The following is a 72089-nucleotide window of genomic DNA, read 5'->3' as shown; positions in this document are numbered from 1 at the left end:
TCACTACTCACAAGAAAGCTCTCTCTAGTATTGGGAGAAAGAAATGATTTTTGGAATGGTTTTGAAGCTAAATGAGCTAGGGTATTTATAGTTGAAACTTAAGGACTTAATCTTGTAAATACCCTAAAGCCTAGGGATTAATTGTGATTATTACATTATCATTTTTCAACAAACATCTACCAAACTTTGAAAAACTATTTTTCAAAGAAATATTTACCAAACTTTGAAAACCAGTTTTTCAAAGTTGGTTACCAAACTTGAAAACCATTTTAATAATTTCAACAATCTCCCACTTGAAGACTGATTTTAATATGTCTTCACACCACGATCAATGCAACAGCTTTTTCTAGTCTTGTTACTCTAGCATGCCAACTGAAGTTGAACACAACTTCAGTTTGTCTGTAGTCACCGTCTTTGTCAACATGTCTGCCGGATTTTGAGCTCCACTGATCTTTTCAAGTTTTAAAATCCCATCTTCCAGAAGAGACCGGATAAAATGATATTGCAATTGTATGTGCTTTGTCCTGGAATGAAAAGACGGATTCTTTGCTAGATGTATAGCACTTTGACTGTCGCAATACAAGACATTGTTTTCTTGTTTCTTGCCTAACTCTTCCAAGAAACTTTGGAGCCAAACCATCTCCTTGCTGGCTTCCGTAACAGCGACATATTCTGCTTCAGTTGTGGAGAGAGCAACTATCTTCTGTAGTTGAGAAACCCAACTCACTGCGGTTCCTCCTAGAGTATAGACATACCCTGTAGTGCTCCTTCTGATGTCAACATTTTCGGCTAAGTCAGCATCTACATAGTCTGTCAGTATCGTATCTCCACCTTTGAAACAAAGTGTTTTGTTTGTGGTACCCCGCAGATATCTGAGGATCCATTTGACTGCTTCCCAGTGTAGCTTGCCCGGATTATTCATGTGCCTGCTAACAGCTCCCACTGCTTGAGCAATATCTGGTCTGGTACAAACCATGGCATACATCAGACTTCCAATTGCTGAGGCATACGACACCTTCACCATGTGTACACGTTCTTCCTCCGTCTTTGGTGACTGTTCTTTGGAGAGTCTGAAATGAACACCTAAAGGTGTACTTACTGGTTTAGCATCTTGCATGTTGAACTTGGAGAGTACTTTGTTGATGTACTCAGCCTGTGATAATATCAAAGTCCCCGACTTTGTGTCTCTCTTGATCCTCATCCCAAGAATCTGCTTTGCAGCGCCCAGATCCTTCATAGCAAACTGCTTTGACAATTTTTGCTTCAAGTTTATAATCTCTTGCATGTCTGAGCCTGCAACGAGCATGTCATCAACGTACAACAATAAAATAATGAAGCTATTATCGAACCTCTTGATGTAGCAACAATGATCTGCTTGGCATCTGGTAAAATCACTGCTACTCATGAAACTATCGAACTTCTTGTACCATTGTCTAGGAGCTTGTTTTAAACCATACAAGCTCTTCTTCAACCTGCATACCAGGTTTTTCTTGCCTACCTCTATGAAGCCTTCTGGCTGCCTCATATAGATTTCTTCCTCCAAATCACCATGAAGGAAAGCTCTCTTTACATCTAACTGCTCAATATGTAAATTCTCTGCAGCTACAATTTTCAACACCAGTCTGATTGTAGATAGCTTCACGACTGGAGAGAAAATTTCATTGTAATCAATACATTCTTTTTGTTGAAAACCTTTGACAACCAATCTTGCTTTATAGCGTTTGCTCCCATCGTGCTCTTCTTTGATCCTGTAAATCCACTTGTTATGGAGCGCTTTCTTGCCTGGTGGTAATTCAGCTAATTCCCACGTTTGATTTGACATAAGCGAGTCCATCTCATCTTTCATGGAAGACTCCCACTTGACTGAATCCTCCACTTGCATTGCTTCATCATAGCACTCTGGTTCACCATTGTCAGTCAGCAACAAGTAGTGCAAAGAAAGAGAATACCGTTGGGTTGATTTAGGAATTCTGGAGGAGCGTCTTAGTTCCGGTGTGCCTGGTTCTTCTTGAACTGCTTCAGGACTGATCTGAACATCATTTCCAGAAATCTCCTCAAACTCAGCAAATTCCTTTGTTTCAGCTTTGGTATTGGAGCTGCTTGATTCTACAGTTGACCTGTCTTTGTACATCACATTCTCATTGAAAATGACATCTCTGCTTCTAATGATCTTCCGATTTTCATAGTCCCAAAACCGGTAACCGAACTCATCACCGCCGTAACCAACAAAGGCATATTTGTTGGACTTAGCATCAAGTTTACTTCTTTCAGTAGAGTTTATGTGTACATAAGAAATACAACCAAACACTCTTAAGTGTGAAAGGTTTATTTCTTTCTTGCTCCAAGATTCCTCTGGTATTCCGCCATCCAAAGGAACTGAGAGCCCACGGTTGATCAGGTAAGCTGCAGTGTTGATAGCTTCAGCCCATAGAAATTTGGGCAATCCGACATGTATCCTCATGATTCTGGCACGTTCATTCAGAGTTCTGTTCATGTGCTCTGCTACACCATTCTGCTGCGGTGTTATGGGAACTGTTGTCTCCATCTTGATTCCATTATTTGTGCAGAAATCTCTGAATCTACTATCTCTGTACTCTCCTCCATTGTCAGACCTCAACCGCTTGACTTTTAAACCAGTCTCATTTTCCACCATGGCCTTCCATTTTCTGAAGGTATCGAAGACTTCTGATTTCTTCTTCAGAAAATAAACCCACACCTTCCTTGTTGAATCATCGATGAAGGTGACATAATATAGTGAGCCTGCAAGAGATGGAATTGGGGATGGTCCCCATACATCAGTATGAACCAATTCTAACCTTTCTGCCTTGGGTGTCTTGCCAATCTTTGCAAAACTGACTTTCTTTTGTTTGCCAAAGATGCAATCCTCGCATAGCCCGACATCTACATTCTTTAGATCCGGCAGCTTCCCTTTTAACAGAAGTATCTTCATTACTTTCTCGCTCATATGGCTAAGCCTTTGGTGCCATAGGTTTGATTTTCCATCAACATCTGCTACTGCAATGATATTCTCTAAATTTGAGGTTACATAGAGAGTACCAGTCTTCTTACCACGAGCAATGACGAGTGCTCCTTTGGTAATATTCCATTCACAGCCTGAAAAGATTGTACTGTATCCTTCTCCATCAAGCTGTCCTACAGAAATCAAATTTCTTTTGAGACCAGGAATATGTCTCACTCCTGTCAGGTTCCAGGTGGTCTGGTTTGGCAGCTTTAGTCGGGTGTCTCCTTTTCCGACGATCTTCAAGGTTTCATCATCAGCAAGATGAACCTTCCCAAAATCACCACTGACATAGTTCTCCATGATTTCTTAGCATGGCGTGCAGTGGAAAGATGCCCCTGAATCCAAAATCTATGATTCAATTGGATTGTTGACGCTTAAAATCATAGCATCACCTGTCTCATCCGTCATGTTGGCAGATTCCTGTGCGCCAGTATTTTTCTTCGGTGCTCGATAATCTCTTTTGAAGTGGCCCTTCTTGCCGCAATTATAACAGGTAAAATCTTTATTTCCTGTTCTTGATTTTCCCCTTCTGGATTTCGATCTGCCACGATTTGAATTTCTTTCTGAAGTTCTCCCTCTGGACTCCGTGTGCAAGGCTGAGGAGGTTGATGCTTCACCCGATTCTCTCCGTCGAATCTCTTTGCTCAGTACCAGATCCCGAACATCGTCGAATTTTAATTTGTTGTTTCCCGACGAACTGCTGACTGCTGTAACAGTAGCATTCCAACTGTCTGGTAAAGATGATAAGAGAATTAAAGCTCGAACTTCATCATCAAATTCAATTTCCACTGAACTCAACTGGGTTGTGATTGTGTTGAGTTCATTTAGGTGTTGTGACACCGATGCCCCTTCCGTCATCCGCAAATTAAATAATCGCCTCATCAAATGAACTTTGTTTGAGGCCGATGGCTTCTCATACATACTGGAGAGAGCCGTCATAAGACCTGCCGTGGTCTTTTCCTTTGCTATGTTGAAAGCAACATTGCGGGATAACGTCAGTCGGATAACTCTGAGGGCTTGTCTGTCGAGAAGAGCCCAGTCTTCATTCTTCATGCCCTCTGGTTGTTTTCCTGAGAGGGGTTGATATAGATTTTTTTTGTATAGAAAATCTTCAATTTGCATCTTCCAAAATCCAAAGTCCGCACCATCGAACTTTTCAATTTTCACCTTCCCTTCGTCTGCAGTCATCGCTCCCACTCGAATCTGGCTTCGTTTGGATCGTTTCTGACAATTTCTATGAACCGCCGTGTATTAGAACACCTCCGTCGACAAACTCGTATCGCTGACCGAATTTCACTATTAACGAAATTCACTATTCACGTGAATAGTAACCCGAATAGTAACCTCGCAAAAAATTGACAGAATTCACAACCAAAAGCTCTGATACCAGTTGTTAGAAAATAAACCAAGTACAAGTAATTTCCCTATAGTTAGATTAGTGAGAATACGAAATAAAAGCAGAAAAATAATACCCGAAATTGATAACGGAGTTCAGCCAATTGTGCTTACGTCTCCGGACTACTGCAGATCTTTTACTAAGAGAGAAAATTTACAGGTGTTTACAAAACACTCACTACTCACAAGAAAGCTATCTAGTATTGGGAGAAAGAAATGGTTTTTGGAATGGTTTTGAAGCTAAATGAGCTAGGGTATTTATAGTTAAAACTTAAGGACTTAATCTTGTAAATACCCTAAAGCCTAGGGATTAATTGTGATTATCCCATTATCATTTTTCAACAAACATCTATCAAATTTTGAAAAACTATTTTTCAAAGAAACATTTACCAAACTTTGAAAACCAGTTTTTCAAAGTTGGTTACCAAACTTGAAAACCATTTTAATAATTTCAACACTGTCTCCATTTGAAAAGCTCTTCGCTCGATATCCTCAATACGATCAATTATGGTTGTTTGAATGTCAGTGTTTTCCATGTTTACATCCGTTCAACGCCTGAAAGTTTGAATTCTAGTTTAAACCTTGTACGTTTCTTTGTTATAGTGGATAGAACAAGGGATATTTTTGTATGGCATCAGATGGTAAAGTCTATATTTCTCGACATGTTTTTTAATGAAAGGGTTTTTCCTTATGAGTCTTGCTCTGAAGACTCTGTTTACAAGTTAACTTGCTCCTATGAAGACCTTTTTGTTGTTCCTGGGGCTGAATGTATTCAATATGGTTGTATTATGGTTTCTGATGTTCGTGAAACTGTTGGTTCTGATGATATGGTTGATGACCATGTGGTGTTTCTTCTGATTCGAGGTCTGAGCCTCTAGGTAACCCTCGGACTGAGACTGCTGGTCCATTTGATGTTGTACATGTGGGTGAAATATCGTTACCTGCTGGTGCTTTGGATGTGTCTGACAATTCTAGTCAAACTACTTTTGGCGGTACTCATATTCTATGCTCATCCCAATATCGTGTTTTTGATAATTTTCTTAGTCCAAATCTATATGAAGAAGGTTTCGTATTAGGTACTTTGGGTACTTTGCACAACCATCTTGGTGGTGATTTGATGGGTGAGTCTTTACATGTTCAAATGACAATTGGTGATGATGGTCTACATTCTACTATAAAGGAGGTATAGAATGGTAGTCAAATTACTAATATGTGTGGGTCACATCATCTCTTACAAATTAACATCCCATGGTTACTAGAAGTAAACTTGGGATTTTTAAACCTAAGTTGTTTCACGTGGAGAGCTTAGGTGCAGGTGAAGTTGAACCTGCTACGGTTCGATAAGCTTTGGCTTCTCCTCATTGGAGGCAAGTCGTTCATGATGAATACGAATTTCTTGTTCGAAATGGTACGTGAAAATTGGTCTCCTTACCTAATAATCGTGTTCTTATCGGTTGTGAGTGATTGTTTCGTATTAAAAAGAATCCAGATGGTTCGGTTGCTCGGTATAAGGCTCGACTTGTTGCGAAGGGTTTTTCTCAAGTTTTGGGTCATGATTTTCGAGACACATTTAGCCCGGTTGTGAAGTCTTCCACTGTTAATGTGATTTTATCTTTAGTAGTTCATAATTGTTGGAAGCATTGTCAAGTGATGTCAATAATGCTTTTCTCAATGGTGATCTTGTTGAGGAGGTGTATATGGTTCAACCGCCTGGCTTTGAACAAGAGTCCTCCGATGGTGGTAAACTTGTGTGCAAATTGGAAAAGGCATTATATGGGTTGAAACATACACTTCACAATTGGTATTCTAAGCTTCGGGATTTTCTTTTTTCTCTTGGTTTCACAAAAACTCAGGTCAATGCATTTTTATTTATTCAGAAAGATGATGGACATTGTCTATATATTCTAGTATATGCTGATGATATTGTTGTCTTTGGTGATTCGGTTGAAATGATTGAAGAAATTGTATATTCTCTTGGTCGTGAGTTTTCATTGAAAGATCTTGAGGATTTGGGTTACTTTTTTAGTCTAGATGTTACTAGAGCAGATGTTGTTTTGTTTTCGAGTCAGAGGAAATATATTTGGGAGTTACTTGAACGTGTTGATATGGTTGGTGCACGTTTGGCTCCCACTTTCATGGTATCTACGTCTAATTTGGTTCAAGATGCTCGTCGACCTCTTGATGACTCTCAGTTTTAACGAAGTGTAGTGGGTGCACTTTTTTATTTGAGTCATACTCGGCCAGATATTTCATTTAGTGTTGGACGGGTTGCTTAATAAATACATCGTCCTTGTGATCAGCACTGGTTAGCAGTTAAATGGATTCTTCGTTATTTGAGTGGCACTATAGATTATGGTTTGATCTTTCATGCATTGTCTCTTGATCTTCGGTTACATTTTTTTGGATACTGATTGGGGAAGTTATTCGGATGATCGACGTCTGTCTCTAGGTATTGTATCTTTCTTTGTGGCAATCTCGTCTCGTGGTGTTCTCATAAACAAAAATCAGTGTCACGATCAATTACTGAGGCTAAATATCGTGGTGTCGCTGATACAATTTCTGAGGTGACTTGGTTGAGTGGTTTACTTCATGAAATGAAGTGGAATGTGTTGATATTCATGTTGTTTGGAGCGATAATAGGAGTGACGTTTCCATGAGTGCAAGTCATGTGTTTCATGCTCGTTCTGAGCATATTGAGTTGGATGTCCATTTAGTGAGGGGAGAAAGTGGCTCCTGAAGATTTATGATCAGGTTGCGGATGGCCTCACGAAGCCTCTTTCTAAACCTAGTTCCCTTAAGTTTCCTCAAAACCTTACTGTGTTTAGTTGCTTGGATGTTGAAATGGGATAAAGCAAGGTGAATGTTATCATATACATGATATATATATGTTTGTGCATGGGTTACTGCATGGTGTTAGATTCACGTTTTATGAATGATAGTGATGTGTACTGTTTGTTGAAAATTGTTGGGTATTTTGTTATTAGGTGGGGCCCTTAGCTGGCACGTGTTTGGTGGTGTGTGGGTTTTGTTTCTTATATAGTCTGTCATTTCCTTGTATTCAACACCTCTCTTTGATAATAAAGAAAGTATATATTAAAAGTTAACATCTTGAATATATGATGACAGATTAGAAATGTTTCCATGGCTAACCAATTTAGAAAGAATAACAATGGTGAATGGCTAACCAAGTTGCAGTATTGCTATGATCAGGTCATTTAACTGCGAAAAACGATGTTTATAGATTTGGAGTAGTGTTACTAGAGATGCTCATTGGAAGAAGAACGATGGACATATGCAGGCCTAACCTCTGACATAACATGGTTGAGTGGGCTCGTCCACTCTTGAACCATAATAAGAAGCTTTTGAGGATTTTAAACTCGAGAATGAATGATCATTACCCAGTTGGAACTGCAATGAAAGCATGTAACTTAACCTATCAATGCCTTAGCTAAAACTCAAAAGAGAGACCTATCATGAGCGAAGTGATCAAATTACTTGAGACTCTTCTAGCAGGTGAGGTCAGCCATGAACTTACAACACTTCATTCTAGTTCCTCTCGCAATTGTGAAAAGAATATGACTTCTTCCAAAAGCGGAAGTCACAGAAAAGGGAACACACACAGAAGTAGATCAATAAATATAAAAATCATGAGTGAACCTCCCAATGAGTCTTATCAATATGATCCTTCTAGTCTTGAAAGGAAAGTAAAGTATGAATCCGAAAGAGGTTGAACATGTAGCAAATGAGATCGGAAAGTCGTAAACTGTTTGATATTTTTCTGATGATCTATTGTTTTAGTGCTGAGAGAGCTGTCACTTGCACTTCCTCTCAAAGTCGAGAGTTTCAAAGCTTTTGTCACCTTTCCATTTTCAAATGGTGGGGAAGATAATAAAGCAATTATGGTACAATTGGTCACCATATGCAGTGTCAAAACATTGGTAACTGAGACAATATAGTCCTCTTCTTTTGCATTTGCTAATTAAATGTGCATGCCTGAACACTTGTAAGTAATGTGTGCATAATATGCATTTGAGACTAACTGGTCCTTATGGAATCTATTGTGAATGTAGTAGAAAGTCTTAATGTCCATCTTATGCTTCCTCAATTCAATGGATTATATGAAAAAAACAAGACTATCTATTGTGTTAATATTGAACATCGACAAAAGAAAGTTCTACACTACACTTTATGCTCTCTAGTTGTAGTTTTACACCTGATCAAACCACTAATAAACATAGAATATAATGTACTAGGAAACACTATAAACCCTTTAAGTTTTTTAACTGTTGGGTTTTGCCTGTTGATTTTAAAGACATTGTTTGGCGTTCTTGGCAAGAGGAGTTGAGTAGAAATGCTACGGAAAGATTGTTTGCCAAGTTGAAGCGGTTGAAGCCAAAGCTTGAGGAGCTTAACAAAAACTATTTTGTTAATATTTCTAGTAAAGTGATTGCTATGAGGATCGACTTGAGCGAATTCAGGTTTTTAATCTTAATCATCCTATTTATAGAAAATTGGAGGAAAGGTTATTGTAGGCTAAACTAAGGGATTTAGAGGATGTTGAGGCTTCTTTCAATAAGGAAAAAGCCAAGGTTGATTGGTTAAATGAGGGGGATAAAACTACTAGGTTTTATCATTCGGTTGTAATGAGAATGAGGAAGAATAACATTATAAGGCTCTTGTTGGATGAGAATGGGAATAAGTTGGAGGAGTTTGATAGTATGTCCTCTGAAATGGTGTGTTTCTTTTTTGATCTTATCAGGAGAGCTGAATATGCAGTTGTAGGCAGTTCAATTAATCATATTAGAGAGTTGCTTGGGTACAGTTTACCTCTGGGTGCAGGGGAGGAGTTGGTGCGTGAGATAACTGATGTGGAGATAAGAAATATTATGTTTGGACAGGGAAATGAAAAGAGCCTAGGGCCTGATGGATGTACTGCTTTATTTTTCAAAGTGTCTTGGGAGATTGTAAAGGAGGATTTTTTAGCTGTTGTTAAGTTGTTTTTTCAGGGAGCTGATTTGTTTCCTGCATATAATGCTACTACAATTATTCTTGTTCCCAAAGTCCCAAATACGTGTAGGATTAAGGAGTTTCGTCCAATTTCTTGTTGCTCAGTAATTTACAAGACTATTACAAGGATAATTGTGAGTATATTGACTGGATTCTTTCCGGGAATGATTTCCCCTAGCCAATATGCCTTTATTAGGGGTAGAAACAACATCGATAAAACCTTTTTACCCCAAGAGATGGTGAAAGGGTATGTTAGGAAGGAGATGTCTCCTAGATGTGCTTTAAAGGTATATTTACAAAAGGCCTTTGATTCTGTTGTTTGGAAATTTTTAATGATTGTGTGGGATGCTCTGGGGTTACTTGAAATCTTTAAAAGCTGGATTGAAACCTGTGTTACCATATCTAGGTTTTATGTGGTCTTCAATGGGAGTTTAGTGGGGTTTTTAGGGGTAAGAGGGGACTAAACAAGGTGATCCCTTGTCACCCTACTTATTTGTGATAGTTATGAATGTTCTCTCTCACATATTGGATATGGCTGCTAGGGAGGGCATTTTCAAATTTCATCCTAAGTGCAAAAGAGTTTCATTGACTCATTTATGATTTGTTGGCGATCTACTTATTTTCTGTCATGGATTAGTGGATTCAGTGTTAGGGGCGAAGAATGTGCTGGAGCAATTCTATAGTATGTTTGGTCTAAAGTTGAATGTTGAGAAGACTGCATTCTTTATTTGTGGGTTGGAATGTAGGCTCCAGGAAGATATTCGAGCTACTATGGGGTTAAAAAGGGGAATGATGCATGTGATATACTTGGGGTGCCTTTGGTAACTAAGAAATATTGTTTTCCTTCATTGGAGAAAATTACGGGTAATCTTGGTGGATGGTCTCATAAAAAGCTTAGTTTTGGGGTAGGTTACAGTTAGTTAAGGCGGTATTGCAGAGTATTGCCAATTTTTAGTGCAGACAACTGCTTTTTCCTAAAAGTGTTATTCGGAGAATTGAGTAATTGTGTATGTGATTCTTTTGGAAAAAGGATGATACCTTTGCTAAGGGTGCTAGAGTTAATTAGAATCAGATTTACTGTCTGAAATCTGAAGGTGGTTTAGGGGTTAAGGATCTTTTCGGGTGGAGCGGGCTTGTTGTTTAATGCTTATTAAAAATGTCCTTGCTGGGGAAGACTCATTATGGGTAGCCTGGATTAGGGAGTATGGCTTGAAGGGTGTGAATGTTGAGGATAAGGCTCACCATAGTTGGATATTGAAGAAGGTTTTAACTTATGAGAGGAAGCTGCTGCTCTTTTTGTTGGGGTTGTTGATTAGAGGAAGGTGAATAGTAAGTGGCTATAGGAGAAATTAGGGATAAAAAAGAAAAGGTTTGATGGCATAAGGTCATTTGGTTTCCAATGCATATGTCTAAACTGTCAATTGTGTCTTATATGATTATTTTGGATAGACTTCCTACCAATGATAGACTTTCTCGAATAAGTATTCCTTCGGATGGTCTTTATGGGTTGTGTGGAGATGAAATTGAGTCTAGGGATCATATTTTTTGTGAATGTTTATATGCTTGCAGGGTGTGGAATGAGATTATGAGGCTTTGTGGTATGCCTTATAAATTGCATAGCTGGGAGAGTCTTATGGATTGGGTGATTGGTTGTTTAAAAGGTAGATCCTTGGTTGTATGCATCTTGAAAATACCTTGGACAGGGTATTTGTATTTGTTAGGATTTGCAGAAGCTCGCTCGAATCAATCAACCGAAAAAGTTGCAAGATGATGAAATGTCAATAAATTATTTAAGTAGTAAGGAGAGTAAAAGATAGAAACTTTTGCATAGCGATTTATAGTGATTCGACTTATCAACCAAGTCTACTTCCACTATCTAAGCTCCTCACTTAGGATTTTCCAACAAATTCACTAATTTGTTATTTCTTTTTCAAGGGTCAATTGATAACCTTTAAACTCCCTATCTTTTCACTTTGCTAAGATAGAACCAATCCCCTTTTTCAAAAGGTAAAAGAAGTAAACAATAAAACCTCTCAAAGGTAGATTATTTAAAATTTAACTCACTAAAAACACAAATATTTACAAGAGAGATAAAAATAAGATTGAAAAACTCTTCTCTTATGTTTGATTGCTTGGATATATGCTCTAACCCTTTTTCAAGTGTCTTGAACTTGCATTTATATGTTGGAATGAAGTTGTGGTCGTTTCTAGCCGTTGGGGATGTTTTTCTCTGTAAAATAAAATTGCTCAGTACAGAGGGTGTTAATACTCCTATAGGGACTATCGATACTACCTTTGTTATTTTTAAATAAAATTAACCGTGGGCCTGACTGTATCGATACTAAGCCTATGGTATCGATACTAATATGTAAAGTAATATCAGTTCCCCATTGGGTATCGGTACCATTTTTGCATTCTGAAATTTGAGAAATGCTGGTAGTATCGATACTACCTAGTGAGTATCGATACTTCCCTTACCTTTGGTATCGGAACTGTTCATGAGGTATCGATACTATAATAACAGTATAAGTACTATTTTTCGGGAAAAATATTTTGTGCTCAAGTCCAAGTTAAATGGACTTTGAATTATTTTTGAAAACTTAGAAAACTTAAAATAAATTCAATTCAAGTCCAAAAACATCTAACCTTAAATTATTATATCAAAATATAGTTCAACAGTTGTATTTTATTTGGGAGGAGTAGAATTGTAGGCATTTCATAGGAAGTGCTCGTGGGCCTGATGTTGTTTGTCAGAATGCTAAATGATTGTTTGCACTAGATTACATGATTTTGTTGTTGTTGTTGTTGTATTTGTTTATTGGTTGCTAATGTATAGCTGGGGGGTTATATTTTTTGATTTGTTGTTTGTTGCAGCAATTGCTGCATCTTTGGATTTAGAACGAAACTTAGGGGTTGTTTGTTTGTTTATTTCAGAATGATTAAGTGTTGATTGATTCAAATGTTGAATGATTCAGAGGCTCTGGATGAATTAACTCTGAATGTGACATGTTGTTTGTTTACTGGCTCTGAATCATTCAGAATGTACTTCTGTGTTGAATCATTCAGAATGTACTTCTGTGTTGAATCATTCAGCATTGTTTTGCTGAATCAATCAGCGTTGAATCATTCAGCACTGAATCATTCAGAGGTGCGAAACAAACGTACTAAATACTGAACGGTTAAACATTTAACGCTGAATGATTCTATTAAGAGATAAACAAACAGCCCTTTACTTATCTAAATAAAAAAGGGAGAGAGAGAGACTGTTGCTGATTTCCCGCCTAAAGATTGCCGACAAAATGCTTCCTTTAAAATTTACACGTTTTATGCTTATAAAAAAGAAACAAGAGAACAAAAAAAACGCTGTTGTAGTTCAATCATCATGCCACAAGATAACGGACACAACTCACAAGCCATGGAACCCGATAACATGATTCAGAACAAAAGCAATGTTTTATCCATTAATCATTTTACTAGATTAAGTGCTCATCTGCAATGCTTATCACTCGTCTCTTTCCCTTTGTCCTTTCCCTGAAACATGTTTCCAACACAACCATGTATCGCTGCCGCCGTTGAACTAGCCGACCTTCTCGAAACCCTTGTTGTTCTTTTGTATCTTTAATGAATGGGCCGACCAAATTCACTTCTTATGATTAATCTGGTGCAAATATTTGTAAAGAATAAACTTCGACTAAGGCCTATTAATGGGACAAGGCTCTTCTTCCTTCTCTCCGTCATAGGGGAGACCTGTCCCTGGCATTTTCCGATGAGTGCTGGGCGTTGATATTCGGTAGGCTCGGATGTCATTACGGGAACAACTTCTCACCCGTGTGCAAGAATTGGAACCATGTGGATTCCAAGTCTAGCAACGTCTCGTCTTGGCTGCTCGCCCCGACCTTGCTGCCTTCTTTAAAGAAGCTTAAGCTGAAGGACTGCGTTCGACGTTACCGACAACGGTCTCCTTGCATTCTCCTTGCACCATCCACCTCTGCTCAGTAAACTCTACTTCGTGAGGGATTGGAAGCAAAGGCATCGTGTCTCTTCTTCTAAACTGCCCTTCTCTTACAGACCTCACACTAAAGCGCCTCCGCAAGCTCAACGCCGAAAGCATAGTGTTGACACCAAATCGAACACCAACGATTGCTATGGTTATGCTAACTAATCTCGAGAGGCTGTGCATCAAGGATCTTCATAGTGCTAGCCTTTTCATTCCACTCCTGTTTTCGTCCGCTCGGACCCTCAAGACCCTGATTGTGTGTAGGAGTTCAGGAAACTGGGATTCGGATCTGCCCAGTCTTGAGTCTACTAGTACTAGCATTGTGGAGATACAAATGGATAATGTGCAAATGGGAGATCCAGGCTCTGTTGCAATCTCCAGCTCATGTCATCGCCTTCAGGTACTATACGTCAGCAAGGCGTCCGATGCACGCATCACGGATTGTCTGCAATCTTAACTCCTGCAAAGTCTGGAAGCTCCACATCGATGAGTGGAGCAGGTTCGGAAGTCGGACGATCAGCGAGGACGGCTTCTTGTTTATTGCAACCAAATGCTCTAGCCTTCAAGAGGTTGTACTCATGGGAGTGCACATCACTCAGGTTTAAATTAAATTTTATGTAAAATATTAACACCATACATTCATGTTCAGGTTTAGTTTATCCAGAATACTTATACATAAAAATATTATTTTTTAAACGAAACTAAAATATTCCATTTAATTTTTTATAATAATATACTTTACATTTAATGTCCAAATATAAAAATAATGTATCATAAAATTATATTTTGTTGGCACATATATGATAAAATTATATTAATCAATGTCGAATATACTGATAAAACATATTACACTGTCAATAAGAAAAGACCTTAAAGATTACAATAATATTCAGAACAACAATCTTAAATCTTAAATATAAATTATAAATTTAGTCAAAAAAATATAAAATATATTAAAAATAAAATTAATCAGAAAACAACACCAATCAAATATTTTGCTCAAATTTAATTGTAGGTATAATTTTTGTCTAGCTTCTTTTAAATGGAATTCATCTTGATCGAGATTTTAATAAAATGTTGATGTTACAAGTGGGCAGGCAGCTTCATTGTGTATCAGAACTGTCAGATCATTATTGTACGGTGTGTGTTGAACTTACTTTCTTACAGCCTCCGACCTCGAAACGATAACGACCAACTCGGAACTGGATAGATAAGGGGAAGGGAAGTTATTTATCTATTATAAATGATTCAATTAAAAAAAAAAGGTAAACTATACTGCTAATGACCGCCCAATAATAGTTTATTTTCATGTCGACTGCTATTTTTAAATTTTTTATCAATTAGATCATTTAATTATTTAAATATTTTCAATTAACACATTAAAGTCCCGTTTGATTCACGTCATCTTTCATTCTTGGGAGGAATTTTTTTCCGGGTAACGATACCCACGTTTGGATGGAGTTATATTCTCAAGTGCATGTAAAAATGAATACCAACAGTGATATTTTTTTCCTGTTTTCCCGAGAATATCATTCCCCCATCTTTCTTAGGTATTTGCTCATTCCCGATCCTCTTGTCTAAAACACCATTCTCTTCGCTTGGTTTTGGCTGAAAGAAAATTTGTTTCTTCTTCCATTTGGCATTTAGATTTGCTTCTGGTGTATTAGTCTCACATCTCCCTTCTGGCGTTCAGATTGTATTTTCTATATTTATCTTTTTGCAGAGCGAAAGATACTAAATTGTTTTTGTCACTTTTTTTTTTGTTAGGGAAAATTGAAAGAGAAGTGGCAAGATGAAAATAACTGCGTTATTGGTGTTAAAGTGCCAGCCGGAAGGATCCGATCCCATAATACTGGCCAATGCATCCGACGTGAGCCATTCCGGTTTCTTCCAAAGGCCAAGCGTCAGGGAGTTCATCATCTTCGTCTCTCGAACCATCGGCAAACGAACCTCTCTCGGTCAGCGCCAGTCCGTCCAGCACGAAGGTCTCTCCTCTGTGAACCTTTCTTAATTTTTTTCTCATTACATGATAATATTTGTTTCCTTGATTATTAATATCTCTGGCAATTAGATCAATAACATCGTTTCTGCATCTTCTTTTGTTTTATCGTGTATTACATTGCCGTTTTTTTAAAGAAAATATTTCTGAAATTTCGATTTTATCAGTAAAATCAATATCATGATTCTGTTTTAGGTTTGAGAATAATAATGATTTATTTATTTATGTTTGGTGATTTTAATGTAGAGTGCATGGTACATTCTTACAACATAAATGGACTTTGTGCAATTGGATTTATGGATAATCATTATCCTGTTCGAAGTGCTTTTTCGCTTCTCAACCAGGTAATATAACAGAGTGTAACTCTTATTTTCTCTGTGTCATGATTTACCTTATAATTCAGTATCATCAAATCTTATTGACTGCAATATTGGTGTTCTGCACTGGCGTTCTCTATGGTTATAATATCAGGTTCTCATAGTTTGAGACTGATTATAGCAGGAAATGAATGAAAAGGGAAAATAGAGAAGAAGAGAGGAATTAGAGAAATGATATATTCATTGATGATTGCGGCCGTGTTTACATGAATAGATCTTTATAGATTCAGTTATTGTGGAATGAACTATAATGTATATATAGGAGCAACAATTATTGATAGTTGTCCTAATATTGGCTTAATCTCACCTTATTCAGTAACCACTGATTTATTCCTCCTACACATCCCTTTTTTTGGTACTTGACCCACCAACTCTCAGCTTGTAACTCCCTGTTCAGCTTCCATGTTCCTAGCTTTTAGTTTTTCTTCATTTCCTGTCTCGGACCTCAGCTCATTCTTGTTTCTCTGCTTACTTGCTAGCTTAGGTATAGCTAAGTCTCATTTTCCGGCTCAATCCCTCTCTTTGCATCTTATAGCAATAACTAGATTGATGGGACGATGGGTGGAGGTGGATGTGTCTGTGTCTGTGCGTATAATACATTAAGAGTTTAAGATGATGTTTAGAGTCTGTGGGTCACATTCCTCACGTTTGACATATGGTGTTCTGAAATATGTTTGTGAGATTGGATGTTCTTCTATGGGATCTTTGGAAAATTTCAAACAATAATGTGTGGCAGGTGGTGGATGAATATCAGAGAAATTTTGGGGAATCATGGAGAACTGCAGAAGTTGATAGCACTCAAATTTGGCCCTATTTGGATGAGGCTTTGACCAAGTTTCAGGTATTTGTTTTATCTTTCATTCATTCCTGCTGTGTTTAAATATGGGGACTTACACATTTCAAATTAATCTCACATTTTCTTTTCTAAGTATAATATTAGAGCTTTATTGGGGTGTTATATTTGAAAAATCTTACATAACCCTTTTACCGTTTTCAGAACCCTGCAGAGGCTGATAAATTATTGAAAATTCAGAGGGAGTTGGATGAGACTAAAATCATCCTTGTAAGCAATTTTCTATTTTTGTGGGAAAAGTGACGAGTTTGTGTTGTTTCCTTTTAGCTTTGAGTTATCGTACTACGATGTCATCCTCAGCTCCAATGTTCTATTTGTTCACTATTCCATATGTGAATCTTTTTTTCTTTGTAATGATGTGATGAATTATATCATTTCAAAAGAAAGATTTGTTCATAAATAGAAAAATATCGGTATACTTGTGTTAGCTTGGATTTGATTGATTAGAAGTTCTCTCAATCATTGAAATGATTGTGTCTTTGATGCAGCATAAAATAATTGATAGCATACTTGCACGAGGTGAGAAGCTGGACAGTTTAGTTGAAAAGAGTTCAGATCACAGTGCGGCATCTCAGGTACATTGCAACACAATATAATCCTATATTGCATTATCCAGTTTGCATATTATTTTTCATTTGGAGTTACAATTATATCGAAATAGACTATAATTAGAATTAATAGTTACAAAGCGCAACTGTGGACTAAATAATCGAAATATATCCGGAATCAGTGGGCGAACATCTAAAATTTTAAGAATGAACAAATTTATAGAATTCTAGGAGGACGAAAATAGATTTTTAATAAAAAAACATAGAAAAAAATCTAAAATATATGGTAATTTTAAAATTTTAAGGAGGCAACACCCAACCGCTCGGTCCATCCTTGTCCAGAGTCAGTACACGGGCTGGGAGTCGAACCTTATTGTTCCTTTGGAACAACCACATGTTGTTGCTAATATCAATCCTCTTTTGGTTATTGAAACAGATGTTCTACAGTCGAGCTAAGAGTAACAATCAATGTTGTAGTATACTGTAAAACTTGTAGAGAAACACAACTATGATGTGATGGCATTCAAGTGTTCTAGCAAATAGAGTTGATGGTAAATTTTATTTGTTTATATGGTTAATCGATTTGGTCTGTTTAGTATAGATATGGGTTCAATCCAATCCTCTTATTATTATAGAGATGGGTTCAAATTAATCTAATCCTCTTATTATTTGTTAAAAACTGTAAATTGCATTTTTAACTTTGTTAGTTTTAGTTTAGTAATCTCCTCCCACAGAGTTCTGAGTAGACATGCAGAAAATAATGTTGCATGAGTCTATTGGTTAATTGAGTAAAAAGGATATTAAAAGAAAAATAGATTTGTGATAGAATTTTCTTTGTCTCCATTCTTTTCATTTTCCCCCTTATTTTCCTCTTTATTTTTGTTCTCCTTCATCCTGGATTTGTGATAGAATTTTCACTTCTTTTCCTGGATTTGTGATAGAATTTTAATAGTTCTATGCGAGTATTATTTTGAAAGGGAATTTGTTGTTTTTGTTGAAATTTATTGAAATTTCATCCATAAGGTAAAATTTTCACTTATTTTCCTGGATTTGTGATAGAATTTTCATAATTCCATGCGAGTATTATTTTGAAAGGAATTCGTTGTTTTTGCTGAAATTTGTTGATCAACATAATGGATTTCAGTTGTGTACGGGCTTCTGTTCTTTGATCTCTGTGGTAATTGTTCTAGTTATTAGATTTCAAGTCTTTGGAAGAATAATTGGAGAATCAGCTATTTATAGGCTTCAATTTTATCATCCATTATCGATTGTTTTGACTTTAGCTTAAGATCCCTCATACCAGTTTGTTAAGAGTAATTTGCAATGCTTTTACATTCATTCACGGATGATTTAGTGAATTCCTTGTGTTTGGTAGAGTTATGGTTCTGAATTTGTTTGTGCTTTTGACATTTTATTGTTTGAAAGCTTAAACTCTACCTTTTTTTCTCTAGATCGGACTGCTGTAATTGTTCAAATATGTTTGATTTTATTTTGCAGTAAAATTAGCATCGATTTGTTTTGTCAGTGGTTTTATTCGGTCTTAATTTGTTCATATATGTACGATTCTTTTGATGCTAAGAGATGTAATCATTCTGGGCTTTATCTATTCTTAGATTTGGATTACTAGTTCTTATGTCTTTGTCCAGGTAACTTTAAAATGAATTTTCCATTCATAAACTTACACGAGGACTCCGCAACTTCTCAAATGGAAATCCTCAGGAGTCCATTTTTGAGAAACATTAATGAGCCTACAAACTTCTCTTTCTCGTCGGCCATGTCTTTTCCATTGCCGGTAAGATTACGAATCATTATGTTATGAGCTTTATGTTTCTTGCATCATGTTCTTGGTTCAAGTTCAAATTAACTTCTACACCTCAGGTACGAGGATCAAATGGTCCGATTTTCGAAGACGGGCCAAATTTTGACGGCATTCAGGCTTTTCCATGGACGCGATGGAGTGGTTCCGCTGTCGGAACAATCTTCCTTGCATGCTAAGAAGGCAGAGCCTGAAACAACCCCACCCAAGTTCAATCCATTGGCTGCAAAGGCAAACACCATTAGTCTCTCATCCTTCGGACCAGGAGGGCCCTTCAGTTTCGATGCAAATCATATTACGACCGAGTATTAATAATTGTATTAAAATATTAGCAAATATAATTATGAATGACGGTGAAATATAAAATTATAGATAATATGATTTTTAGTGTTATATTTTCTTACTTATTTGAATTATATTTTTGTAATATAAATTCATGAGATAAATAATAATGATAAAGTATGCAGAATTAAGTATAAATATAATAAATAAATAAATAAATAAATTATTGTATATATAAGATATAATAAATATTATATCTTAAATAACAAAAATAATTTACATCTTTTTATTATTATGAATATCTATGATAAATTATTGTATATAGAAGAATGTAAACCTTGTAGATTGAAAAATACAAGAAATCTCTCAGTGAATGCGTCAAGTATGGACCGAAGCTAGTTTTCACAATGTAAACATTTAGTTAAATGTTGATGTAAAATTTTAATAAATTTTTGCATAAATTATGTAAAATTTAATATTAATTAAAATTAAAATAATGCATGATATATTTAAATACTCAAGTAATATATTATCAACAGATAGAATTTTTATATAAATAATTTTTTATTTAAATATTTAGAATTTCACTTGTTAAAAAATATAGAACAAGGATAATTTGGTAAAATATATATTCCAGTAATCTTTTATTCTTTCAACCAAACACTGTAATCTTACATGCCTGCCAAACCAACCAAACACAGTAATGTAACATTCTCAGTAATCTTATTCCCTGGTAATCTTTTATTCCCACTGGTAATCTTACATTCCGTGAACCAAACGCACCCTAAGGTTAACAGTTAACAGAATTGTTGATGAAATTGATATAATTTATATTTAGTCCTTATTTACTTACACAATCTTTTAAAATGGTCATAATTTTAAATTAATTTAATATATTTAATTCTCTAAAAATATGATGACACACATCATGATATTATTGGAGGGTTTTTATTAATTTAATGTATATTTAATTTAAATACTTTTTTCAATAAGATAGTGAAAGAAAAATAAATTGAATCAAAGCACCTTTGTAAGAAATCGAAAATGAAACCACATGCAGAATAAGAGCGACCTCAACCACTGGACCAGAACTAGTTTTTTGCTCAATATTCACAACATTCAATATATAATTTTATATGATTTTGGAGGCCATAAAAAATGAAAACAAAATAATATATTTTTACCAGATTCGAATATATATATATAAGGGTAAACTAATGATTTCATACCGGGTCGGTCGAGTAATAATTTTTTACCTTAAACCCGACTACGCCCCACTTTGACCCAATTCTAGTGTTGGCGTAGTGGTTGAGGTTGCTCTTCTTCTCTATATAGTACTAAGTTCGATTCTTTGCAAAGGCGCTTTGAATCAATTTATTTTCCTTTCATCATATGGTGCCACATGTCACCACCTGATTGGAGAAAAATATTTAAATTAAATATAATTGAAGAATTAAATATTTTGAATTAATTTAAAATTATGACCAATTTGATAGATTGTATAAGTAATAAGGACTAAATATAAATTATATCAATTTTATTAACTATTACGTTAGCAATTCTGTTAACTGATAATGGCTAGTGGCCTGATTGAATTCATTTAAATAGTTGAGTGGTTTGATTGATAAAAATTCAAAAAAGTGGTCAAAATGAAAATGAGCTATAGTTGGGTGGTTACTATTATAGTTTTCCCTTAAAAAATAGTAAATGTTTACATTATATGGGGTAAAGTGCATAAAATGTTTACATTATATGGGTAAAGTACATAAATGGTCCCCTGTCATAATATATTATTTTATTAAGTCATTTAACTTGTAAAATAAACCTCTGATTATAAAATGTTACTCTGTTGAGTCCATTGACTATTGAAAGTTAAAAAATAGTCACACTATTATTAATTATGTTCCAAACTCGTCATTTTCTATTAAAAAATTGAAAGTATTATGAGTTAAATGTTAATCTACTAACTTTGATATGATAAAATCTAATCTCAAAATCTCGAATGACTATCATATTACAGTCATCATGTTAATGTCTAACTTAGACAATCATCAATTTTTCAACGGAGAAACCCGAGTTTGGAACATAATGAATAGTCAAGTGATCAGTTTGTAACTTTTAATAGTCGAGTGACTTAACAAAACAACATTCTATAGTCTAATGACCATTTTATAACTTTTAATAGTCAATGGGCTTAATAAAGTAATACCCTATAGTCAAAGGGGCATTTGTGTACTTTACCTAAAGTATATTTATTATTTATTTTAGATATTTAAAAAAATTATCGAAGTAAATATTTAACGTTTATTCTATTTTTAATAGTTTAGTGTGATTATAAGGATAATATCTATTTAAAATTTTCTTAATTAATTAACAATATTTAACATTTTCTTTTGCCATTAAAACTACTTGATGGATTTATTATGTTATCATTTAAGTTGTTTAAAGTTTCGTTTTATTAGCATTTTAAAGTTATTTTCTCAACTATCGTTAAAAAATGCCAATTAATAGTTGCTTGACACATAATATCAAGTTTATAAAAATTAAATGAAAACACTTCATCTCTAAATTTAAAGTTTAAAGATTAAGCAACGAGCGAAGATTGGATGTTCGATCGACTTGTAACCTAACTGACAATGACAGATAGGCAATGTTTGAATGAAAAAAATGGTTATGTGTGGCAAGGTTTAGGTGCGATTTTAAATGGTAATGTATAACAGTAAGAAGGCGATCGAGCGGTGAGAGTCTAACAGCATGAGAGGTGACATGTAGTGTTTGATTTGGGACATGTTAGATTTAAGAATTTTGGATTGTGAGAGGATAGCTCTCTACTGAGTGCAAATACGGTCTGTTGTGTTGTACTAGTGTTTGTTAGCTTACTTGAGATGGTTAGGAGCTTGTTAGCTTCTCTTTTAGACTTCGGTCCTTATTCCTCTTGTATAAAATCCCTGGACCTCTGTTGAGGTTTTTCAGGTTTTATCAATAAAATACTGAGAGTGTCGTCTCTCTTTCACTGTTGTGACATGGTATCTTTCCCTAGCCTTCTTGGACCTTCTCTCGTTTCCGCTTAATCTCTATTTGTTTTCTTGCAATTGTGATTCTCATGGTGGTTGATCCTCTAGTTGGTGTCCCTCCGGTGAGTGGTGATCTTTCCAATGTCTCCGGCGGTTCGGGATCTTCGTCAATGACAGTTCAATATTTACCCAGGCTTGATACTTTGAAACTTTTGGAGAGGAATTTTCTTTTATAGAAACATCATATCTTGCTTGTTGTTGATGGCTATGGGTTGTCTGACCAATTTGTTTCCTCTGATGATAGTCAGACGCTTGAGAATCTGTCGCTTCATCATCATTGTCAGCAAGACAAATTGTTGGCCTTGTGGTTATTGTCCATGGTTTCTTCAGAGGTCTTGCCTCATTTGATTGGTCTCATGACGTCCTCTGAGATCTAGAAGGCTATTTCTTGGTTGTTTGTTCCCATTCGTCTTAAAAGATTTAATGGAATCCACGTTATCTCGTTTGGTTAATCTTGGAATTTATATTCCCGGTAATGTAAGATTACCAATAGTAAATTTTTTGGGTATATTATCGGGAATATCATTACCTCCCTTTTCTTAGGTATTGTTGGATTACCGGCGTTTTGGACGAAAATGTTCTTAAATTTTTTTTTCTTTCAAAAATATCATTCTTCTGTCATTGAATAATAAAAATTCTACGAAAGTTAAATTATAAATTTATTTTTAAACTATTTTAGATTTAAAAAAAAATCTATAATTAAAATTTTATATGAAGTTCAGAGGTTAAAAAAATTTATCCTTTTATTAAACATTTTTATATTTTTAATTTTGTAAAAAAAATTATATAAATTTTATGAATTTAATTTTTTTAAAGAAAATATATAAATATTTTTCAACTTGTTAAAAAACAAATATATAATAATGACAATTTGGTTAAATATATATTCCAATAATCTTTTATTATTTTAACCAAACATAATAATCTTACATTTCTGCTAAGCCAACCAAACACAAAATACAATATTCCCGGTAATCTTATTCCCTGGTAATCTTACATTCTCAATGGTAATCTTACATTCTGTGAACCAAACGCACCTTAGAGGAAGTATCAACTAACCATCAGTGAGTACCAGGCCAAGGTGAAGATGATTTGTGACATTTGTTGCTGGTATTGTGGTTTTTGTGCAAGAACAAATTAGTGTGATTCTTGTTGAGCTTCCTATTGAGCTCGAATATGTGATTGCCATTACTTTTAAGAAGGTTCTATCTTCTTCTTGTTTGACCGAAATGCTTCTTGATTTTGAAGCGTGACACAAGGAGTTCTTCATGAATGATCTTCTTGTTCAGGCTAATATGGTGTCTTATGATGAGCCCTCGAAGGATACTAATGGTTATGGTTTTTCTTTGATGGAGAATGCGTCTACCTATATGGGTTTTTCTCTAAATGTGGTCACTTTATTCTCCCAAATGCCTTTTCACTTTTCTCCATTTGAGTGTTTTGTTTTTAATGCTTCGTTGCGAAATGGATCGGCAGGATTTAATGCTTTGTTTTCCCCACGTCTGGTGTTCTTTTTTCTTCCTCTAGTTTTTCGAATCCTCAGACTTCTTTTGCTCCGACTCATTTGCTTTCATTTGATCATTCTTTAGCCATGAGTTCTAGTTCAGCAAGGGAGCTGTTTTAGTATCCTGATTTCGGTGCCACACATCACATCACTAATGACCGTGCTAGCCTTCAGACTGAATCTTCGTACACAGGTAATAATTGTCTTCTTATGGGTAATGGTGATGAGGTTCGTATTTCACATATTGTTTTTGGTTTCTTTGCCCACTAACTCTAAGGATTTGCGTTTAGAAAATCTATTGTTTGTGCCTTCCATAAAGAAGAATTTACTCTCTTTTTCTCAGTTGACGTGTGATAACGATGTTTTTTAGTTTCATCCTAGTGAGTGTTTTGTGAAGAACTTTCGAACTTAGGCCACTATTCTTCACGGGTTGAGCACTTTTGATGGTTTGTACAAGTTTCGGGTCTGCTCATCTGATTTAAGGCTGAATGGTGGCTCGGTTGAAAGCAATGTTGTTTTCAGGTCTCAGAGGTCTTCTCATGAGTCGTTTGCCCTCTGACATCAACGTCTGGGACACCCGTCTTTGAGTATACTTCGAATTGCTCTTAGTCTGTCTAGTATTTCTTTTAATAATGATGTGTTGTCCACGATTTGTTCTTCCTGTTTATAAAGAAAATCACATAAACCTCTTTTTTCTGTTTTCAAGACTGTTTATACGTCGCCTTTTTAGTTAGTTATTTTTGATGTTTGGGGACCTGTCCCTATTGTTTCTGATTGTTAATTTACTAATTTCTTTCATTGATGTGTTTAGTAGACATACGTGGTTGTACTTGTTGAAACTTAAGTTTGAAGTTTCTGAACGTTTTATAAGTTTTGCTTAACTTGTTAAAGTCTAGTTTGGTTCTCAGATTCAAGCCCTTCAAACTTGTTGGTTTTTTGGCAAAGTCCCACATTGGTTGTGTATAAGGAGGAGGAGAAATTATTTTGTTATAAATGAAGCCATCATCCTCCTTAGTTAAGCATCCCACAAATATAAGTCTTCTTCTATATTAAAGGCTATGTGTATTCTTTCTTTCTCTTTGTAATATTTCCTCTATTAGTGAAATATTATTTTAGAAATGTTCGAGGAGGTAGGCATAATTATGGCCTAACCTCGTTAAATTTTGATGTTCTCTTTATGTCTATTTAATAGCTATTGTCGGGTATAGTTGTTGTTAATTATTGTCCTATTAAAATAACTTGTCTTGGTAGTTCTGTCTAAGGAAAGTGGGTTTTAAGAGGGACCATTGTGACCCCTACTATTTCCTGGGAAGCTACATTGGTGTGATTTTTAGTACAATCGTTTTCACACTAGTCACCTAGATAATAGTTTGAAAGGTGAATTTGTTATTATTGGTGGAAATTAACCCGAATTCTACAACAATTGGTATCAGAGCTCTTAGTTTATTTTAGTATGCTCTGTGGTTGCGGCTTAGGCTAATCTTCCACATCAGAAAAAAATTTTCTTTGGATAATTGGCATTCCGCATTGACAGCTATTAAATAGAATTTGTAGCAGAAATGGCAGACGCAACAAAAACATCCACATCATCGTCAACATCTGTGACAAATGTTACATTTGCAGTGGAGATTTTTGATGGAACCGGTCATTTCGGCATATGGCAAAGTGAGGTTCTAGATGCCCTATTTCAACAGGGTCTAGACAATGCTGTTGAAGGAGAGAAACCAGATGATGTTGAGGAGAAAGAATGGAAGATGATCAATAGATTGACATGTGGTACTATTCGATCGTGTCTTTTTAGAGAGCAGAAGTATGCATTTTCTATGGAAACTTCTGCAAGTTAATTGTGGAAGACACTGGAGGAGAAATTTTTGAAGAAAAGCGGTCAGAACAAGCTCTATATGAAAAAGAAATTGTTCTGCTTCAACTATGTACCAGATATCACTATGAATGATCACATTACTAGCTTTAATCAGCTAGTGACTGATCTGATGAATATGGACGTGACTTTTGAAGACGAAGATATGGCTCTGATGTTGATGGGATCACTTCATGATGAGTTTGAGTATCTTAAAACTACTCTACTTCATGGGAAAGTTGATGTGTCTCTCAGTGAAGTAACTGTTGCCTTGTATAGTTATGAATTGAGAAAGAAAGACAAACAAGAAAACACAAGTGTCAAAGCAGAAGCTCTTATTGTTAGAGGTCGTTCGAAGAGTCAAAATAAAGAAAGGAGAGTGAGATCAAAGTCAAAGTCCAGATTGAGCAAAGATGAATGTGCCTTTTGTCGAGAAAAAGGGCACTGGAAGAAAGAATGTCCCAGGCTAAAGAACAAAGGCAAACCTGAAAGGGAAAATGCTGTCTCAGAATCAAATGCGATCGAGTATGATGATGCAGATTCAGATTTCGCATTCGCTGTTACGCCATCAACTAGTTGTTCCAGTTCATGGCTGTTAGATTCAGCTTATAGCCACCATATGACCCCCAATAGAGAATGGTTCTTTGATTTTAAAGAACTAAAAGGTGGAATTATCTACACAACAAATAATTCCCCTCTTGACACACTTGGGATTGGTTCAATTCGCTTGAGGAATCAGGATGGATCAATCAGAACCTTAACAGGTGTCCATTATGTACCAGGTCTAATGAGAAATCTCATCTCTATGGGAACCTTAGAGTCAAAAGGTTTATAAGTGAGGGCAAAAGATGGGATTATGAGGATTATCTCTGGTGCACTGGTGATAATGAAGGGAATCCAGAAAAGAAACAATCTGTATTACTTTCTGGGTAGTACAATTGTTGGGACAGCAGCAGTGGCAGGTTCTACTGATGAACATGAGTCAGAAGCAACCAGGTTATGGCATATGCGCTTGGCATGTTGGTGAAAAATCCTTGAAATTGCTGATAGATCAAGGATTATTGAAGGGTGCTCGGACTTGCAAATTAGCTTTTTGTGAGCATTACATCAAAGAGAAGAAGACGATGGTGAAATTTGGAACATCAATCCATGATACTAAAGGTATTTTGGATTATGTTCATTCAGATGTATGGGGGCCTTCCAAGACAACTTCATTGGGAGGAACACACTATTATGTCACATTTGTTGATGATTTTTCCCGGAGAGTTTGGGTGTATACAATGAAGACAAAGGATGAGGTGCTAGGATTTTTCCTTAAATGGAAAAAGATGGTGGAGACTCAAACAGGCAGAAAAATCAAACGTTTTCGTACAGACAATGGTGGATAGTACAAAAATGATCCATTTATAAAAGTCTGTGAAGAAGAAGGTATTGTCAGGCACTTCACTGTCAGATCTACACCATAACAAAATGGGGTGGCAGAGCGAATGAACCGGACATTAGTGGAGAAGGTTCAGTGTATGTTGTCTAATGCTGGGTTAGGCAAAGAATTTTGGGCTGAGGCTTTGGTCTATGCTTATCACCTTATCAACCGCTTACCATCAACTGCTATTGGTGGTAAAACACCATTAGAGAAATGGTTTGGAGTACATGCTATAGATTATGATTCCTTACATGTGTTTGGTTCCACTGCATACTACCATGTTAAGGAGTCAAAGTTGGATCCAAGAGCAAAGAAGGCGATCTTTATGGGGATTACCTCTGGTATGAAAGGCTATCATCTTTGGTATCCAGAAACAAAGAAAATAATCTTCAGCATGGATGTTACCTTTGATGAATCTACCATGTTGAGAAAGGTCACTTAAGAAAAATTGGAGTAGACAGATGGAACTCCCAAACAGGTGGAGTTTGAAGGAAGCAAAATTGACCCAGCCAGTAAAGAAACTGATGATGACTCTCCTATGGTAGAAGAAGAGTCAGATGACGAAGAGGTTCAGACCCAAGAACCTCCACAACAACATGAATCAATTGCACTCAGAAAGGGAAAGATGACCATTAGACAACCTGCTCGTTATGCTGATATGGTCTCTTTTGCATCACCAATTGCAATTGATGACATTCCTGCCACTTTTAATGAAGCAGTCCAAAGTTCAGAACATAAAAAGTTGAGGATCGGCATGAATAAAGAAATGCAATCCCTTCAAAAGAATCAGACGTGGAAACTAGCTAGTATTCCGAAGGGAAATAAAGCAATTAGGTGCAAGTGGGTATATGCAAAGAAAGATGGATTTCCTGACAAGAATAACATCCGCTACAAAGCAATATTGGTGGCTAAAGGCTACGCTCAAACGGAGGGAGTTGATTATAATGAAGTATTTTCTCCAGTTGTAAAACATTCCTCCATCAGAATTTTGTTGGCTTTAGTAGCATAGTTGGATTTGGAACTAGTTCAGATGGATGTAAAAACTGCATTTTTACATGGAGACTTGGATGAGGAAATCTACATGACTCAGCCAGATGGATTCAAAGTTTCTGAAAAAGAAGAGATGGTGTGCAAATTAGAAAAATTGCTATACGGATTGAAGCAATCTCCAAGGCAGTGGTACAAGCGATTTGACAAGTTTATGATAGGGCATAAGTACACAAGAAGAAAATATGATCATTGTGTGTATTTACGCAAGCTACAAGACGGATCCTATATATATCTTCTTCTTTATGTTGATGATATGCTGATAGCTTCTAGGAGTCAGACAGAAATAGCGAAACTAAAGACTCAATTGAACAGGGAGTTTGAGATGAAGGATCTTGTTGAAGCAAAGAAGATTCTAGGCATGGAGATATCAAGGGATAAGAAATTGGGGAGGCTTTGTTTGTCTCAGAAAGAATATCTGAGGAAGGTACTAAAACATTTTGGCATGAATGAGAAGTCAAAACCAGTTAGTACACCTCTTGCTCCTCATTTCAAGCTCGGTGCATCCATGTCACCTAAGGATGATGCAGAACGGGAATACATGTCAAAGGTTCCGTATGCAAGTGCTGTTGGTAGCTTGATGTATGCAATGGTGTGTACGAGACTCGATATTTCACAGGCAGTTGGGGTTGTGAGCAGGTATATACATGATCCTGGAAAGGAGCATTGGCAAGCTGTGAAATGGATTCTGCGGTATATTCTGAACACCGTAGATGTTGGTTTGGTCTTTCAGCAAGACAAACAAGATGGTCAGTGTGTAGTTGGGTATTGTGATTCAGACTATGCAGGTGATTTGGACAAGTGTCGATCAACTACTGGTTATGTGTTTACATTTGCAAAGGCACCAGTTTGTTGGAAGTCCACCTTACAGTCAACAGTGGATTTGTCTACTACAGAGGTAGAGTATATGGCAGTTACAGAGGTTGTGAAGGAGGCAATTTGGCTTCAAGGGTTTCTTGGTGAATTGGGAATAGAACAGAAGCACATCAAAGTGCATTGTGACAGTCAGAGTGCTATTCATTTAGCAAAGAACCAGGTTTACCATGCAAGGACGAAGCACATCGATGTTCGATATCACTTTGTACGAGAGATTCTAGAAGAAGGTGGAGTCATAATCCAGAAGATTCGGACCACTGAGAATCCTGCTGATATGTTGACAAAAGTGGTAACTGCGGTCAAGTTTAAACATTGTTTAAACTTGGTCAATATTTTTACAAATTGAAAGATGAATTTGCAGACACTATTGAAGATTGAATTTTTGAGAGATGTGTTTTAATTTGCCAAGGTGGAGATTTGTTGGTGTTTTGGCAAAGTCCCACATTGGTTGTGTATAAAGAGGGGGGGAAATTATTTTGTTATAAATAGACCCATCCTCCTCCTTAGTTAAGCATCCCACAAATATAAGCCTTCTTCTATATTAAAGGCTATTTGTATTCTTTCTCTCTCTTTGTAATATTTCCTCTATTAGTGAAATATTATTTTAGTAGTGTTCGAGGAGGTAGGCATAATTTTGGCCTAACCTCGTTAAATTTTGGTGTTCTCTTTATGTCTATTTAATAGCTATTGTCGGGTATAGTTGTTGTTAATTATTGTCCTATTAAAATAACTTGTCTTGGTAGTTCTGTCTAAGGAAAGTGGGTTTTAAGAGGGACCATTGTGACCCCTACTCTTTCTTGGGAAGCTACATTGGTGTGATTTTTAGTACAATCGTTTTCACACTAGTCACCTAGATAATAGTTTGAAAGGTGAATTTGTTATTATTGGTGGAAATTAACGTTGATGTCAGAGGTCTTCTCATGAGTCGTTTGCCCTCTGACATCAGCGTCTGGGACACCCGTCTTTGAGTATACTTCGAACTGCTTTATTCTGTCTAGTATTTCTTTTATTAATGATGTGTTGTCCACGATTTGTTCTTCTTGTTTATAAAGAAAATCACATAAACTTCTTTTTTCTGTTTTCAAGACTGTTTATACGTCGCCTTTTTAGTTAGTTGTTTTTGATGTTTGGGGACCTGTCCATATTGTTTCTGATTGTTAATTTACTATGTTTCTTTCATTGATGTGTTTAGTAGACATACGTGGCTGTACTTGTTGAAACTTAAGTTTGAAGTTTCTGAATGTTTTATAAGTTTTGCTTAACTTGTTAAAGTCTAGTTTGATTCTCAGATTCAAGCCCTTCAAACTAATAGTGGAGGTGAGTATCAACCTTTGAAGCGTTGGCTTGCTTCTAAGGGAATTCAGCATAGTATCTCTTATCCTCGGTACATCTGAAAAAAAAATGGTAAGGCTGAACGAAAACATAGGCATATTGTGGAGATGGGACTAACGTTGTTGGCTCACGCTTCATTGTTCTATTAGTTTTTCGAGTCATGCTTTTCTGACTGATGTATTTTTAATCAACAGGTTGCCTTCAGTAGTGCTGCATTCTAAGTCACCACATGAATGTTTGTTCGGGGTTAAGCATGACTATTCCTTTCTCAAGATTTTTGGTTATGCCTTTCATCCTCATATGTGAGATTTTAATTAGCATAAGTTGGATTTTTGTACACGTCAGTATGTTTTTCTTGGTTATAGTGTTTCCCATAAGGGGTACAAATGTCTTAATGAAAGTGGTCGTATATTTGTTTCCATGCATGTTGTGTTTCATGAATCTGTTTTTCCTAGTGCAGGGAAATTTCAAACCCTTAAGGACGTTGCTGAGAAAGTCTCCCCTGTGATTCCGTTGGGTATTGTTACTACTCCTGCTCAGCCTATGCTTTGCCTAATTCTTCTAATGTTGGTGGCAGGGGTTCAGTTCCAGTTACAGACTCGGCATCTAAGTCCATGGGTGTTTTTCCTAATCATCTACCTGGGGCACCTGAAGATGTTTTGCTGGTTTCTTTGCGCCAACGCGTGGCACTGTTGTTTTACCTGAGGGTTTACCTGATTCAGCTGATGTTTTACCTGAACTTTCTCATGAGGTGTCTTGTGGTGTAGTTTATTATTTTACATCTCTGGTCTTCATTGATAGAATTTTTAGAATTTTTATTCGAGTACAAATTTATATTCGAAATTATGTATGTCGGGAAATTGATGATCGTGTAGTTCGTTATCGGAATCAAGTTCAAAGCAAATTAGGAGAAAAGGATAAAATCCGAGAGTGAATCGATAGTGAGGCAACATGTAAGTACAACCTACTTGTTTATATTTGATATGAAGACGGCTTAAATGAGCCAACCTTGAAAGTTTTCGATGGAGAACAATTTGAATTATTTTATGATATATTTTTATATTGATTTAATAAATGGTTTTTTATATGATTTTAGGTATGAATTACCTAAATAATTTTATACGATATTTTATTTCATAGCATGTGAATATTTTTTTGTATAAACTGCCCAAATTCGGTTTTATGAGAATTATTTTATATTCAATTATATAGATGTTTTGCTTTTATATGCAAATAAGTATTTGATTTGAAATAAAGTCCATTGTGTGAGAATTAGAGTTAGTGGCACAATGACATGCTATGAGGTGGAGTGATATATGATTACTGATATGATCTGGTATATTCGTGTACATCTACTTGACACTATATGTGCATTATGATATTCATGATGTTTTGACATCGTGAATTATTATATTGGATTCTGATTTAGTATAGTGTTGTGTTTTACAACAACTATACTTCTGTTTAGCACCAAAAGTGGTATATGATACTAGCACTAAAAGTGTTATCTGTTACTGATAGTAAATTTGTATATCGTACACTCGTTATGTGACTCGTGTAACATATATTCTCATGATAATACAATGGGCAATGATTTGATCTGAAATAGAAAGTATAGATCTGAAATGGTATAATACAGTCTGATTTACAGATTTTTATAGTAAATTCTTATAACAGGATTTGATTTAATATTATACATGTTTTATTTTAATAATGTTTTTATACGATGTGATATGTTTTATATATTAAATATTTTATATATATTACTTGTTGTCTCACTAAGTGAAAATTTAGCGTGTGATTGTTTCACACGTAGGTACCAGTAAGTGAGCAAAATAGAGAGTGTTTTAGCGTCATTTATGATGAAATCGAATATGCCTTTAGAATCGGTCAGGACATTGGACATCATACAAGGTTACTTTCTATTTATATAGTGACATATATTATGGAATTTTAATTGCTCTGATATGAAATTTATTTAGGTTCCAAATATTTTAAATATAAATTATAATTAATAGAAATAATGAATATTATTTTAACAAATTATATTTTAAAAATTAATTAGTGAATTTTTAAATTAGGCGGTTTTAGGCAGTAATATTTATGACATAAAACTGTTTTGCACTGTTTGTTTGCTGCTTAAAAACGATTTTAATTTTAACATTATAATATTAAATTATGGTTTTATGTGATTAATAGTTCTAAAATAAATAAATGCATTTAAAAAATAAAATTTCACTGATTTTTTAATAGTAATAGTTTTATACGACTTATGTGATTTCTTTAACTTGTATATGAGTACGTATATGAGTTACGGGTGTTATAGGTTATGAGTTTGTTAGCTTCCAACATCTAGCTTTCGGTATTCCCCCTTATAAAATCCCTGGACCTCTATTGAGGTATTTCGAACTTTATCAATAAAATACTGAGAGTGCTTTCTTTCTTTCACTGTTGTGATATGGATTAGGAGTTTTGGGTAGTTAAGAATTTTAGAAGTTTTTTTTTTTTAAAAAATAATATTTTTTAAATAAAATTAAAGAAGATATATTTAAATATTTATTTTTTAATTAAACTATTCTAAATTGATATGTTTATATTTGTTGAATTATTCGATATATACCAACTTAAGTTTCTATAATATTTAAAATCTGACTGACCGAACTCGAAAACAAAACAAAGCTCTCACAAACATATTTGGTCATTACTTTTAATCTCATTAAAATCCAAAATTCACAACTAAACCCATCCTCCCTCCGCGTCTCAGATCTCATCAACCATTGCTTTGCTGACCCACTAACCCTCCATCTCACATCACATGCACACAGGTGCTTAATAATGTCCATCACTTCATTTTGTTGTTGGTATGTTATAAGTACCGACAAGAACCATCAAGTGCTTTCATTGTCAAAGCAATCCAAAAACATAAATGCGTCCCTTTTTCATCCCTACCAAACATCATTATTCGTATTAAAAACATAACCCTTATTTGGATTGAAACCCAAGTCGGTGAAATGAAAAGAGAAAAAAAAAACATGTAATGATGTGGCTGGCGACTTCCGATAAAAGTTGCTGTGATTTATGATTGAATCAATATATATAAATATGCCTATGAATTATACATAAGATGATCAAACCATTGCCTGTATATCACATATATTAGCAGAACAGTACAGAGGAAATTAAATAAATATAAATTATTAGATATTTATGGTGGGGTGGGGGGAATAGCTAAAAAAAAAACACAATTTAACAGGCCATCTACTCATGGTTGCGCCAGAAGAAATTTGAATTACAACTCAATGGCGCGAAAAAGCAATACTTTAGTAGTAGGGAATAACCGGCGGCGGCGGAGAAGCGTATGACACTCCACTGATTGGTGGAAGTGGTGTGTTTTCATTTGACGGTGGCGGTGGTGGAGATGGCGACGGAGGCGGCGGTAGTGGGGATGTATATGCATAGTGTGTTGGTGGAGGGCTTTGATGCTGTGGAGATGGTTGTGAATAGTGATGACCGGGTGTGGGTGTATCTGGTGGAGGAGTTGGATGTTGGCTCGGCGAGGGCGGTGGTGATGATACTGGAGTTGTGCATCCTGGCGGGGGTGGCGGAGGAGGAGGGGTTGTATGACACGACTCCTTGGGTGGTGGAGGAGACTGATGCTCATAAGATGACGGTGGTGGATGGTATTCTACTGATGGAGGTGGCGACTGATGCTCATAAGATGACGGTGGTGGATGGTATTCAACTGGTGGAGGATGCTCAAAAGATGGTGGTGGTGGATGGTATTCTATTGGTGGAGGTGGAGACTGATGCTCATAAGTTGACGGAGGTGGAGGGGGGCTTGCTTGCTGCCCCGTTGACGGAGGTGGATAATACTGACCTTGAGGTGGCGGCGGTGGCTGCAATGAATGGCTGGGCGTGGGAACATAATAGGCCGGAGGGGGAGGAGGTGGTGCATAACGGGTATTTGGTGATGTATTCTTTGTTGGTGGCGGCGGCGAAGGCGGCGTGTTGTAGTGATTGTTTGGGGATGCCGGTGGTGGTGGTGGTGGTGGTGGTGGATTATTATAGTAATGGCCTGATGGAGTTGGTTGTTCTACTGGTGGTGAGGGTGGTGTATTGTGGTAATGGCTTGGTGGTGGAGTATTGGAGTAATGGTTAGGTGGTGGTGGTGGAGTGTTGGTGTAATTGCCTGATGTGGTTGGTGCAGGTGGTTGTACCATTGGTGGTGGAGAGTGTACGGGCCCGTAGTGAACAGGCGGGGGTGGCGGTGGAAGATGCGTATTTGGTGATGTTCTTTGAGTTGGTGGCGGTGGAAGATGCGTATTTGGTGATGTTCTTTGAGTTGGAGGCGGTGGAGTTGAAACGTGAGAGTACTTCGGTGGTGGCGGCGACGGCGGGGAATGATAAGGCATTGGTGAAGACTGGGATGATGGTGGTGGTGGAGGATGTGATCTACCTGAAGGCGAAGACTTAGAAGAAGGTGGTGGCGGGGATTTCCTAAACCACTTCGGTGAACTAGATTGACGCGGCGTTGGAGGCCTTGAAGCATGACTCCTCCTCGGCGGCGGTGAGCTTCCACCACCATTACATTTAAACTTACCGCAATCCACAGGTCGAGCAGCATCCGAAGAGCATTCCCTGGAAGATCTCTGATCCATCTTCCCAGGAATACAATTCATAGTACCATTCGCCACCTCTGCACCAGATATCGCCGGACAACTAGGTGGTTCTCCAGTGAAATAGTTAAAAGAATAAGTAAAGTTCTGCAACCTGGAAAGCTGGCACACGGTGGCCGGAATCACACCGGTGAAGCCATTATGAGCAATATCCAGCTGCTCTAAACTCCTCATATTCCCAACAGTAGACGGCAAAGATCCCTGAAGATGATTAAAGCTCACATCAAAGACAGTAACTTCCTTAAGCATCCCGATCTGCGGAGGCAAACATCCGGTAAGATTGTCGTTCATCAGAATGATTTCATTCAACGTTCCACCCATCTTCCCAATGCTTCCAGGAATACAACCACCCAGATCGTTGTTCGCAAACACCAGAACCGAAACAGGAGAGTTCCCCAGGTTCTCAGGAATACCAAATCTGAACCTGTTGTCGTTTAAAAACAACGCATCGAGTTCCTTGTCGAACAGCTTCGAGGGAACCGATCCTTCGAACTCATTGAACCGAAGATCCAAGTACTTCAAACCAGGCAACGAGAGAACCACATTGGGGAACTTGCCAACAAATCGGTTGTTGCTCAAATCGAGCTCATGAAGCAGCTTCAACCGGCGGAAGCTGGTCGGGACAACGCCACAAAACCGGTTGGAATTAAGGTGAAAGAGCGCGAGATCGGTCAAGCGGCCGAGCTCCGGAGGGAGGTAACCGGCAATGTCGGCATGATTAAGATCAATACCGGCAACAACTCTGATTTTGGGATTCGAAGTAGAGGGAGCACAATAGATTCCCATATAAGAGCACACGTTGGAGCCATTCCAGTTGGCCGTGAAGTTAAACGGGTCCGAAAATATGGCAGATTTCCAAGCCTGCAAAGCAATGTATGCTTCACGAAGCCTAGGATTCTCGAACCTTAAACTCGGATCTACATCATCGGCTGCCGACACAACGGAAGTGGAAACTAACACAAGAGCACCAAAAAAACAGGAGAGAAAAAGAGACATTTGCAGTTTTGCACAAACAATGAGCAGAGAGAAAAGATCAGATCACATGGAGATGAGCGATTGTGCCATATGTTAATGTTCTGAGCAAAAGCCTGTATCCACATGGTTTGCTTTATAAAGCATAATAATTGTAAACACTGGGTTTTATTTTCACCTTTTTGGGGTTCTATTCTTACTTACTAAAATTTTTACTGTATTTGTTGGATTGAGTAGTTGATTAGTTTATTGATTAATCAAGCTTCGAAATGATAAATTATGAATTTGCACACTACTTATGTCGCCTGTGTAAATGTAAGTCTAACATTTTGAACTAGAATTGCAAACGACAAAGAACATTGACATGCTGGCACGTCTGTCTCTTAATACATCATTTGTAGATTCGTGGGTTAATTTTATTTTATTATTAGAAATATTAAAACCTGAAAAAAGAAAGTATATTGGCTGGCATTAGATTGGATTCTTCTCCCATCCAAGCAAGCAAAGCAATGCGCGTTGCAATTTAAGAGTCAAACCAGTTTGGAAACATGGGGTGCACATCTGTGCATTCTTTACTTGTTTTTTTCTATTAGTTTCCAATGTTCTTATAAATGATCACTTTATTCTCTATTTTCTTAGAATATTTTAATCTAATATATTAATTTTTAGTCAAAATAATTTCCGTTTAATAAAAAATGTTAATTGATTAATGGTCTATATATATTACTACATGACATCCTCACTTATATTTAAATGATGATGTGATATATCACTATTTATGATCACTTTGTCCTCTCTCTATATATATTTTTTAGTATTTTAGTCTTTAACGATTTAGTTTTTAGTAGAAATAATTTTTGTTTAATAAAAATCGTTAATTGATTAATGATCAACACATATCATTGAAGTAATATTTTTACATACATTTAATTGATGATATGTTGTATGTCATTCATCCAAAATGATTATGTGGCATGTGTTATGTCACTCATAATGATATTTAACAACATGAATTGATTGATGATTAACTAATAACTATTTGATAAAAAAAATCAAAAGTTTAAGAGCTACAATATTTTAAAAAATAAAAAGTTAAAATCATGATTTATACAAATGTTAAAAGTTAATTTTTATCATTATATTTAATTTTAGTTATTTTAAATAAATGTTTTTTGTATCTCAAATGTTTTAAGTTTGATAATATGATATAGAGATGAGTATTATAATTTTTTAATTTTAAATAATTTAAAATTTTAATATTCCAATAATAGTAGGATAACATGTATTGTTATCTTATTATTGAAAATTAAGAAAATTGTTATATTATTAAAAAATAATAATATTTATGTAAACTATGGTTAAATTAAAAAGATAATATTTACGTAAAAAATGGTTAAAGATAATTACTAAGAAAATTTTGATTGTTATATTTTTAAAAGAATATAATATAATTATTAAATTTAATAAAAAATAATTTAGTGACCAAAAATATAGTTTTTCCTTAATGATAATAATAGATTGTATGTATTAAAAATTTGGGTAAAGTACGTGTTTAGTACTTAAACTATCAATTTTGGTATATAAACTTTTAATTTTTTTTAAAAATCATACTAAAAGTTTAGTTTTGTTTTATTTTAGTATCCCACCTTCAAAATTTTTATTTTTGTTTTATTTTAGTACCTCGTTCAAAATTTAACGTTAAATTTTAAATAAATTGAAAGTTTAGGTACTAAACACGTTAAGTTTATATCAAAATTAAATGAAAACTAAACTTTAAGTATGATTTTAAAGAATTGAAAGTTTGAGTATTAAAACAGACCAAATTAATAGTTTATGTACCAAACGCATAGTTTTCCCTAAAAAGTTTAATGATAAATTCAAATGAATGGGCATGAATGTAAGAAGAATGAAAATTTTGCATTAGACATTGGGCAATTGACTTTATGTAAAGTGGGACTGTCATCTTACTGGTCATGTCAAGCACGTATACAATAAATCGGTTGGCGGTGGTGTCAAGCAAATAAGATTTTATAAGACGGTCCAAAGTTAATGATTTGCAATCATGTATATAGGCAGATCATCATTATTGTATATAAAGATTACTTTTCATGGATTTGGTATTTAAATTTTACTTTTCATATATTAATTTAACTAATTTTATTAGTAATTCGAATGTGCTCTTGCAAATTGCAATATAAGTGTATAATAAATTTATAAAATATATTTATAATAATAATAATCATCTCGAGAAAGATAATAATTATTTTGCAAATTGCAAATCATTTTAGAAACCAATACAAATCTAATTTTGCAGTTTATGTAGTTCAAATAATGAAAATTAAAAAAGCAAGAAATTAATATCGGTGTAAATAGAAGCAGCGAGTCAGATCTGCATATTGACTGCATTTACATAATTGCCATTGCCTGTCACTCAAAGAAACTGGTCCCGCTGCCCATTTGTAAAATCTAAATTGGCTACACGATTTTTGAGACTTTTCCCAATTTCGAATCTTTTTTTTTTCTTTTTCATATGAAACAGCGTAAGCAAATTGAACTCCTTACTCCACTTACTAAAAGCCTTCAAAAAATAATTACAATTAAACTTGAATAGAAATTTGAAAAACTCTTTTCAATCTAAATTTCATAAAATTCAACTTGAAAAAAATTCAAATAAAATTTAAATTACAAAATAAAACAAATAATTCAGATTAATTCAACTTATCTCAATCGAATGGTCACCCCTACTTCAAAGCATTTGAAGTATTTCTACAAGGAAGTTCTCAATCATAGAAACCATTTAGCTTGAATTTTGGCCTAGGCAAGGCAACTACTTGTGCTGTCAGCTCAGGGACTGTTACACACAAAATCAATTAGAATTTAATAATACAATCCTATGCTTTACACTTCATACATATCAGTTTCTCGAAAGAGAGAGATTTCACCATATGGATCATTCAGATCAGATGGTACCGGCAGATGATGCCTGCAAAACATGCATATAAACTGACAAGAATCCCTGCTAAACATACGCATCTGGAGGAGCTTCTTCAGGGATCTAGAGAATGTGAAAAACTAATTTCAGGTTAGAATGCCAGAAACAAAACAACCAATAGCTAATGGAATTCGTATCACCATTTTTTGATGCGGACTGCTGTAAGTGGCATAAATTAACAGAAGCATCATTTACCTCTCCAGGAGTCCATTTCTCTTTTAACCAAATACTTGAATCCCCGGAAACAACCATCGTCGGCCAGTTATTTCTGTCACATTCGTAAAGAAGAATAAGCATATTTCTAACTGATACCAAAAAACAACAAATACAGCAGGTTAGAAAATGATTTTGTTTCCCATGGGAGAGATTTCTGTATTAACATACCCTAACTGAACATCTGTAGCTTCTTGTCCATCTGCTTTAGAATTTGGGAGTGAGATGTTAAAGACACAAGGAGCCTGGCTGCTGGATGAACTCGAGTTTTGAGTTGAGAATGCCGCTGCAGAAAATTGGTTAATAGCAGGACTAACGGCATTGCTGTTGCTGAACTTAGCCGTGTTTGTAGGGAAGGAAGCTGCAACCGACTGGTTGGGTTGTTGGTTACCAAATGAATCTGTCATGTCAACACTGAAATGAGAACCTTGCATATTAAATGCACATGAATAGTGCAAATGGTAAACCTTGAAACTTACAGGCATTTGCCGATGAAACATTGTTCGCTGCAAATACATTTGGGGATTGAGATGAATTTGGGAAAGAAGTTGGTAGACCAAAGGTGTTATTAGACTGTACAGAAGGCCTGAGAAAAAATTCTTTGTAAGGTTATAAAATCCTGAGGGCTAAACTTGGGGTCTGGGACTCACAGTCATAGATACAAACCAAGAAAGAACGAGATAATATAATATATTTTTTATAGGTGTCATTCTTACCTCTGCGGGAATCCTGTATTAAGTGAAGCTCCCAGCTGACTAAAACTGGAGACTGAAGGAGCCACAGTGTTTTGAGGAGTGGGAGAAAATCCAGCTGAAGTGGCCCCCGGAAATGGAATTTGTTGTGTCAAATTAGAGCCAGCAGGTCCCTTATAGGGATTCTGAAGAAGGTTTTCAAACTCAGCTAACTTTGCATTGAGTAAATTCCTCTCTCGCTCAATCTGTGGTAATAATTGGTCCAATCAGTAAGTTCTGGTCACTAATTAGCATCACATGGTATGATATCAACATCCTTTGTATAACAATGATTAAGATTGATGGAAGACAGAAACATGAAATCCTTTGGAGTTTGGAGAGCAGAAATACACTGACAACAAATACAAAGAAATGTTTGGCATGAAAAGAAGAACAAGTAACATGATGGAAAGATTTGAAGAGCTGTTCACTAATTAAGAGCAAAATTACCTTATAAGTAGCCATAGAAATTCTTTTAAGACTAGCCAAGAAAATCTTTTTAAAATTCTATAATCTATTAGTCTATATGTGAGTATTTATGTGTATCTAAGGTAAAAGTACATTCCGTTAAAACAAACTTCAGATTTAGCAAGCCAATTCCTAGTTCCTAGGGTTTAAGCCCCATGTCAAATAGTATTTCAGCCATCTTTGCAAGAAATTCATGGAAACAATATCTGCAACTGATTTTTTCATTTCTTCGATTGTTCTCTGGATCTATTTGACCTTTTGTTGCAGGTTCCTTACTTTCTCATCCAAGCTACAACAAAATATCAGAAATAGCCAAAATATATGTATCTGTCAAAATAATTCCAAAGTAAAAGTTAAAAATGAAATCACGGATATATGCTAAGGTGAGCATGTAGATATGATTAACATGCAACTGTAAATCTGGAAAGTGAAGTATTCAAAATCCCCTCACAATTGATTGCAAGCTTAAACCACGTTTTGCATCATCATATGCTGCTGCCCGCAATTCTTCATAGCTGACATCGCCAACAATGTCGCAAGGGGAACTAAAAACAAAAAATTCAAAGTTTATAACACATTAATTTTCCAGTACCATTCTCATAATTTCAAGAATAAAAATATCTACCACCTGAAAGCCTATTGGTTAGAAAAAAAGGGTCTAGGTTGTACTAGCCAATAAGTTCTGAATTTTGACAATGACAGATTTCCTAGACCAAAGACGATTAAATGCGTTAAAGGTCATAAGATTAATTTCACAAAAACTGAAATATTTTATGGTGGTGTTATTTCCAGCAGCTTGAAACACCTGAACTATAAAATAATTCTTTCTACCCAGTTCTTGGGAGGATTTTTGCTCTTAAAATTAAAAAATACTCTTTGCAACAAATATTATAAAAATTGAGAACCCTTTGAAAGACCTCTAGACCATTTAGGTGGTAAAACATACTTTTTCCAATGGCTGTAGCATGTAAGCTTCCAAAGGGGTTTTTCATGCTCAAAATCTTCAGCAATAATGCGTTTGCAGGAGTCGGGATCATTGCATCTGTTGCATCCAAAAGTTTCACATTTTGTCAGTTGTAGAACTCAACTAATGATGACAAAAATTATTCTGAAGCTACACAGCAGCTAAGAGAATTGGAAAACCACTCCTTGCTACTACTCACCTATGGTTTGTTGCCTGAGCCTGATTATCAGACTGCCGTGATGAAGGGGCAGCACCGTTGGCAGAAGATCGGGTCCATGTATTCTGAGGAAAAGTACATACAATATGATAAGAAAAACAGAAGATAAAATTAGGACACCCTTTAACATAAGCAAAGGATATCCAGCTCCTTCCAGAGTTTGATTCAAAAAAGAAAAGCCAGAAATGACATCATAAATCAAAGCAACCACATTGTGAGTCGGATTGTTATATACAAAATTTTAACCTTGAACTGGGTCTGTTTATTTCCAAAATCGTTGGCCCCTTTTGACTGAGCATTATTCTGGACACCAAAACCAAAAGGATTTGGCTTTTGTTGTTGGGTTGAACTGGCTTGAGTGCCGAATCCAAATGGATTAGACTTTGGCTGTTGCTGAGTCACGTGAAGAAATTTGCACCTTTCACCATACTGACAGCTGGAGAAAGAAAGTTCAAGATTAAGGAGTTGGTGAGGAATCTAATAGTGATCAACAATTTAGACACATGATATATTGAGATGACGATTACATAAATTCAGAAATTAATACTTCGTCAAGAAACTTTTACACAGAACAAAATTAAATGATAATAAATTAAGTATAAGAACCCACAAACTTATTAATTCAGGTGAACTATTAGAAAAATATTTTTTTATTTATAATTAAATATATCAAATCCACGGCTAGGAGTTGAGATATTTTGGTCAATATGTAGGCTAGAAGGGATAAATGGCTTTAGAATTATCTTCCAATGAAATGAGTAAGTCAAAATATTGCAATAAGTTCTATTCTTGATTTCAAATCTAGACTAAAATTAACCCCTAAATTTTCATTTTTTTCGTTACAAAATCTTTAACAGATTAGTGATTGCTAAAAGAGGTTTCCAATTTTTCTCCCATAAAAAGTCAGACTTCAGAGGCTAACCAAGCATATCATGAGTGACGATGTTTCCTGCTATGTTTCTACATACATGGGAGGAAGATGGTCCTAGATTTTATAAGAAGATGGAAAAATAGTTAGATGGAAGAACAATTCACGGGGAAGAAAACTGCCAAAAACTTAACAAAGATGATTTTAAACTTTCAGTTGATGACGACAGTTTCACCATTCTGTTATATCATGTTTCGATGGTAAATTGGTAATAGCTAAGCTATTAAAGTAGACAATAAATGCACAGCCTTCTCAAGATTTTAGAAAGAAGTTTATGATGCTCATCTTGGCTTACAAACAATGTCTGATAAGGCTCCAAGAACTCAAAAGATATCAGGTGAGCAAAGAATATGCAGATTATGACCTCTGAACAAGAACAAAGTAGACTTATTAAATAGTGCTACTTACTGAGACATAAGTGAACAGACATAGGATGGAATTACAGGTGAAAAAAGATCAAAGAATGAGACTAGTCACTAGTATTATAAGAATAATCCAATTGTGTCAGGTTTCAAAGTGATATCTCGCAATAACCAGACAGACGCGCATGATATTCATTAATTCAGTGAAAGAGAAACTTATGAGTCACTTCCGTAGAAGACTTCCGAATTATAAAATGTCCGTGGGACTCGATCCCACGACCTCAAGGTTAAGAACCTTGTGCTCTACCAACTGAGCTGGATAGTCATCTCTACACGAGAAGGGAAATAGCTAAAACAATAAATACGGGAGTGGTTATTTTAAATTCCCATCATATTACTCATTCCCTTGTGATCTAATTGACCCAAATTTTGTCCTTCACTCCAGTTTGTTAGATAGGTTGCAGAAATTCAGCTTCAAGCTTTGACTAAAGAACAGGTTCAAAGAAACATTTTAAGTGACCATGTTCAACTGGAAATAGGCTAAAAAGAAAAGAAAAAAAGAACCCAGAGATTCATTATGTAATTTAATCAAAGCCTCGCCGCTGTGCATTTATTTTCCCCAGAAAGTCATTTCCCCCCCCCCCCTTTTTCTGGAAGTTGAGAGCGGTCGGTTTCCTTATAGAACCAATTGTGTCTGAATTTGAACCTAAACCTAAGACTAAAATTCACAATAAACTTATTTGAAATTTGAGCACTGTGGCTTGTCCTATAAAATCCAGAAATAGTGTTTTCTCAGTCTCTTTAAACTAAGATTGAAGGGAAGAAGAGATTCCAAAAGATTCAATAATTATCCTGGATAGATATTGTTCTAATGATCACCAAAAACCCAGTTTATATGAAACATTGAGGAGGCGACATAATAGAGAAGAAGTGAAGAAGAAGAAGGGGTACCTGCCGCGCTGAAAGTTCCTGCAAGGCTCTTTCTTCATTTGAGTGTTTATTAGGTACCTACTCTATTTTTGCGGTTAAATTTAAAGCTGTAGAAGGCTCTAGTCGGGCCAGTCGCGGTCCAATGCTAAACACTTTTCTGAGCCCGACTTGTTAAAACTTGTTTAAATGGCTCGTTTCACCGGTAATATTGTGGGAAATGAGAATAGTAATAATTTTATATTTAATTAGCTATATGATACTAAAATAATTTTATTTAAAAAATGTATTACGAAAAAATATTTTTAAAAAAAATATATAATTATTAAGATGTATTTTTATCAATATAGTAGATTTTTGAATAACATCTCCAAGGACGGTGTCTCAAAATAAAATAAAATAAAACTACACAAATGGTCACTAATGTTTGAATATATTTTTGTTTTCTCTATTGAAGTTTTAAAAATAACAAAATGATCACTAACGTTATCAATTTATAACAAACCTATCATTCGACGTATATTACTGTAGGTGATGGAAAGATGATGTGTCAAAATATGACCTAGTTGACACGTTAAGTGCTGACCTAACACCATTTGACCACCATTTTGATCGATCTTTGTCTTACATCTTCACTCTCACATCTCCACACTTCTTTTTGCAGCTAAAATAATAAAAAAAATAAAAAAAAGAAAGCCACTCTCAAGGTTGAGGGCGGCAACAACGTCATCTCACAGCTATCTTTGTCTCGTGCAATGCTCCCCATCTGCTAACATTCCTTTCTTCATTCAAAAACCGCTCTTTAAAGCATCAAATTCACTCGTCCCTTTTCATTCCTCCAAGAACTATAATGCTAAGCTCGAATTTGATAGAATCAAATTAAGGAAACAAATGAATCTTAAGGTTATTCATGCTTGACAGTTGGCTTCTTGAATCAGCAGGTGAGGATTTTCAAGGTATTATAGATTAAATCGTTTGGTTTTGACTTATGAACCTTGAATGCTTATTTAAGAAATTAAAAACATTGGGGCTGGGATGAAAGAAGGTGCAACTGGTATGGTTGTCAAGGTCGAGCAGCATGTGCTCATCCTTTTATCTGATATGACCAAAGAACATATTCATGATTTTGCTGATGACGTTTTCGAGAGCTCTGAAGTAACTATTGGTGTAACAAAAATTGGGGAGTATAAGTTTCGTGATATTGTGCATTCTGCTGCTAGATAACAATAGCTTAGGTGTAATTATACGTGTAGGAATTCAGGTTTTTAAAGAAGTTCTAGAGAGACCAGAAGAAATCGATAACATTTTGATGCATTGATGAATTAGGTGATGAAGATTTGAGACACATTGGGTTTAAGGTTCAGATGCCAGATGCCTTTGAATTTGCTTCTATAAGTAAAATAACGTTGCTGCTATTGTCATTGTTTTATTTTTGCATTGAAAATGGCATCATCGACGGACTGTTTTTGGGGTCATTTTGTAGAGTGAAGTCACTCTTGGCCGTCTCCCTTATAAGGTAACTGTGGTGATTTCAATTACGAATGATGCGCATATTTGAGCTTTACAATATCAGGAGTTCATGTTCACATTCAAAAGAAAGGGGGAATCTTTTCGTGACAAACTTGGATAGTACCAATGGTACCTTCATAAATGACCAAATGCTAAGACCAGGTGTTGTTTCCAAGGTGCTATCGAGAAGTTTTCTTATATTCCGTGAATACATCAACCTCAACTTCATTCGAGAGAAAAAACATATTCGTATTGAAATCAATTTCTGGAAACTAATATCCAAAATAAGGAGATTCATTGCTTTAGGCAAACCCAAACAATATAGAGCTTGAACGTAGATTTCTTTTTTTTCTTTGGGAGCAATGCATGTACATAGCGAAAAAAGGTTGAAGAAGAAAGACTAAATAAAAATGGTGGATTTCGAAGAGTTAAAATAAATGTAGAGATGAGAGAGAGTGAAGATGAAGGGAAAGATTGGTCAAAATAATAGTCAAATGGTGCCAAGTCAATAGCTAATGTGCCACGTTAGCTTTCCGTCACCCATAGTAATAGCAATTAACATTGAGTGACCGATTTATTATAAACTGATAACGTTAGTGATCATTTTGTTACTTTCGAAACTTCAGTGAAGATGATACTTTTTCATGTATTTCCTCTCCACTTTACTGATTTCCTTTGTACTGATATCTTATATGAATCTGGGTTTCTTTTTTACTGATTGCTACTAGTCTTTGTTTTCCTTTTTGTTAACTAGTATATTCATTCCATCACTTGCTCTTCCTTATCAGTAATATGGTTTTTTACTTCATTTATCTGCTTTTTTTCTGATATGGGTTTCTTTTGGTGAAAGTTTATGCTAATTATAAGACTCATACCAAAACTTTTGAAACCACTTTTTAGTACCTTGAGTTGCTAAAAGGTGAAAAATAAGCTACAAAGGAGCTGAGAGAGTGGTATGGGGTGGGTTTCAGTACAAAGTTGAGTTAATATTGGGTTAGTATGTTTGTTTATGATGTTATGGAGTGTGGGTGGGATTGGGGTGAACTGGGGAACTCAGCCAACTCACCCTATGCCCCCAGACACCATTGTAAGGCTACTAAAGAAAAATAGGTTTTAAAGAGTGAGGCTTTTTGATGTAGAATATGATACGCTTAAGGCTCTGGGGAAGACCAGGATTGAGGTCATGGTTGGGATCCCAAATGGCATGCTTGCTACCCTGGGTGGCAGCATGAAGGCTGCTGAGAAATGGGTTACAAAAAATGTCACCCAACATATCACTTCCTATAATGTCAACATCAGGTCTGCTTTCGTTTCTTCATTCTCAGTTCCTACTTGATCAACTATCAATTAATTTAGTATTGAATTTTTCAGTTTATTAAACAACAAGGATATCGGGTGAAGGAAGGAACTTATTGGGATAGAATAAGCCAATAAGTCCTAAAATAAGTACAAACCAAAAGATAGGGGGTTTATTTGCATAGAATAAATGTATAGGGGCTCATTTAACCAAAGTAAACTGGTTCAAGGGCTTTGTTTGGTAATTCAACCTTAGTTTAAAGTTTAAACACCCATAAAAGGCTCGTTCATCTCTGGAAAATGGCCCCTTACCTATAAGCACATCTAGTTTTTGAAGATACAATTCATATGGTAACTTCAGCTGCGGCGGGTTTTAATATGGAAACGTTGATATTTTTAGCTTGTTTTTATCCCCATTCCTACAATTTCACAGAAAATTTGCCTGAAAATTCATCTTTGCTTATAGTTTTCTTTCTAATGACTCATATGGGTTGACATTGATCTTTTTGGTCTTGAACCTGCTAGCTATTTTATGTGCAAGGCAAAGCAATTGACTGTAAAATGTGGTATGGATTGTTGCACTTTTTACAAATCCTGGCCAACATATCTAAGATGTCGGATCAGAGGGTTCATTCTTTAGTCCCTTACATTGTTTTGTCATTTCTCCCTATAGATACGTAGCTATTGGTAACGAACCTTTCTTGGAGACATATAATAGAAGCTACCTTGGAATAACCTTCCCTGCTTTTCGGAACATCCAGGCTGCACTGGTCAAAGTCGGGCATAACAACCAAGTAAAAGTCATTGTTCCCCAAAATGCTGATGTTTATACTAGTTCAAGCAGCTTGCCATCCGATGGGGACTTCCGTGCTGACATCCATGAGGGCATGCTTACAATTGTCAACTTCTTGAGTGTTACTGCTGCTCCCTTCACCGTGAACATCTATCCTTTTATAAGCCTCTATGTTAAACCCAACTTCCCGGTTGAGTATGTATTCATTGATGGCAATGCATCGCCGATAAATGATGGGGGGATATCATGTACGAACATGTTTGATGCTAGCCTCGATACCCTTACACACTCATTACAAAGGAATGGATTTTCAGATCTACCCATCATAGTTGGGGAGATCGAATAGCCAACTGATAGAGACCGGAACGCTAACTTAGAGTATGCTCAACCGTTCAATATGTTGGGGAAACCGGGTTATTTCCCACACGAACGTAGTTTCAAAATTGATTTGAAATATCAAGATCAAAACCACCAAAGGTTGCACAACAGACAAACCCTTCAAACTATTGAATATTGAAACACAATGGAAAAAACCGAATAAAGAACAATAAAGAAGAGAACACACCAAATTTACGAGGTTCGACGAAAATATTGTCTACTTCTCAGGCACCACACCAAATGATAACTTCACTATATCGCTAATATTACAACAAATGGAATTCTTTAGAATTCCCAAAGTGAGAGAATGAAGAAAATAAATGGAAGAGAGAACTTATTTTGGAATGATTTCTAATGGAAATACTTAGGCCTATTTACAGTTGAGTTTAAGGACTAAACTTATAAATAACCTAATATTTTAGGGACCAAAATGAAATTCCCATGTGTACAAGTTGGCCACTTGCACAACTTGTCAACTTGCCAACCAAGGATGAATTATCCAATATGCTCAAGTTGACCACTTGCCAACTTGGCCGCTTGCCAATCTTACCAACTTGCAAACCTTCAACTTGCCAACTTGTAAGCTTTCAAGTCATACTTAACAAATCTCCACCTTGACTTGAAATTACCAAGCCTACTCAACTTCTTCAACTCCCTAAATTTGATGAAGTTATTTTAATGTACTGCCTCTAATTACGCTCACAAGCGCCACACACCCGAAGGTGCTCAAACTTTTAGGGTGTTAATCAAGTTCAAACAATGATTAAATTTGATTACTGTTACCACCTTGGGCATCATATCTGTAGGATTTTCTGCTGTCGCAATCTTCTAAAGTAGAATATTTCATTCTTCAAAGATCTCACGTACAAAGTGATACCTCACGTCGATATGCTTAGTCCTTGAATGATAGACTTGATTTTTCGCTAAGTAAATAGCACTCTAACTGTCACAATAGAGACTAATGTGACTTTGAACAACTCCTAAGTCTTTCATCAACCCGTTAAGCCAAATTGCTTCCTTTATAGCCTCTGAAACTGCCATGTATTCTGCTTCTGTAGTAGACAAAGCCACCGTAGATTGCAAAGTAGACTTCCAACTTACTGGGGCTTTAGCAAGAGTAAACAAATACACAGTAGTTGATCAACGCTTATCCAAATCACCAGCATAGTCGGAATCAACATATCCAACCACATACTGACCAAGTGTTTTATCCTGTTCAAAAACTAAACCAACATCCACGGTTTGTTGGAGATATCGTATAATCCATTTCACAGCTTGTCAATGTCCTTTTCCAAGATCATGCATGTACCTGCTCATAACTCCAACTGCTTGTGAAATGTCAGGACGCGTACACACCATTGTATACATCGAGCTCCCAACTGCATTAGCATATGGAACTTTTTCCATATACTCTTATTCTTTATTAGTTTTAGGAGATAACTGAGAACTAAGTTTCAAATGAGAAACCAGTGGATACTTACATGTTTGGTATTTTCATTCATGCCAAAACATTGTAATATCTTTCTCATATATTGCTTCTGTGTTAAACAAAGATTTTCTCTATGTTTATCTATGCTTATCTCCATACCAAGAATCTTCTTGGCCTCACGTAAATCTTTCATCTCAAACTCTTGATTCAATTGAGCCTTTAATTTGTCTATCTCCTTTTGACTCTTCGAAGCGATCAATATATCGTCAACATACAAGGGAAGATAAATGAAAGATCAATCTTTGAGCTTTTGCAAATACGCACAATGATTATATTTGTTTCTAATGTAATTTTGCCTCCTCATAAAGCTATCAAATCGCTTGTAACACTGCCTCGGAGATTGCTTCAATCCATATAGCGATTTGTTCAGCTTACAAACCCATTTCTCACAACCACCATCTTTGTATCCTTATGGCTGAGTCATATAGATCTCCTCTTCTAAATCACCGTACAAGAAAGCCGTCTTTACATCAAGTTGAGCTAGCTCCAAATTCAACTGTGCTACCAAGGCCAACAATATTCTAATGGAGGAATGTTTCACAATAGGGGAAAATACTTCATTGTAGTCGATTCCCTCTTTTTGAGCGTAGCCTTTAGCTACCAACCTTGCCTTGTAGCGAACATCTTTCTTACTATGAGATCCATCTTTCTTTGCAAATACCCACTTGCATCCAATTGCTCTTTTACCTTTCGGTAATTGTACCAGTTTCCAAGTATTGTTCTTTTGAAGAGATTGCATTTCTTCATCCATAACACTTTTCCACTTATCACTTTCCAAGCTTTGCATTGCTTCTTGGTAATTGATAGAAATATCATCATCAAAAACTGGAAGAGCATAGACCACCATATCAGCAAATCGAGTAGGTCTACGAATTTCTCTCCTTGGACTAGTAACTGCAAGTGGTTCTGGTGTCTCCAATGGTTCTTGGGTTTGAACCTCTTCATCTTCTGATTATTTTATTAGATTTAAAGAATCAGCTGTATCAACTTCTGGAATCATCGTCTGCTGAAACTCCACCTGTTTTGGAGTATGCTCCACCTGTTGTGGAGTACTACTTGTTTGGACATCTTCATTTGTTACCTTTTTTCCTAGGACAGATTCATCAAAGGTAACATCTCTACTACAAATTATCTTCTTGGTGATTAAACACCAAAGGCAGAATCCCTTCACTCCATGGGTGATTCCCATAAAGAGAGTCTTCTTTGCTCTCAGATCAAGCTTGGATTCCTTCACATGATAATAAGAAGTGGATCCAAATACATGTAAGGAATCATAATCAGTAGCACATTTTCCAAACCATACCTCCAATGGCGTCTTTCGTCCTATCACTTATGACGGCGGACGATTGATGAGATGGCCATCATATGTCACAACTTTAGCCCAAAATGTCTTACCAAACCCAACATTAGACATCATACATTGAACTTTCTCCAATAGTGTTTAATTCATACGTTTTGCTACACCATTCTGTTGTGGTGTATTTCTAATAGTAAAGTGTCGAATAATACCATACTTATGGCAAACATCAAAGAATGTATCTGTAACACCCCCAACCCGTATCCGACCCGGAAACGAGTCCGAAGTGTCACATTGACTTTTCAAACATTTATTCGTATAAAATAGTGAGTAATTTAAAAACATTGATAACATTTAAACTTATTCAAAACGTTTACAAAAATATATCAGAGTTCATACAATTTATATCTTTAGACTACATGCCAACTACACTCTATATACAATACATATATTTTCTGATCTGACATTTGGTAAGGAGAACTGACATGTCTTGCTCCGCATTACTCTTACTCTTCTCGAAACCTACGTGTGAAACAATCACACGCTAAGTCGAAGACTTAGTGAGGCATAAAAACTTGTAATGCACTTTATAACATATATCAATACATGCATGTTCTGTTCTATCATGTTTTACCAAATTACATGATTTCCTCATATCATGTAAAATCATATCAGATTAATTAACAATAAATACATACATACACATAAATCATCATTAGCAGTTTATCATGTAATCACATACTTTTATGCTTAATCTTTTCAATCAAACACTATACACACACAACATCATATCATTTGTAATACATTTATCATATCACTAACATATATTTGTTTATATCTCTTGATTAGCCCATGTACATATGTGAGAACTATAGATATGTGAGTTTATGGAGGTTGTGCACTAATGCTGTCACCACAGCTCATATAAATGCACCGAAGTGCCATATAGAATTGCACCGTAGTGTCGCGTAGAGTTGCACCGTAGTGCCATATAATAATGTCCATAAGGACCACATATCATTCCTTAAGAATCATATACATATACTAGGGATCAAGTATGTGTCTCACCAGACTTCACACATGTTCCAAAGAATACATATATGTCCCGAAGGACCACATATCATTCCTTAAGAATCATATACATATACTAGGGATCAAGTATGTGTCTCACCAGACTTCACACATGTTCCAAAGAATACATATATGTCCCGAAGGACCACATAGACCCTCGACTCTTGGCATGCCAACTATACCCCTAGCTCTCAAGACACATAACATGGGCATTTTCTTTTATACTTATCATTTCACATAACACATAATTCAATTACTCATAGAACATTTTCATATGAGTCACATTTACATGTCACATATCTTATATACTTTCTCGCGTAGTTACATAGATCCATGTCATATAACATATCATATAGCTTAGATCATTTCTCAGATATTCATATAAACATACATATCATATCTTGTTCACATATGATCATATATGCTTCATATAACACATAGAAACACCTAGAACACTTTCTCATAGCTTATATCAATTTTCAGAGTCCTTTCATATTACCTGATGACATATATCATATACATATATAATAACTGATATTATATTATCTACCTTATGCTCAATTTCTTTGTATTCCCTTTTTCATATCAGCATACATTTAAATATTCTTATATGTCCTATCAATATCCTATAAACTTACTCATATTCTCATATATCATATTTTAATATAATTTGTATAGTAATACTCTATAATTGTATCATATAATGATTTTACCCAAGTACTCCTTTATAAAGTTTATATTACATGTTCAATTAGTCTCATGCTATCTTATAAATAATTTCCATTTATTTTATATCATTTTCCTTTTCCACTCACATAAACCATCTATTTATTTAGTTCAATTTCTCATGACTTCCACAATACTCTTTAATAAAACTTTGTAGCTCTTCACTATAATACCTAAACCATAGTTTCCTTTAATTTATCAATCTTCCCTATATAACTTATGTATCCTTATTTATGCCCTCGAATTCATACTATTCTCTTAGAGTCTCCTAACATTTCTCGTATAATCACTTATACCATATCATATAACTTATACTTGATTATCTTATTCTCTCATGTTCATTTCATTTTTTATGACTCTATCATATAACTTATTTCATGTTCTTCCATTATTACATATTAAAGTCTTACATACATCATATAGCATATACAAAGCATATCATTATCTTTAGTCATGCATACATACAATCAATGTAATACAGATAATCACATATAATTATAACCACACATAATCATGTCCATGACTTCATGCATATTACTCTAGGAAATAGACTCATCGCAAGTCTTATTTCCATTAAACACTACATATCACTAGTATGCACTCACCTGGCCTCACTAGTCCATTCCAATCTCTTATCTTCCCTTTTTATCGATCTTACTTGTCAATGATTCCGGAACTCGTTTAGCCTTTGAATCTACATAATTATACATTTTAAGACAATTATTAGATACCTACACCTTGTAATTTGATACTAGCAACTTAAACGAACTTATTAAACCAATATTTACAATTTTCCTTTAGGGGGAATCGGTTCCCTCCTGTGGGGGTATCGGTTCCCCCATGACATTCTGGAATTTTATTCGCTTGAAGGGGTATCGGTTCCCCTTGAATGGGTACCGATTCCCCTAGCCCAGAATTACATTTTCAGCACGAAAAATACTTCATTTCAACTTAAACACTTCTTATTTCAACCTCTTTTATATACTAAACTCAAACACACATACTTAAACCCATTTGTGCTCATTTATCCCATTTTAATTCTCAAAAACCTTTCCTCTTATGAAATTCAATAATCATACTCAAATTTTCTATATGTTCTAAATCCAATTCTATCACCCCAAATCTCTTAATTTAACTATTGGCAAGTCAAATTTAACTTCAAATTCTATTTATCAATTCTTTTCCAAAATTTCATATAAAAACTCCAAATCTTTAATCTCCCTTAACCCCTCCATTCTTTGATTTTACCGTAACCCAAGCTTTCCTTAAGTTTATCCATCAACTAAAGATCAAAACCAAACTTAAAATTCAAATAATAATCAACTAATAAAACTCTCACCTTTGACTTGCTCTCCCACGTATGAAGAAGAAGAAAGGAGAAGAGAACTCTGGATGTTTCTCATTTCCCACGTTTATATCACCTTTAAAAGAAAGATAAAAAATCTTTCTGGTCAAATGACCATTTAACCCTTAACTTCTTTTAATAATTACTAAATAACCTTCATCATATATTTCCAATAATCATTAAATTATTTCATTCTTATACGTTAATCACCAAATTCTGAAACTTTTCAATTTAGTCACTAACCCGGTATTGCGGATGTTACAACTCTCCCCTCCTTATAAGAAAATTCGTCCTCGAATTTTCACTACACATCTTAATAAGAACATATATTCTAATGTTCTTATATTGCTTCCCTGACTTATTCTTTCTTGTCATCATCAGAAACTTACTTTTCAATCCTTTAGTTTTCCAACTATCTTTTCCGTTTATACATTCATCTTTTGTTGCTTATCATATAAACAATAACCAGTAATACCAATCCATTGTTGTCTTTTCTCTCATTCGATTATGCATTTTTTCCTTTGACCTTTCTAAAATTCCATATAATGTAACTCATCACGTTGACAGTAACATCCATCTCATCACTCTATATCATAAATCCATCTATTTCTTCATAACTCTCTAATTACCTTATAACCATACCAAACTTGTATTTCGTCATCATTTGACCAAAATACAACTTTAAATCTTCTTCAATTGTGATTAAACATATACTTTAAGGAGTCAAACAATATTTTCACATAACCTTGCACACTTTTCGTGTTTCTATATCGAACTTATCATTTACACTTCCATACAAATCCTCACTTCATTCACTATATCACATTTACGTAATCAAAATATACAACTATATCCAATACAATTTCATCACAAAATCTTGTTAGTCAACGCTAACTCTTTCATTCTAAAGTACAAATCCTTATCATCTCCACACTCTTTCTTATACACAATACTATCCCTTTGTTTCAAATTCATAACTCTGATTTCATTCATATAATGTTACTTATCCTGTAGACAGTAACATCAATTCTTATCACTCAAAATCAAAGATCAATCAATTGATTTCTTTCCTCATTTTCTAATTAATTCTCCACAATCCAAACTTTTACTCATTCTTTCATTATTGTCTGTATTACGAAACATATAATCTCTTCATATAACCTTACATACTTTTATTACTTCTAATCAAACTTATAATCTGCACTTCCTTATAACCCTTTATCATATTTAATCATTTAAACACCATCTTTTCATTTTTTTTATCCATTTATCCTTTTATTATCAAAATCTTCTTATATACAAATCATATATTTCCTTCCATGTTCACATACTATTGTCTTATCACTTATTTTTATCTCTGTGTAACCATCTTCATTGCATCCTCATAACTTTGATATCCCTATTTCTTCTACCTTCTACCGGTCTTTATTCTTTATCATCTCTTGTATTTGTATTTTCTTCTTTAAAGCCACTTTTTAAAACATACCAATGCTTATCTCTTTGCCTACATCATATCGGTATGATCAAGATACATAACCACATCCAGATTCATATCATATTTGAGTAACTCCACTTTATCTTTCCTCCAATCTTATAACTCTAGCACCTTTACTCTGACAGCTAGATAATAACTTTTGTTCAATCTAGGGCACAAGTCCTATTATACCAATCATATACATCCTTTCCAATCTAAATTATCTCAAAATTCGCTTACTCAACTTATCAATTTCACCTCTATTCTCATACATTCTGAAATTTCTTTTGTTCAAACTCAACATTCTGACTTCCTGTGTCCTATAATCTGATCATCGATATACACATTCTCAAACTCTTCTTATCAATCCTCAGCTTTACTCAAATATACAAATTCTTACTTCCTTTTCATTTACTATACCATATTACTATGATCCAAATATGCAACTGTATCCAGATCCATTTCAGATTTGGTTATCATATCCTGACAATATCTTATAATCTTATAATTCCAGTACATTTTTATCACATACTCTAGTTAGCCAATGCTAACTCTTTCCATCTTAACTGCAAACCCTTATCATAAACATACTCTTGTTTATGCGCAATACTATCACTTCGTTTCAAACTCATAAGCTCTGACTTTATACATCTTATACACTTGTCACTGATGCACTTATCCTTGAGTTCTTCTATACGTACTCACCACGTTATTAGATCTTTTTAACATTCTTATGGTGACACCTGTTCACCATATTCTATCTTATCCACATAATAACAAAACTACTCTATATCGTGTTTCCGATTCAAAACAATGAAAACTTCCTATCATTATTCAGATATGATTTCAGCTTTCTGAAATCAACTTTTGATCTTACTAGGCATTTCCTGAGGTGTCCGCTCTTCATCCTGCCTGGCCAGGGCAGGTGAATAGCTATCACAATCAAAAATATCACCTTTCACTTACTTCGAAATTATCACGATCGGATTTCTACTGTATTAAACTATTCTTATTCTATTAGCAAGACAACATACTCCTTACACTATCAGATCAGAAATTTTTTCATTCTATGTTGGCATGTACACCTTTTATGACACTTTGGACTTCGGTTTATGAGGAGAATCGGCTAAACCTTAGCTCTGATACCATTAAATGTAACACCCCCAACCCGTATCCGACCCGGATACGAGTCCGAAGTGTCACATTGACTTTTCAAACATTTATTCGTATAAAATAGTGAGTAATTTAAAAACTTTGATAACATTTAAACTTATTCAAAACGTTTACAAAAATATATCAGAGTTCATACAATTTATATCTTTAGACTACATGCCAACTACACTCTATATACAATACATATATTTTCTGATCTAACATTTGGTAAGGAGAACTGACCTGTCTTGCTCCGCATTACTCTTACTCTTCTCGAAACCTACGTGTGAAACAATCACACGCTAGGTCGAAGACTTAGTGAGGCATAAAAACTTGTAATGCACTTTATAACATATATCAATACATGCATGTTCTGTTCTATCATGTTTTACCAAATTACATGATTTCCTCATATCATGTAAAATCATATCAGATTAATTAACAATAAATACATACATACACATAAATCATCATTAGCAGTTTATCATGTAATCACATACTTTTATGCTTAACCTTTTCAATCAAACACTATACACACACAACATCATATCATTTGTAATGCATTTATCATATCACTAACATATATTTGTTTATATCTCTTGATTAGCCCATGTACATATGTGAGAACTATATATATGTGAGTTTATGGAGGTTGTGCACTAATGCTGTCACCACAGCTCATATAAATGCACCGAAGTGCCATATAGAATTGCACCGTAGTGCCGCGTAGAGTTACACCGTAGTGCCATATAGAATTGCACCGTAGTGCCGCGTAGAGTTGCACCGTAGTGCCATATAATAATGTCCATAAGGATCTCATATCATTCCTTAAGAATCATATACATATACTAGGGATCAAGTATGTGTCTCACCAGACTTCACACATGTTCCAAAGAATACATATATGTCCCGAAGGACCACATATCATTCCTTAAGAATCATATACATATACTAGGGATCAAGTATGTGTCTCACCAGACTTCACACATGTTCCAAAGAATACATATATGTCCCGAAGGACCACATAGACCCTCGACTCTTGGCATGCCAACTATACCCCTAGCTCTCAAGACACATAACATGGGCATTTTCTTTTATACTTATCATTTCACATAACACATAATTCAATTACTCATAGAACATTTTCATATGAGTCACATTTACATGTCACATAGCTTATATACTTTCTCGCGTAGTTACATAGATCCATGTCATATAACATATCATATAGCTTATATCATTTCTCAGATATTCATATAAACATACATATCATATCTTGTTCACATATGATCATATATGCTTCATATAACACATAGAAACACCTAGAACACTTTCTCATAGCTTATATCAATTTTTAGAGTCCTTTCATATTACCTGATGACATATATCATATAGATATATAATAACTGATATTATATTATCTACCTTATACTCCATTTCTTTGTATTCCCTTTTTCATATCAGCATACATTTAAATATTCTTATATGTCCTATCAATATCCTATAAACTTACTCATATTCTCATATATCATATTTTAATATAATTTGTATAATAATACTCTATAATTGTATCATATAATGATTTTACCCAAGTACTCCTTTATAAAGTTTATATTACATGTTCAATTAGTCTCATGCTATCTTATAAATAATTTCCATTTATTTTATATCATTTTCCTTTTCCACTCACATAAACCATCTATTTATTTAGTTCAATTTCTCATGACTTCCACAATACTCTTTAATAAAACTTTGTAGCTCTTCACTATAATACCTAAACCATAGTTTCCTTTAATTTATCAATCTTCCCTATATAACTTATGTATCCTTATTTATGCCCTCGAATTCATACTATTCTCTTAGAGTCTCCTAACATTTCTCGTATAATCACTTATACCATATCATATAACTTATACTTGATTATCTTATTCTCTCATGTTCATTTCATTTCTTATGACTCTATCATATAACTTATTTCATGTTCTTCCATTATTACATATTAAAGTCTTACATACATCATATAACATATACAAAGCATATCATTATCTTTAGTCATGCATACATACAATCAATGTAATACAGATAATCACATATAATTATAACCACACATAATCATGTCCATGACTTCATGCATATTACTCTAGGAAATAGACTCATTGCAAGTCTTATTTCCATTAAACACTACATATCACTAGTATGCACTCACCTGGCCTCACTAGTCCATTCCAATCTCTTATCTTCCCTTTTTATCGATCTTACTTGTCAATGATTCCGGAACTCGTTTAGGCTTTGAATCTATATAATTATACATTTTAAGACAATTATTAGATACCTACACCTTGTAATTTGATACTAGCAACTTAAACGAACTTATTAAACCAATATTTACAATTTTCCTTTAGGGGAATCGGTTCCCTCCTGTGGGGGTATCGGTTCCCCCATGACATTCTGGAATTTTATTCGCTTGAAGGGGTATCGGTTCCCCTTGAATGGGTACCGATTCCCCTAGCCCAGAATTACATTTTCAGCATGAAAAATACTTCATTTCAACTTAAACACTTCTTATTTCAACCTCTTTTATATACTAAACTCAAACACACATACTTAAACCCATTTGTGCTCATTTATCCCATTTTAATTCTCAAAAACCTTTCCTCTTATGAAATTCAATAATCATACTCAAATTTTCTATATGTTCTAAATCCAATTCTATCACCCCAAATCTCTTAATTTAACTATTGACAAGTCAAATTTAACTTCAAATTCTACTTATCAATTCTTTTCCAAAATTTCATATAAAACTCCAAATCTTTAATCTCCCTTAACCCCTCCATTCTTTGATTTTATCGTAACCCAAGCTTTCCTTAAGTTTATCCATCAACTAAAGATCAAAACCAAACTTAAAATTCAAATAATAATCAACTAATAAAACTCTCACCTTTGCCTTGCTCTCCCACGTATGAAGAAGAAAGGAGAAGAGAACTCTGGATGTTTCTCATTTCCCACATTTATATCACCTTTAAAAGAAAGATAAAAAATCTTTCTGGTCAAATGACCATTTAACCCTTAACTTCTTTTAATAATTACTAAATAACCTTCATCATATATTTCTAATAATCATTAAATTATTTCATTCTTATACGTTAATCACCAAATTCTGAAACTTTTCAATTTAGTCACTAACCCGATATTGCGGATGTTACAGTATCACTTTTATATTCCCCTCCATTTTCTATCCTAAGACGTTTGATCTTTCTACCAGTCTGGTTCTCGATCATATTTTTTCATTTAGGTAAAATTCGGAATACTTCATCTTTAGACTTCATCGAATACACCCAAACTCTTATGGAAAAGTCATCTACAAAAGTTATAAAATAATGGTTTCCTCCCAAAGACGGTGTCTTTGAAGGACCCCATATATCTGAGTGAATATATTCCATAATACCTTTTATATTATGTATAGTGGTGTCAAACTTCATTCTCTTCTGCTTTCCCATAACACAATGCTCGCAAAAGTTCAATTTGCAAGCCTTTACACCTTTCAACAATCATTTCTTTTCCAAAATTTGCAAGGATTTCTCTCCAGCATGTCCCAACCGCATATGCCACAACTGGGTTGTGTCTAAATTATCACCTCCAGAAGCTGTTGCAACTGCTCCAATAATTATACTACCTTGGTAGTAATACAAATCATTTTTCATGATGCCCTTCATCATCACAAGTGTGCCAGATGTGACTTTTAAAACTCCATTTCTCATAGTGACTACTGAGCCTTTAGATTCCAAGACTCCCAACGAGATGTTATTTTTCTTCAAACTGGGCACATATCGGATATCAGTCAGAACTTTGATTGACCCATCTTGATTCTTCAATCGAATTAAATCTATCCCAACAGTTTTACAGACATTTTCATTGCCCATAAAATAAATCTTGCATTTAGTTTTACTAAATCGGAGAACCACTCTCGATTAGGGGACATATGATAGGTACAACCCGAATCTAATATCCACTCATCTGAATGAAATATTGATGATGAAGCAACTAATGATATGTCAGAGTCATTAGCATCACGCTCTGCAACACATGCATCTGGAGCAACTTTTCATTTCTTCTTCAGCTTCGGACAATCTTTCTTCCAATGGTCTTTTTCATGACAAAATGCACATTCATCTTTTCCCAGTCTGGACTTCGACTTTGATCTCCCTCTCCTCTTTAGCTTTTGATTTTTCGAACGACCTCTTGCCACCATGACCTCAGCTCCTTCGTACGTGCTCTCCTTCTTGGTTTTCTTCTTGAGCTCATAATTATACAAAGCAGCAGTTACATCTTTAAGAATATCATTATCCTTACCATGAAGTAACGTTGTCTCAAGGTGCTCAAATTCATCTAGAAGATATGACAACAACATTAAAGCCAAATCTTCATCTTTGAAGGTTTCATCTATGCTCAATAAGTCTGCCACTAGCTCATTGAACGTAGTGATGTGTTCATTCATACTGGTATCTGGTTGATAATCAAATCAGAACAATCTTTTCTTCATGTGGAGACGATTCTGAGAGCTTTTCTTTATGAATTTTTCCTCCAATGCTTTCCACATCTTTCTTGCAGAAGTCTCGTTCTTGAAGTCATACTTCTGATCCTTGGAAAGACAAGATCGAATCGTGTTGCACGCCAAACGATTGATTGTTCCCCATTATTTTTCCTTCATATTTACGAGCTTTTCTTCCTCAGTGGTGATGTCTAGACCTTGTTGGAATAAAGCGTCTAATACCTCGCCTTGCCACATGCCAAAATGACCAGATCCATCGAACAACTCCACCGAGAAGTTTGCATTTGACATCACCCTCCTCACCGATCCAGATGAAGAACTTGATGTCTCAACTGATACGTATTTTGACATTTTAATTCTAACGAACAATATTCAATAGCACGAACTGTATCTTTTTAGCAACGGGACCACCATGATAACCTCAACCGAAGCTCTGATACCAATTGTTGGGGAAACCCGGTTATTTCCCACACGAACGTAGTTTCAAAATTGATTTTAAATATCAAGATCAAAACCACCAAAGATTACATAGCGGACAAACCCGTCAAACTATTGAATATTGAAACACAATGGAAAAACCGAATAAAGAACAATAAAGGAGATAACACACCAAATTTACGAGGTTCGATGAAAATATCGTCTACTCCTCGGTTACCACACCGGATGATAACTTCACTATATTGCCAATATTACAACAAATGGAATTCTTTAGAATTTCCAAAGTGAGAGAATGAAGAAAAAAAATGGAAGAGAGAACTTGTTTTGGGATGATTTCTAATGGAAATACTTAGGCCTATTTATAGTTGAGTTTTAAGGACTAAACTTATAAATAACCTAATATTTTATGGACAAAAAATGAAATTCCCATGTGCACAAGTTGGCCACTTGCACAACTTGTCAACTTGCCAACCAAGGATGAATTATCCCATGTGCTCAAGTTGACTATTTGCCAACTTGGCCGCTTGCCAATCTTGCCAACTTGCAAGCCTTCAACTTGCCAACCTGCAAGCCTTCAAGTCACACTTAACACAATCAAGGTTTTGTCTCATATTTCAGGTGGGAAAGGAACCCCAATGAGACCTGGGCCAATAGATGCATATTTATTCAGCTTGATCATTGAGGATGCTAAAGCATTGCTCCGGGGAATTTCAAATTCCACTGGAGGATTTTACTTATGATGGGCTGTCCAAATACCCTCTGAACCTCGGAACTACAAACTCTGGAGCTTTAGTTCGTGAAAATGGTGTACAATAATTGGAGAAGAAGTATGTGATGAAGCCTTTTGCCAGACTCGATGATCCATCGATGGCACCAAGCGTGGACTATGCATGCTCGTCTGCTGACTGCACTAGCCTTGGTTACGTACATCTTGCGGGAATCTCGATTCTAGGGGGAACATTTCTTATGCCTTCAACAGCTACTTTCAACAGAATTATCAGCTCGATGAAGCCTGCAAATTTTCGAATATTTCAATGATAGTAAAAACCAATCCAACTCCCACGGTTGTAAATTACAAATTCAATATAATGATCCAACCCTATTACGGATCTGTTAAACGGAGATTCGGGTATGGACAGAAGCCGTCGGAATTGATTTCTTTTCTTTCCCTCATTGCGCTGTTGGTTCTATGAAAATTCATAGGACTGGAATCGTGTGAGATAAATGCCACTAATGTTGCACTTTGAAGCTAATCAACTTTGAATCTGTAAAGCATTTTATTTGACTTGGTGCTTTATCACTCCTTTTTATCTATGTCATCCTCTACTTCATCCACACCAATTTACTTCTCAACGACTGCCCTATTCGCATCAAGAAATGGCCCCATCTTCCTTTCCGGTTCCGCCACCACCATATTTCCAGGACCCATCAGATCGTCGATATGCACTTCGGCGCCGGTCTTATCACCCGTTGCAGAGACATGCTACCCTCATCCATTTTCCAGTTTTATAACTTCTTTTTATAAGTTATCTGAAGTGTTGATCTTGTTAGTAACATCGAATCGATAAATTAAACTCATTCGATCATTAAAATAAATTTAAATCAAATTGAAACATGATAAGAACTTGTAAGTTATATGAACGTCTTTCCTATCATTAAACCAAGTCATGGTAGGAGATATAAACAATCGAATTTCATCAAACTTAGAAAGGAATTAACTTACAGTTTAAGGCTTCCTCCATGCCTTATATCTGAATTTTGACACTCCAATTCAACAATCAAATCAAGATAAATAAAGTTTACCAAACATATTGAAAATGAAATTCTAACATGCTTCTGAAAATCCACGTCGAATGAGATATGCACTGGAGAGTTTCTTGAAACGAATTGAGTAAACCAGTTTGAGAACGTAAGCTTTTTTTTTAGGCGATCAAAATCAGATAATTCTTTAAGGCAAGCTATCGTCTGATTCTTTAATTATCGATTTTTATGAACTATCATAGGATCATAAACAATAGGCCTAGAATGAACCTGACTCTAACTCAATCTACTGCAGTATAATAATTTTTTTTCATAAATAGAGAATTAAAATAGAATTAAAACTAATATCAAGATGATATTTTAAAAAAAGAAAGTTGGTTGATCAAAAGAAAAATATTTGAATGACAAAATGGCAGTTATCCAAAAATTTTAACTAGGATAAACTATACTAGTGACAACCCAACTATAGCTCATTTTCATTTTGACCACCATTTTTGAATTCTTGTCAATTAGACCATTATTTAAATGCATTCAATCAGACCCCTAGCCGTTAATAGTTAACGGAAATGATAACGTGACAGTTAATAAAACTGATATAATTACACATTTGATACTCAATATTTATACATTTTTTAAATTTGGTCATAATTTTAATTAATTTTAATAAATTTAATCTCTAAATAGGTTGTGACACGTGTCACTACTATATTGGATGAATTTTTTTTAATTTTATTTTTTTAATTTATTTTATTTTAATCCAATTAGGTGGTGACACGTGTCACCCCATTTGTTATTAAAAAAAATGGGATACGAACAATTGGCAACTATGAGGAATGGAACTATTGACCTCTAAATCAGCCATTAATGACTGAGCCACTGGGCGTAGCCCTATAATCGGAACTTCTTTACAACATTTCATATATTATCTTTCCAATTGAAGACAAGAAAACAAACTAAAAGAGAAAAAAGAGAGAAAGAAATTGTAACGAATCGAATTTAAGTCTTTGAGTGGGTATGGGTAGGGGTGAGCAAAATTTGACTCGATTCGAAAAATTAAATTTTTCGATTCGAAAAAACTCGATTCGAATTGGGTTCAAATTGTAATTTCATAAATTCGACTCGACTCGAAAAAAAAATTCAAATTCAAATCAAGTTGTAAACTGAAACTTGAATAACTAGAAATTTTTAGTAACTAGTGGATTTATTTTCAAGTTTGACTCGAGTCATTGGACTTTGTATAATATATGTATATCACATATGAAAAAAATATGAAGAAATATATTTGTATTGTATATATGGTTATAGAAAGTAACTTAAATTGGAATAAAATAATATTATAAATATTTACAATTAAACTTAAACAGAAACTCAAAAAATCGACTCGACTGGACTCGAATTTTATAAACTCGACTAGAAAAAATTTTAAATCAAATCCAAGTTGTAAAATAGGACTCGTCGACTCGAATAACTCAAAATTTTTTGACTCGACTCGATCGAACGCTCACCTGGAATCACTCGTAGAAAGCATCAATACTCATATTTGAACTATATTTTACGACATATTTTATTTAGTTTGTATTATAAAGAAAATAATAAAATGAATCAAATCTTGATTTTTTAGAGAATATATAAACACCAAAACTATTTAAGCAAATTTAATTAATATTTTTATAATATATACATTTTATATTTTTAAATATATTTAATATAATAATAAATTTTAATTTTTTTAAAAAAAATTTGATATGTAGAAAAATAAATTTAATATTCTTAAAATAATTTTGAAAATTAAAAATTATTTTCACCAAATCTTGAATTCAAATTTTAAACTATATTTATTTTTATATAAACAAAGTATAATTTTAATTGTTTAACATAATTAATATTCTTTATATATATATATATAAAGAATTAAATTAGATTCAGTTTATTAATTATATTAAAAGGTTAATTGAATGATTATATATAAAGAAACTATATAAAAATAAATATAGTTAAAAATATAAGAATCTAAATTTTACTTTCTGTTTTAAAAAAAAATTAATTTATATATATATATATATTTATATAATATTATAAATTTTAATTGGATATAAGACTTGATTGAGCGCCTAAGATGCTTGCACTCCCTCATAAGTTTCCTAGTTTTCATCACTCTACAAGCACGTTAAATTTCTGTATTCTCTGTTATTTAATTATAAAAAACCATATATTAATGTCAAGTCTTAGCCCTGTAGTTTTGGCACGCTTGGTGGAGTGGTTGGTTGTGGGATCGAAGCCCCTCAATGCAAACTATATTTTTTTGAAATGTTTTGTTTCAAATCTGACTCGTGTCATCATCTATTAGATATAAAATAAATTAAACAATAAAAATTAATAAAATTTCATGGTAGTGACACATGTCATTACTTAATTGGAGATTAAATTTATTCAATTGAATTAAAAATTATGATCAAATTAAAAGAATGTATAAATATTAAAGATCAAATGTATAATTATATCAATTTTATTAACTACCACGCCAATGCTTACATTACGATAGTAGTATGATTGAATTTATTTAAATAGTTGAAGGATCTGATTTACAAGAATTCAAAAATAATAGTCAAAATGAAAAATAAGGCTATAGTTGGTGATCCCGGGTATAGTTTAACCTTTTAACTAAAACCGGTAAACTACAAGAATAGTCACTTTTATTTTAATTTTATTCACTTCCGGTCACTGATATTTCTTGTTTCCCATGACATATATGCTCTCTATTCAGTTACAGTAACTTAAAAAGAGAAGGTTAACTTCCCTTTTCTCATTGTATTTGGTTAACTTCCCACGACATATGTTGCCCAATTTTGTTTCAATTTTTTGACTTTTGACCTTTCCCCTTTCTTGTTCTTAGGCAGCTAAAAATTTCCTCCAAAATCCCAAATTCATCTCCTCAAATCCAATTCCATAGTACACGGAAGTAAAAAATGTACGTAGAACACGCCTTCTCGATATCCGACGAGGATATCATCCTAGACAATCCCTACGCCGTCAACAATCGTCCTCCCTACAAGGAGATCGGCCTCGCCGTCGCTCTTCTCGTATTCGGCACCCTCGGGATCATCTTCGGCATCTTCATGGCCGTCAACAGAATTGGCGGTGACCGAGCCCATGGTTCTTTCTTTAACTCTGAATAAAAGCTTTATTTTCTATGTAAGGCCGATTAATTAGTTGATTTCTGCGTTTGCTTGTTTCCTTTAGGGCTTTTCTTCGCGATACTCGGATCCATATTGTTCATTCCGGGATTCTATTATACGAGGATTGCGTATTATGCGTATAAGGGATACAAAGGCTTCTCCTTCTCTAACATCCCCCCTGTCTAGACCCAATTCTCCTTCTCCTTCTCCTGCTCCGCCTTATTGACTGATCCCCTTTCATATATTTACTTTGTTTTGAATGTTTCGTTTCTACGGATTCCATGGTTCTGCTCTTGACTTCACTTTGTATGTTATGTGTTACATAGTGCAATTGTCATCAATAGTCGTGTTTGTTGTGGTTGTTTTATCTAATATTACATTATCTAATATTACTATTTGCAGTTTCTTAAACCTACAAATTAGTACCTAATGTTGTATTGATCTCATTATTTGGAGAAGTCCTTTCTTGCATTATTAGCTAAGGTTATCATTGTTTGAAAGAATAGATGGAGAGATTTTGAAGGATTGTATTTGCTTTTCCTGTGGAATTGGTGCATATAATTAAGCAGCAAATTTTCCACTTTTGCCCTGTTTTGTTACCACTGCTGCATGACTTGTAATTGTGTGAATGTGCAGAAACCTTTGTAATTATGTCTTTGTAGACTAGGGTTTATTAGAGGAGTATTCTTGGTGCATGAGGTAGTTCCTGACTGTAGTATTCTTAATAGGTTCTTGGGGCATCGTAGATTGTGACTAGTATCAGGATCGACTGTGATGCAGGAACTATGGATTTGTCCATGGTAAAAGTTGTACTAATTGACAATAGTATATAGAAAGCTGAAGATTGTCAAGATATGTGTGTCTGTAAGGAGGGACCACTGTTAACATCTTTTTTAACATCTGATTATGAGACACCCACCTTGTAACCCATCAAACTGAAGCACTAGGTTTCTGTCTCCACTCTTCTCCCAGTTCTCAAACTCAAGGTCCACAAAATCATACCCCTCCTGTGTCCATGCCATGTCTTGACCTTGTCAGGATGTCTCTGATTTAGTTTTCATTTTTCTGACTGTTTCCTGGCATATCCACTACTTATTTCACTGTGTTGGTGGCCTGTTCATATTCGACATTGGTATGAGGGGAGTTGACCTGTGTCTTTGTATCATAGGCTCTACCAATGAAAACACAGCCATGAAAGTATAGTAGCTCAGGATGAACGAGGGAATATAAATGCTGGAATCTGTGAATGTTGCAACGGAGTTGTATTTATAGATTTGGGGGATGGTGTTAAGTAGATAACTAGTGATAAGATTATGGAATAGTTCAAGGGTTCACCATTAGAAATATGGAAGCCTTAAAGACAGCTTAGTAATTCTACTGTTTGAAAGAGTTGGTTAGGGATGGCCATATGCAAAAGGAGCACGATCAACATTTGAAAATATGGTGAGACTAACATGATGCAAATAAAAAGAGTTTGATGAACTTGGTTTCGGCTTATATGCTCTTATATTACTCTTATTTGCAATTTAGCAAGGATGGACTAACTGAATGAGGATGGTGCTAAAAACGCTAGATGTAGTTGGAAAATGAAAAGACCCATGCTAGGGTAAAAAGTCAGTCAGGATACATATCAGGTTTTGTGAACAAGAGACATTACAATAGGAGAATGGATTTTTGACATTAAGGCAGTTACAGTGATTGAAATTGGCTGATGCAGAGCTTGTTCCAAGATTTATGGTATTGGTGGCGGGGTATACATTTATTAGAAGCTAGCCAGGTCATATTGACCATTATTTAAAGCTAAATCGGCAAAAGGAAGTTAGGCCGCTAAGCATCTAAACAAGGGGATTTCCACCCAAATAGGAGATTTTGAGTGGGGATATAAAAAGCTAACGATTAATTTGGCAATTCTGTCAACAAGTGAAATTTCTTTCATTTTTAAATGTTTCTTTCTATCTATCTTATCCTTTGGGTTGAAATGTTGATCGTGTGTTTACCTTGCCTGTAGTTCTTATATGCAAATATGCTATTATATTTTATTATGAAAACCAACTGACATTAAGGCCCTGCAGGGTGCGAAGAAAGAGGAATGAAAATGCTTTAATCTAATGGTTGATGTGGAAATCGAACGTATTGCTATGTAGTTCAACAGTCAACATTGGATTAAAACGGTTTTCCAATGCATATATGGGTGAAAATTAACTGAATTTGAACAAATAATATTATATAATTTATTTATTTTTAAAGATTTTCATGTTCAGTTTATTATTTGTAAACATTAATAGATATGTTCGTGAATATATTTATTTATATATTTCTGAATATGTTCATTTAATATTTGTTTAATGAATATGTTCATTTAATATTTGTTTAGTATTTATTTAATATTTGTTTAGCGTTGGTGTGTATACACACATAATTTTTAGTTTTTCATTTGCAAAATGATAAAATTGTCTACTTAAACTCTTTAAATTTAACATTTTAAATTTTAAATTTTATTATGTGTTCAATTTAATACCTATTTTTACTAATATTTAAAATGTAAAATGTAAAAAAGTAAAAAGAAAAATTGGATAAATAAATTTATTCATGAACGTAAATAATTAAATAGATAAATTAACTTATAAGCAAGCTCATAAACAAACTTATTCGTGAATATGAATAAATTTATTTGTGTTCGTTCATTTATTAATGAACATAAAAAAATATTTATATTAACTTATTTAACTTAACAATCATAAATAAGAATGATCTATTAACAGGGTGTTTTTTTTTTTGAAAAATCACCTTTTACTTTTAATATTCTCGATCAGGTATCGTTTATAATATATTTTTCGATCTAACATCTTTTACAGAAAAACGTGACTCTTGAAGTGCGCCTTATGCTGACATGAGATACACGTATCAAAATATATGATTTTCATCTAAACGAAATAGATCATCTTCTATTTTATATCTGTAAAAAAATTAATTAAGTAAATTATTAAATAAATTAAATATAAAATATTAAAAATATAATAAAATATACTTTAGATAGAGATTATAAGAATATTTAAAAGAAATTAAGAAAATTTGATATGATAAAAATGATTGAGGATGAGAATATTTATATGGAGGAATTAGGGTGTGAAGAGTTAGGTGGATAATTATACCTAAGACTCGCAAGGGAAGCGTATTTCTGAAGCGTAACAGATTTACAGGATTTCAAGCACAATTACAACCATTTACGCCCCCTAGAAACTTTGGGTATCCTGAGAAATCAATGGATAATTTTACAAGGCAAGCAAAAACAGCGGAAGCCCCAAGCCTCCATTCACCCATCTCATTCCTTGGCCATTGCAATGTTGCTGCTGCGGCTGTCCCCAGTGACGATGGAAGGCCTCTCTTGGCTTCAACCCTTCCAATTGGTATCCATCCCCTTCCTCTTCCTCCATGCTTTCTTTCTCCTCTACCTCCATTTCATCTGTTTCCATCGACTCTGCAACTGCAACTTCCTGCTCCCCATCTCTTCTTTCCACTTATGGGATATGACAAGAAACCCACGGAACAACAGCTAAACACCCTTCGTTTTCCTTCTCCTCTTCTGTTTCGGCTGATTTCGTGTCTGTTGCCCGTAGGAATTGGTCTGCACGACAAAATTTCAAACCCCAAGATCAGAACCGGGAAAAATTGCCCAAAACAGGGAAGAACTGGAAAAAAATGAAATGATGAGAAAACGTACTCTTGAAGCCGGAGATGAGGTCGGAATGGGGGGAGAAGATGGGGGTAGAAGGAGAAGAACACAAGGGAGCTGTGTTACGCTGATGAAGTGGGTTCGGGTTAAAGAGAACGATGGCTCTTTCGTGATCCTCAGGGAAGGAGTCCTCCTCGATTATTGGGGCCAAATCAGCATCGAGTGGTTGCCGGCGACGAGAGCGAGAAATCGGAGAAGTCGTCGTTAACTTGGTCAATGTCCTTTCGCTTAAATCTCCGGATCAAACCCATTTCTTTCTTTCCTTCCTTCTCTGTTTGGGAGAATTTTGTTGATGTGGAGAAATTGGTGGGAGTTATAATATCTAAGAGAACTTAAATGAGGGATGGAGAAATTTCTGAGTCTCTAGAGAAATCCAAAAGACAGTTGCACAAATTAGTATTTGCCTTCTTTCCTTTATTATTCTCTTTTAGGGAAGAGAAAATCGCCTCAGTGACAAAAAAAAAGTTATAATATACGATTTTAACCAACTTTTTTTGGATTTGTCAAAATGACCAATAAAATCGCAACGCGAAATAAAAATCGCAACGCGATCCCCAGAATCGCAAATCAGTTTCCAAAATCGCAACGTGATTCTTGAAAATCGCAATGCGATAGTACAAATTCGCATTGCGATTTTCCAAAATCGCAACGCGAATATGAAAATCGCAACGCGAACACATAAATCGCAACGCGTATCCGTAAATCGCAACGTGTATCCGTAAATCGCAACGCGTATGGGTAAATCGCAATGCGTATCCGTATATCGCAACGCGTATCCGTAAATCGCAACGATAATCCGTAAATCGCAACGAGAATCTGTAAATCGCAACGATAATCCGTAAATCGCAACGATAATCCGTAAATCGCAACGAGAATCTGTAAATCCGGTAGGGCATATGTCTGTAAATCACAACACTGAAATTTTGGGTATATAACACTGAAATCATAAACTAAATCCCTAAATCGCAACTCATTCCATCTCCATCTATCACTCTCTCCGGCGACATCCGTTCCTATATCCAACGACATCCTTCCCAATCCGGCAACAGGTTTTAGTTTCGCAGCTCGTCTGTTTAGTAAATTAATTTACAACCATGAAATCATCTAATGTTGATCATGTTTGGATAGATTTGTGTTTTGGAGGGTCATGGGATAATGTTAATGGTGTTTTACAATATAGCCTTTACCCATGAATCTTCAACTAAAATTGTCTTTACAAAAGTTAACTTATGAAACTCTAATGCTACGTGTTTCAAATAAATTGAATTTAGAGCCCCTAAGTGGATTTAGGCTATCTTATCAGAGAAATGGTAAAGTTTATTTGTTAACCGACAATGAAGATGTTGAACGATTCATTGCTTACATTAGTGTTTCACAAGATGATGTTACATTGTATGTTGTTGAACCTAGAAGTAGTATTGTTGGGTCAGTAGCGGGTAGTAATCAACTAAGTTTTTCTCAAAACCCACAACCTTTCTCTAATCCAAATCCCAATCAACTTTCAGCACCAAATTCCGGTTTTCGTATTGACCAGTTAGACGATGATGAGCCAACAGAAAAAATTGTGAGTACTAGTCAGTATTCGAAATTTGGTCTTGGTCAATATCCGGACTTTGATATTGGTCAATACACGGATTTTGATGATGTTTCAGAAGAAGAAACAGACCCTGCGTGTAATGATTTTGATATTGGTCAATACCCGAATTTTGATGATGAAACAGCCGTTGCCGAAGAATGTATTGATGATGATAATGAGGAGGAAGTTACGACTGTGAATGAACATGTTGAACATCCATTCTGTAATTCATATAATCCTGAAGAAGAAAAAGAAGAAGAAAAAGTCCCCGAAGAAAAGAAAATGCCACGGGCGTATAACTGGAATATGCCAGAATTACTTCAGATACCGGAAGAAGAGTTGATAAAGAAAGCAGTTGATTGTTACACAAAAGTTATTCGTATCAAGAAAGATGATTGTTTTGATACAAAGGAAGACTTGAAGATAGCTTTGTATACGAAATGTGTGGAAGATGGCTATCAACTAA

At 35.0% G+C, this 72089-nt stretch overlaps 4 protein-coding genes and 2 pseudogenes across 11 annotated transcripts; 4 read left to right on the top strand and 2 right to left on the bottom strand.

The window, feature by feature from the left end:
- Positions 1–10567: 10567 nt before the first annotated feature.
- LOC120168093 lies at positions 10568–14026 on the top strand (annotated as a pseudogene).
- Positions 14027–15213: 1187 nt separating this feature from the next.
- Positions 15214–17685, top strand: LOC120167999 (VAMP-like protein YKT61). The gene is made up of 6 exons (XM_039176872.1): positions 15214–15406; positions 15667–15764; positions 16534–16638; positions 16795–16860; positions 17139–17225; positions 17635–17685. Exons 1-6 carry the CDS (start codon positions 15214–15216, stop codon positions 17683–17685), a joined length of 600 nt encoding a protein of 199 aa, XP_039032803.1.
- A 15820-nt stretch (positions 17686–33505) lies between these two features.
- On the bottom strand, positions 33506–36166 carry LOC120168121 (leucine-rich repeat extensin-like protein 2). 7 transcript variants are annotated; one of them, XM_039176955.1, is made up of 3 exons: positions 34631–36166; positions 33872–34498; positions 33506–33826 (listed from the first exon to the last, which is right to left on the bottom strand). In XM_039176955.1, the coding sequence occupies exons 1-3, from the start codon at positions 36080–36082 to the stop codon at positions 33731–33733; spliced, it is 2175 nt and encodes a 724-aa protein (XP_039032886.1). In that variant the 5' UTR covers positions 36083–36166; the 3' UTR covers positions 33506–33730. The 7 variants fall into 7 exon arrangements, with proteins under 7 accessions (XP_039032886.1, XP_039032881.1, XP_039032884.1 ...); XM_039176950.1 differs by having other exon boundaries at positions 33506–34163; positions 34200–34498; XM_039176953.1 differs by having other exon boundaries at positions 33506–34498; positions 34631–34679; positions 34722–36165.
- A 2607-nt stretch (positions 36167–38773) lies between these two features.
- Positions 38774–43927, bottom strand: LOC120168123 (zinc finger CCCH domain-containing protein 16-like). Of its 2 annotated transcripts, XR_005520099.1 has the most exons (11): positions 43885–43927; positions 41890–42079; positions 41626–41708; positions 41409–41504; positions 40914–41007; positions 39980–40200; positions 39743–39849; positions 39435–39663; positions 39246–39318; positions 39001–39113; positions 38776–38909 (listed from the first exon to the last, which is right to left on the bottom strand). XR_005520099.1 is itself a non-coding variant. In XM_039176956.1 (10 exons), the coding sequence occupies exons 1-10, from the start codon at positions 43920–43922 to the stop codon at positions 39078–39080; spliced, it is 1167 nt and encodes a 388-aa protein (XP_039032887.1). In that variant the 5' UTR covers positions 43923–43927; the 3' UTR covers positions 38774–39077. The 2 variants fall into 2 exon arrangements, 1 of the variants encoding a protein (XP_039032887.1); XM_039176956.1 differs by having other exon boundaries at positions 38774–39113.
- Positions 43928–46320: 2393 nt separating this feature from the next.
- On the top strand, positions 46321–62570 carry LOC120168092 (annotated as a pseudogene).
- Positions 62571–65959: 3389 nt separating this feature from the next.
- On the top strand, positions 65960–66675 carry LOC120168003 (transmembrane protein 230-like). The gene is made up of 2 exons (XM_039176875.1): positions 65960–66291; positions 66379–66675. The coding sequence occupies exons 1-2, from the start codon at positions 66105–66107 to the stop codon at positions 66498–66500; spliced, it is 309 nt and encodes a 102-aa protein (XP_039032806.1). The 5' UTR covers positions 65960–66104; the 3' UTR covers positions 66501–66675.
- Positions 66676–72089: the final 5414 nt, after the last annotated feature.

This window comes from Hibiscus syriacus, unplaced genomic scaffold, assembly GCF_006381635.1.
Source record: "Hibiscus syriacus cultivar Baekdansim isolate YM2019G1 unplaced genomic scaffold, ASM638163v2 tig00111708_pilon, whole genome shotgun sequence".
NCBI classification, from domain to species: Eukaryota; Viridiplantae; Streptophyta; class Magnoliopsida; order Malvales; family Malvaceae; genus Hibiscus; species Hibiscus syriacus.
Note: the sequence above shows the minus strand (reverse complement) of the source record. Positions and strands in the feature narration are given on the sequence as shown.

Bases quoted from the DNA above. Each gene is read 5' to 3' on its own strand.
- LOC120167999 (XM_039176872.1), top strand. From the start codon at position 15,214: ATGAAAATAACTGCGTTATTGGTGTTAAAGTGCCAGCCGGAAGGATCC. The intron at 15,765-16,533 runs GTAATATAACAG...AATGTGTGGCAG, and splicing joins CTTTTTCGCTTCTCAACCAG to GTGGTGGATGAATATCAGAG. The intron at 17,226-17,634 runs GTACATTGCAAC...TTATTGAAACAG, and splicing joins ATCACAGTGCGGCATCTCAG to ATGTTCTACAGTCGAGCTAA.
- LOC120168121 (XM_039176949.1), bottom strand. From the start codon at position 36,082: ATGTCTCTTTTTCTCTCCTGTTTTTTTGGTGCTCTTGTGTTAGTTTCC. The intron at 34,499-34,630 runs ATGGTACAACCA...CCAGTAGAACAA, and splicing joins CCGTACACTCTCCACCACCA to CCAACTCCATCAGGCCATTA.
- LOC120168123 (XM_039176956.1), bottom strand. From the start codon at position 43,922: ATGAAGAAAGAGCCTTGCAGGAACTTTCAGCGCGGCAG. The intron at 41,709-41,889 runs GTTAAAATTTTG...ACTTTTCCTCAG, and splicing joins ATAAACAGACCCAGTTCAAG to AATACATGGACCCGATCTTC. The intron at 41,008-41,408 runs GTATGTTTTACC...TTTTGTTTTTAG, and splicing joins TGCTACAGCCATTGGAAAAA to TTCCCCTTGCGACATTGTTG.
- LOC120168003 (XM_039176875.1), top strand. From the start codon at position 66,105: ATGTACGTAGAACACGCCTTCTCGATATCCGACGAGGATATCATCCTA. The intron at 66,292-66,378 runs GTTCTTTCTTTA...TGTTTCCTTTAG, and splicing joins TGGCGGTGACCGAGCCCATG to GGCTTTTCTTCGCGATACTC.